The sequence below is a fragment of the Calypte anna genome, chromosome Z (assembly GCF_003957555.1).
Source record: "Calypte anna isolate BGI_N300 chromosome Z, bCalAnn1_v1.p, whole genome shotgun sequence".
In the NCBI taxonomy this organism is placed as follows: domain Eukaryota; kingdom Metazoa; phylum Chordata; class Aves; order Apodiformes; family Trochilidae; genus Calypte; species Calypte anna.
The window spans coordinates 62,170,766-62,242,854 of record NC_044274.1 but is presented as its reverse complement, the minus strand read 5'-3'; the positions used below and the strand labels follow the sequence as shown (position 1 = coordinate 62,242,854).

The 72,089-nt window shown below is 40.5% G+C and overlaps 2 protein-coding genes across 3 annotated transcripts; one reads left to right on the top strand and one right to left on the bottom strand.

Moving 5' to 3' along the window:
- Positions 1–935: 935 nt before the first annotated feature.
- On the top strand, positions 936–1,502 carry IFNK (interferon kappa). Its single transcript, XM_030467623.1, has one exon. The coding sequence runs from the start codon at positions 936–938 to the stop codon at positions 1,500–1,502; it is 567 nt and encodes a 188-aa protein (XP_030323483.1).
- A 31,899-nt stretch (positions 1,503–33,401) lies between these two features.
- C9orf72 (C9orf72-SMCR8 complex subunit) lies at positions 33,402–48,413 on the bottom strand. Of its 2 annotated transcripts, XM_008495821.2 has the most exons (11): positions 47,955–48,199; positions 46,555–47,040; positions 43,435–43,494; positions 42,460–42,555; positions 41,744–41,808; positions 40,663–40,735; positions 37,646–37,762; positions 36,764–36,999; positions 36,204–36,261; positions 35,104–35,213; positions 33,402–35,023 (listed from the first exon to the last, which is right to left on the bottom strand). In XM_008495821.2, the coding sequence occupies exons 2-11, from the start codon at positions 46,996–46,998 to the stop codon at positions 34,837–34,839; spliced, it is 1,446 nt and encodes a 481-aa protein (XP_008494043.1). In that variant the 5' UTR covers positions 46,999–47,040; positions 47,955–48,199; the 3' UTR covers positions 33,402–34,836. The 2 variants fall into 2 exon arrangements, with proteins under 2 accessions (XP_008494043.1, XP_030323711.1); XM_030467851.1 differs by lacking the exons at positions 43,435–43,494; positions 47,955–48,199 and adding an exon at positions 48,326–48,413 and having other exon boundaries at positions 34,837–35,023.
- Between the last annotated feature and the right edge of the window lie 23,676 nt (positions 48,414–72,089).

Below are 72,089 nucleotides of genomic sequence, written 5' to 3'. Positions count from 1 at the left end.
GTTTTGGGTCATTACATGCAGTGCAGCTGGCCCACAGGCATGACACTCAGCAGTGTACACTGGCCAGACACTGGGCATTACACTGGATGTGTGTGAAGATAAGACATTTTGCTGCCAACACAAGTAAATACCAGTCTTCTTGAGAGCTTGTCTTCACAGAAGGCTTCTGAACAGAAGTTTTCTTACTCTGAAATGTAAGGATTTCCTCTTCCTTGCATAATAGCATGCCATCCTTTCAGTCTTTAAAAATTAAGGCTGATTCATCAATTAAGTAGAGGACAGCATCTCTGAGCAGTGAACCATCAGAGATTTTGGAGAGAAAGGCATCTCTTTTAAAAGTTGTATATATATTTTTTTGCCAATGTAGCTATAGCAAATACTCATGTCAACAGCAAGGTTATTTTTCTAATAAAATTTAAGCCACTTTCCACGCATCTTGTCCTACCAATAAAGATATTTGGTTTTTAATCAATAAAATTACGTTTTGCTTGTCCACATACCTTATAGCTAGGGATTTGATTATTTTTCAGTCTTTTCTGGGTTAAGCATGAAAGTAAAATGTCTCAGCATAAAACAAGACTACCTGTTCCTGTAAGAATGTGAGAAGATGAAAGACCTGTACCAGTCTCTGGCCTGCTGATCTGTCCATGTCCTCTGACAGCCAGATGGACTCACTTACTCTTTTTTTCAATTATATGCAGTCAAAGCACAACCCTTGATACTGTTTAAAACTGAAATCAACAGTAACCTTGGCAGGATCGCAGCTGATAAAAATGCAATTCCTACAAAATGAGTAATACCCGGGATGTCATACAAAGGCAGTAAATTCAGAGACATAAAAGAGATACATGTTAGCACAGAAAAGACAACCAAGAAATTGCAAGCTTGCCGATCTGCAAAAAGACAAGGAAAATAGTAGTAACTACTTCATCAGCATGACCATCTTGCTTCAGAGAAGTTTACTGCCAGTTTGCATTACACTAGCATTGTACATCAAAATCTTGCATACGGTTTGCCTCTTCGAAGGAATCAAAGCGAACCATTTTAACATGAACTCTCTGTTCAAAATAGGTGGCTACTCTTCTCAGCAATGTCTCCATGAAACAACTGATTTCAGATTCCCCAAGGAGGTTACTAAGGTCACACAGAACAATATGACAATTATAATCTACGAGTTCCTCCAACAAACTTTCCAGCTATTTAGCAAAAATCTTCCTGTTGGCACTTGGAATAAAAGCCAGACTGAGAAATTAAAAAACAGCATTCATCAGCAAATTGAAAAAATAGAGATATGTTTGTCAGAAGAGCTAAGAAGAGCAAGAAACAGCTTTCAAACATGGATCCTAACAAGCACTACATTCAGCATGAAAAAGTACTTCAGAAGAATCACCAATTTCCTAAAAGATAAACAATACAGCCACTGTTCCTGGGAAGCCGTCCAAATGGAATTGAGAACATGCCTTATAATTTTTGACAGTCTTATGAAAAAACATACATTATAAAGAGGTAATGTCTTCTATTTTTGTAATCTTTATAATAACTTGTTAATTTTACCATTTTTGATAGGTTTGTGTTTTCCACATTTTAACCATTTCAAATTGATAATTGCAGCTTGTTTTCAAAAATAATTCCATGCTCTAGGTTAAATATATTGAGTACTCAGGTGAAGGGGCACTTGGTATTACTGCATCTATAAAAGATAAGATCTTTCAAAACCAGGTGGATATTTCTCCCCTGTATTCTTTCTTTTCACTGTGAAAAAGTTTTTCTGTCTTTCTATAGAATATCCCACTTGTTCTATTACCTGAAACTCTTGCATTTGGACACTATATATGTTTTACTTTACATTAGTTCACTAATGCTGAAAAAATTACAAAATGCAGACATACAAGGGGAAGATAAAATTTCCTGGAGTCCTGTATGCTGCACAGATCTCAAATTATAAAAAAGATGAGAATTTAACATGACTTGGACTTCTCTAAACTCAAAAAATAAAAATGGGTAGACCTTCTGAGTTAGAAAAGTCAATTCCCATTGACTTTATTTTGCAAGTGGACTCATCTTTATATCCCATGAAGATATAAACCCCAGCTTCTTATACAGAATATTCATTAACTGCAGCACAGATTTTTAGGATATGTTGGTTCATAATGCTATATAAAATACGTATCTACCTGTTTTGAGTTCACAAGAAGACATGATTAATCTGAAAACATTTCCTATATGGCCACAAATGCAACCAAATTTCTTCCACTCCTCTCCCATCTTTATTTCCCTCACATAGGCAGAGCAAAGCAGTGCTTCAGGTCATCATCCTCATCAGTTTAACTGCTATTCAGGAGATGTGTATGTAGCAAAATTTCTTAATGAAATTGTGTTATTATTCCTGAGTCCAGGAATGCAACAACAGGATACTTTGAACTGCCTAAGTTAAAGCATCTAAATTAGACACTGAGCTAAGGAGATGAGGCCCATCCACATCACTCTCAAGTGTTCCTACTTTACAGAAACAGGGGAAGGAGGGACGGACTTCAGCCTCCTAAATAGAAGTTTACTTTTAATCAGCAGTGTGAAAACTCCGTTCTTTAGCTGGTTGTATATAGAGCATAAGATCAATCTTGCACCTAGTTAATGTTCAGTTGCCAACAAACTCATTAATCAATCTCTAGAAATTCTGTTTTAATTAAAACACTGAAAGCACATGGTCACCACAGCAATGTTTGACACCAGGAAAATATATTCAAGCACCTTTAATTCTGAATTATTTTTTTTAAATTTGCTGATTTTGCTGTGGGAAATTAATATAACCCGATTCTGTATATCCAACTTAATGAAGTTGCTGAACTGAAGCCTGTGAACTTCAGATTTTCCTATGCATAATACACCATGAAGATGATGTCAAGTTGTATCTGTGTAATTATATCTATGCTGGACATACGTTTCTGTGCTTCAATCTGCACTTGGATTTCAGTTTCTGAAAAGCCAGGAGTCAGTACAGACTTCAGCAGGTTATGACTAGACATGACCTTACACAACCTACTAGATGTGTGTCCATCTCTTACTTGCGGAATCACAGTGTATTTAGGTAATGACAAAGCCATAAGAAAAAGCCCATCCCTGGACAGTATGGAAACATTTGCTTCCTTCATTTGCTCTTTTGAGAAGGCACTTTCATTAATTTAAGCAGATATAGATATTCATTCATGCAAGTTTTATTGTAAATAGTGATTCACATTTCAAGATGCAATGATTTTTATTTTTTTAAGAAGGAAATAGAGAGGCTATAAAGCCATCCACTCATTAAGTGATAGTTCAGGGTATCTTGGTAAGCTTAACTAACTGCTGTCAGACAGGTAGTGTTTAAGAACTGCCTGCTAGCTTTCTGAAAAACAAACAAACAAAAAATCTTTGCTTTTAGATATTATCATATCTTACAAAAGAAAAAAGAAGGTATTGTAGACAATACTATTTTCACATTTTCTGTCTGGAATTCAGTGTTAACCTTCCATGAGGACAGATGTGCAACTTTCTATTCCTGTGGAAAGAGTTGCTATGTCCATGACTGATTACAATCTTCTAGTATTAGAAGTCAAGTAACTTTAAGCCTCAACCTTTCCTCTTGTAGGAGTACTTAGAAACGTACAGCACCTTACTATGAAAAATTCTCAATTACTTTTCATCTCATGAAACTCTTACATTAAAACTTCTTAACTTTTTATTATTACAATAACTGGAGACCAAAAAAAAAAAAAGAAAAAAATCATGTCTATTTGTTCAAGTCTTTGTAGATGGGTTGTTTTAGAACCACTGTGGATACACCACTTCATTGTCTACTTTATCATACACTCTGTTACAGTATCACTGGGTACTTCCATACAAGAACAAAGGGGAAAAAAGACACTATGATGAGAAAGTAAAAATATTCTTACACTCTTAGAATTCGTACACAATTCAAAGTCATTTAAAATTTCACTTTAAAACTTACTATGCTTCAAGACCCTTTAGCTGAACAGGTTCTTGACTATTTTCGTAGGTAAAAGAAGAAAAAAGTGGAAATCCATGTTTTTTCAGGGATGTGCCATCTACCCTCTTCAGTACTAGCATTTGTACCATGTGTTAGCAGTCAATTAAAGGTTGGGTCACTTTGAAACGTAGACAGTTGTGAAATGGAAAACACAAATTGCAGATCTCCCAAGATTCAGAGCTAGAGTAAGGAACGCATGACCGAAGGGTGAGAAACAACGTGGAACTTCATTTCTTAAACCTCTCAGCCTTACTTTTTTGGTTTCAGCACACCGAGAGTATCAACCGTCTAAGACTTGGTGTCGAGTCTTCCCCAAGCTGTTTTAAGTGTCTGTCCAGCACTCCCTCCAGCTGCTGATTTAGAGACTGCACTCATCTATCTGTCAGTATTTGTTTTAAAACTTCAGAGCTGCATAATTATTACAGATAAATTATCTTGGGTTTTTGTACCTCTAAGTGGTAATAAGTGTAAAATTACAAAAACAAAAATTGCAAGTCAAGCTCACTGTAGTGGGGAAAGAAGATTTAAGACAGAAGAGATCCTCCACTACCAATTAGCCTACTGCATGTCACTAGCCACAGCACTTGCTATAATTCTGAAATAAAAACCTTTATCTTTTGATAGAAAATCCTTTTTTCCTGATTTGATTGGTGAGGTAAGGAAAAGCCCTCAACAGCAAAAGCAACAGATATTTTAAATTCAATCTGAACACAGATTCTCTAGATCAAACAGATCTTGGAAAGTCTTAAGAGCCCCCTGGTTTTAGAAAGTGCACTCCCTGAAGCTATTTGATTAGCCTCGGTCCCTGTAACAGTCCCCCCTTATCTTTTTGGGTTGAATAAAAAAAAAATCATGGTTCAGAAGACAGGATAGCCCAATTTTACACCCTCCCTTCTTTCGTCACTTTTCAAACCCTATTCCTGTCCTGTGCTAACACTTACTGAACCTTTTCGTGAACTCAACAAACAGGGAATTACCCAACCAAGCCAACAAAATCCATACTTTTGCTCCAGTAAAGATTTAAAGCAGGCAAGAATGCACACTGGATACAAGAACCAGCATAAAAGAGAATGGTGAGTGTGGCAGCAAGACTGCAGAAGAGTGATCAAAACCTCCTTTCCTGTTGCTATCTGGACCAAACTCCTTTAAAAAAGTCTCTTCTGGGTTTCTCTGTAGGTTTTTCTGTCTTGTAGGTCTTCAGCCATACTGTCAGTTCATTCATAAGAATTTTTACCTTAACATATTAATGTGCTAATTACTTATCACCAAAAAATATTACTGCAGTAGTAACCTGATAGTTTCTCTGGAAGCAAATTTAATTGTACAGTATTTAGCAGTTAAATTCCAGTTATATCTTACTAATTTCAGCTTTCTGTCTCCATCTTACCCACACAGGCCTAAGTCCTTGTCTCAGAAGAGGCTCCCAAAACTTATCTGTCAAACATACCACTTACTGAAGCATCAAATCCTGAGATAATATCCTAAAACAGCAAAATGAAAGTAACATTATGCTCTGTCTACAAACTCCATCTGAGATCTGTTTAAATGACTGAATATTAAACAAAGACCAGAACCCTGTTTTTCCTGTAATATTTTTAAATAATTACTATTCCAAATGACTCTGTGAATCATATTCTCAGGTCACCTGGCGCTCTCCACTTCTCCGTATTTGTGCTCCAGAATAAGATTATCTTCCTCAGGGACCTCCAGCACTGCTGAGTACTTTGCTGGCAATTAATAAAAAAATATTTATCATGAGAGAAGTATCAGCAAAGAAGCTGAAGTGATTTGGACACATCCCAAGTTTCACATCACTGACTAATGTGCTTTAAGCAGGACCAGCTACTACACCAAAACTGGCAAGCAGCATTAAATCATCATTGCAAGCTGCTTGATGCCAAACAACATCAAATTATTCTGCATCCAGCTCCTTATGCTCTTTAGCACCTTCTGGAGCTCTGGATTGCTTCACTACACCCTGTCTACATTGCATTCTTCTTTCAACCCAGGCCTCCCCCCCCTACCATCTCTCTCTGAGATGTGCATTCTCTCTTTTACAAACAAACAGTTTCCATCTTTTTTTCTGTCAGGAAGACACTTTTATCTATCCCACTGAGTGGCAAAGCAAAACTGTCAAAAAATGTTGAAAAATCAGAATAGCATGCTTTGCTATAGTAGAAGAAAGGGAAACAGGCACTCTATCTAGTGCAGAGCATCTGGCCAATAAATTCTCCAGTCCGAGAAGAATGTCTGGAAGATTTTCTAATTATTATTCTTTGTTTTGTACAAATTTTATCTGTGTGTAAAAACACAGTTAAAGGGCTTTGAGAAAAGAAATAATCTTCTTGTCTTCATATGAAATCACTGCAATCTAAGCAGGGGTGAGAAGGAGCCTCAACTGCCCCTTATCCATCTGAAAATCATACAGGTAACCTGTTCTTGCTCTAACTTGGTTTAGGACACAACCCTGCAACAATCAGAACATTTTTTTTTTGACAGCTGCCCACAGCAAGCCCCAGAAGAAGCTGATCTGACCATCAAGTGGGAGCAAGAAGGCCTCTACATCTTCAAATGCCTGCTGGCAGCAGTCTTGCCAGAAGACAGACAGATGATCTGCAGGGTCAATCAGCTGCAAGTACGACTCTCCAGGAGCCCTTGGCAACCTGGGCCACTCAGTGGTTGCATTACAGCTGTTCTAAGACAAGAGTGGGTACTTCTGCGATTTGCAGCTCCCCATACTGGCAATTACTCATTTCCCCCTAACAGCCCCTGTGTCAGCCTCTGAGAGGCTAGCTGTCAAGCTGTCATGTCCAGATGCTGCAAAGACTTGCAGAGATTTAAGATTTCATGTTCCACTAGTGAACAAGGAGTACAACACAAAACATTTTACATAAAGCAACCTTGCAAGATAAACTCCAGCACTCTGTTCTCAACTAAATGTGTTCCAGCACATCGGTTCACAACAAAAGACCTGGCAGATCAGCTGCATGACAGGTTTCTTCAGACACTAACTTCATCCCCAGCATTAAAAGAACTGTAGCAAAACTGCCATTTTCAAGGGGTTCTGCCTCAGCGTTTGCCATGGCTGAAGATAAACTCCTAGTATGTGGTGCTGAGGCTCCTGTCCCTTTGCCAAACACCGGTGCAACAGAAGCAGCAGGGCAGGGCGCTGGATCCCACCTCCCAACGTCCGGAATAGAATGCAGAAAGGCAACAGGAAAAGTGGAATGGAAGGTGGACACCAGACTGGGTTTAAATAAATAGAGTGGTACGGGGAAAACAATCCAAACCCAAGAGGCGTTCGCTTTTGTTTCTCTTTAGATCTGCGTGCACCCTCGCCTGCCCGATGCGGGACCCTGCCCAGGGTCCAGCTTTGCAGGCACCCACGAGTCAGCAGATCCCCGAGCAAGACCGAGCAGATCCCTTGGAACTCTGGAGGAAAGCACCCACCTTTCACAGACAGGGTGTAGAGGGGAAAAAATAAAAGAAAAAGAAAAACAAAAAACGGAAAGGAAAAAGAAAAGCCCTTAGCTAAATGAGCTAAATGCACCTTTCCGCGGGCTGCGGGCCAGTCGGTGCTCTACCTGCGGAAGTGCCAGGGACCGGGCAGTCACACACCCCTCAGAGGGACCGTCCCGTCCCCTCGCAGAGCTCCCACCTGATACCTCCCGGCGGGGCACGACGGCCGAGGGGCAGCGGGAACCCCCGGGTATGGCAGGTGTCGGCGGGGTTGGGAGGAGCTGGGGGGCGGGTGGGGAAGGAGGGGGTTATCTCTGCTTCGGGTGAGCTGGATGGGGAATAAGCGTGCGGCCGGATCGCTGGGACCGACTCCTGATCAGTGAACCACTCACAGAGGGAAGTTTGTGGGGCGCTGGAACGGACGCCTCCTTTCACATGCACCGACCCGCCGTAGCCGTCCCCGCCATACCTCCACCCCTTCGGCTGCCGCCGCACAGGTGTCTTCCTCGCCGGACAGACAAGGACAGGAGGCGACAGCCCGACGCGACGCCACCACGTACCACGAGCCCCGGCGGCGACAAAGCGCTGCCAGCCGCCCGGACCGAACCGGCCCGGCCCGGCCCCGGGCTCCCGCCGCGCGGCCCCACGGGGTCTGCTTGGCCCTTGGCGGAGGTCGCCCCCTGGCGGGGCCGGAGGGGGCAGCAGAGGGTGCGGTGGAAATGGCGGCGCTGCCCTCCTGGCTGCAGCCCGGGTCCGTGCGGCCCCACCCGTGTCCCCCTGCCTCGGGGGAAGGCGCTGCCTGGCCCTGTGGTGCGTGGGGCGCGGCCCCCGGATGCTCCCCGAGGATCCCAGGGTGCCCCCGAGGTCTTCCAGCCCCTGTCTGGGGGATAACGCCCTACCCCACGGCTACCCGGGAGAGGCCTCAGCCTGCACCGAGCTCAGCAGAGCTCAGGGAAAAACTCACCTCAGCGAAGGCAACAAATACAGAACTTCGGGCTATCCCACAAACAACGGGATAACTGCAACCCCCACGACCTTCTTTTAACAGGGCTCCTCATACCTGCAGTGGCTTGAGGGAGTTTGTCCTCCATTATTGCTTCACCTGTCCTCACAGACCAAAGACCTGGGGCCCTTCCCTCAGGACAAGTTGATAAGATAATTACTCGTATTTGTTTTGCTGCCCTAAAGCGACTTAGTATATCTTAATCCATGGCGTTTATGAGAGTAGACTGATAGCACAACGGTTGTTTGCATAGCTAAATCTGTTTTTGCAGTTAGATTGATTTGCTAGGGAAAAAAAGTAAAACCAACCAGTAACCTGTACTCTCCCAGCTGACTGTATGTATACAGCTTGGACAAAAACTCATCCATGCCAACAAAGACTTCAGGGTCTTACTCCTTCCACCTGACCTGTCTTTTCCACTGGCCAAAAAAGGAGGGGATGGGAAGGTAGGTGTTAACAGAAGAGACCCATGTCAGTGCCACTCAACTCCAAATAAAATGGCTGTGTGCCAACCTATTTTTAAGTTGAAAAATTTCAAACCCCAAAAATGGTGGGATTTCAAAACAGGAAATCCTGTTTTCACCAAGACAGAGTGAACAAAACCCAAATCTCCCTCTTTTAAGGAAGCAGGAAACCACAGGTTTAGGAACCCTAAAGCGTAGTAAAGATCCAAGATGAAAAAACATGTAAAGTTGAAGGCATTGTTCAGAGAACAGTATGGCAAGCTTTTTCCCTGGGGACTGGTCAGTCTCTTCTTTGGCAGAATTGTGTCTCAGAAAGCATTGGCAAGAGAGCTGCCCTCCTCACAGGTTTGCAGAAGATTTAAACAAATCAACAAGACATGATGAAGAGTGGCATTGCTTCCTTTTCCCACTGTCAAAGGCAACGGAGGGTGAACTCTTTTTCCTCTGCTGTGCATCCTAACCATACCATTGCACAAGGGCCCAACTTATCCCTGCAAAGGGGAGATGTAGTGGGACAGTAGCTCTCATGTGGCAGAGTCAAAGCAGAACCTCAACTGTCTTGAGGGAAAGGCTGAATCTGCGGGCTCTTGGGTGAGAACTTGGTGTAGAAACTATTGACTGCTAAACCAAAGAAGAAAACGTGAATGGGTAACTAAGGAGATGCCAACAATTTACGACTGAAGGGGAGATAGAGTTGCTTGGAGGAAATACCACATTGTGACTGATTAACTGTTATTTCCAAACATGTACAGATAAAGATAGCAGAAGTAACCCTTGTACCTTCACAAACACAGCAAGAACAGCCTGTGAAGTGACCCCTTTTCAAACAACTTTTTGGTTTTAGTGTGGTAGTCATTAGGTGTTTCTCACAGAGCTATCTGAACAATTAGCAGTAGAAATAATATTCTTTCTGATAACCTGTAGAACTGCTTTTTATCTCATTACAAATTCCCTGCTTTCAAGAAGCAAGACAGGTATTTATTTTTCCTGAGCAGCAACCTGGATTGACATCATCATTATGGTATCACATGTCCATATGTAGGAAATTGAAGACAGTAAAATACATGTACAAAGAGTTTTGGGGATCAGATCCTTAAGAGGGAGTAGGTAAAAAATAGAAAATGCCACACTCAAGATTTGCATAAGTACTTGGGAAGGCTTAAACATAATATGGGGATAATGCCAGACCAAAATGCAGCAACACAGTAATACAATTTTCAGACAAATTCCCTATTAAAAACAACTGAACAACCCACAGCTGCTGTAGTATTCACATTGTCCCAGTATCCCAAAAGGTTTAAAATTTGATCCCTCTAACTGCTGTGCAGAATGATATTTTTCAAATGTAGTAGGCGTGGTTGACAAGATCCATTTTGTTACATATACTCAAACAAGAATAGACAATATCCTTGAGGACAGCTTTTTCTTTGCTGTAATTTGTAATTATTAAAGCACATCAAGACTGTGCTAGCTTTGCCTAGGAAGTATTTATTTTTGGTGACAACCTAGAGTCCAAAAAGGACAAATTACAGGCACAATTCTTCTCTTGAACTTCAGTCTACAGTTCTTTCTTCTTCACAGATTGCTAGAGATGTTAGAATACTGCAGCAAGAACAGGAGGTGAAAGGGACAAAGTGCTCTAAAGCATGTAGCAGATATTTGACTTTCTTATAGTCCCATTTTGCAGGGCATCATTACCACACTTGGTTGAAGTTGCTCCTTTTTCGCTGGGAGAAAAGCCAGAAAACAGGATGGAGAATCAGTCAGCTAATTAACCAATCAGTTAATTTACTTAGGCAGAATTTAGCCAAGAGATGATATAGTCATGTAGGCCTTATTATTCTAAACACAAACAGCAAAGATATTGAAGCCGAAGACTTCAGTACCTCTCCCTAGCACACAAAATCTATAGTTCAGGAAAAACAAACAAACAAATAAATAAGTAAATAAACAACCAGCCAAACACAAAATACTCACAAAACAAAACAAAAGAGCAGGTTTTCAGATTGTCATCAGTACAGGTGAACAGAAATGAAGTTTAATTCAGCATCAAGTGGATGTGGACTGCTGAGTATCTTCCAGTGCTGGGAGTTCAGACTGAAGAAGGACATAGATGGAGCAGATTGTATCATTATCTTGAAAATCAGGGTCCATCACTCAGTATGCAGGAAGCTGATCCACTCACACGTCAAGATATTTTTTTAAATTTACAGTTCTGCACAGAAAAAAGATCTAGGTGGTATTCCACAGAGCAAGCTCAGCTTCCTGAAACATAAGGGCTACTTTTATACACAGAAAAGTGTGTATAAATATAAAAGTCTGAATATATTTTCTACTCAGTGCTCAAGACCATAACCAAGACAAACTGTGGGGAGTACTTTTTGCCATCCCTTTCATCTGTCTTGCAGGATTATACCTCAAGGATAGGGTGTTGACTTCTTGGGATGTGTTTTGGTCTGGTTCTTGCTGTATCAGTGTTATGTGAGCTCTGATTTTACTTTTTTTGTGTGTGTCCATATGCTCTGTTATGTCTTTTTTCCACTAAATTTTACTTATTTAAATGAGTAGCTGACATCAGTAGTGATACAATTTAAATTAGCAGGAACAACCTGTTGAGATGTTGCTCTGGTGCTAAATGTGCTTGGATACTCTGAAAGGAAAAAGATATTACAAGTGGGGCATAGAAGGGTTATTTTCATATGATTCTTTTTCCTGGTCTTTTTTGTTGGTGGTTTTTTGTTGGTTTTTTTGTGTGTGTGTGTTTTTGTTTTGTTTTGGATTTTTTAGAGTGGTTTTGTCTGATATGGCTAAATTCATGTTACTTTTTTGGTAGATCAGAAAGTTTTTTCATGTCTCTGTCTACCCTGATGTAATTTTGCATAGGAGCTGCTGGAACGTACCATCCTTAAGATTTGTATCCCTTCATGTTACAAAACTGGTTAGCAAAACCAAAATTCATCTAGGGACTGTAAGAAGAGTAGAAATATGTATGTACCCAAGCTGCAGCCATAAGACCTGTTTTCTTGGGAAGGCAAGATAAAATTAGAGCATGCCTTGTCCTCCTTCCTTTTTCAAGTGGCCAGCTTATAATTTTGATTTGAGTCTTCAAGAAATTGCTGTGGCTTTGTTAAACCCAGTGTAAACTTGGATATATTTTTTACTCCATTCTGTATCAAACTTACTGATTTAGTTTTATGTCAAGGCCCCAAATCGTCTTAAACTAAAACAAAGGAGGCTGTTGCTAAACCTTGGCTGGCAGAATCAGATGGGGCATTTTTATGAAGTTATTGTCCATAGCAGTTTATTGCCTCCCATTTGGTGATGAGTAACACTACAAAAACCATTTTACTTAGAAATAAAATTCTGCCACCATCTATGGCAGTTCAGACCGGCTGATTTTGCACTGAACGAGGTTATAGCAAATTCTTGTGTCTAGGCATTTGGAGCTTGAAAATAGGAGTCATTAAAAAAATCTTGGAAACTAAAGGAACTCGTTCTGGTTTTGAAGTAAGTGTATCTTTGTATTTACCAACATCCAGTTCTGTGTACATTAAAACTCACCTTGCTACTGACTGTAAGTTACAGAGCTTTACTGAAATCATCCTACACCTGCTGAGGATATAGCCAGTGACACGTAACTAAGATTCTATCAGAGGTTTTGTGTTTCAAAGTTCTGTTAGAAGTTAAACAAAAACACTTAAAAAAAAAATATTTTTTTCAGCTATTAAAACTAAGGATGCCTTGTGATATGAGAAAGGAGGCAGTAGAGCTTAGAGTGAGGTACCATAATAGAATATACCTAGCTTTTTACCATTTTTGGCTCACTGACTTAGATGGGTTTATTCAGCAGAATATCTTGAAATAAGAAAGACAACACTATGTACCCTTCATATCTGTAGAGGAGATTTCCCTCTATGGTAATCTTTAAAAAGCTTTTCCTCTTTTTATAATCACCACCATGACTTGTCTCTCCTGTGCCATCTTTAGAAAAATAATACAGAAAAAAACCGAGAACATACAAACAGAAAAATCAGCACGTACATAGAATAAATTAATGAAATTATTAATTGGTTAAGGCTACAATGAAATGCAAACACTTTCTTATAAGATTATATCTCCCTGCACTCCTGAGCTGGTAGCCCATAAGGCACTTCATGTCAATATCCCATTGTGACTGTCTCATGATTGTAACAGCTCTTCACTGTTCACAGCCTGTCTGTGCTCTACACAGTACCAAACATTAAGTTCTGACTTTAACCCCAAATAATTGAACAGTAAAATCCTGCTGCCATAAAGACAAATTCAGCACAGCACTCATACTCCACCTGTGATTACAAATATAATGAGGCTGTTTCTTTCCCATAAAAAACGAGACATAGAATTTCTTTTCCTCTGTATTTTTTAACACGTCAATACATCTAATATGCTTCCAGCTGCTATGAATATTCTTAATAGAAATGCCTTAATATTCCTGAGTCCCTAGACTCATGTTACTGTATTGTATATGATGAACAAACACTGAAGTTGGAATTAAGCATAAACATTACAGCAGTAAATCTGCTGTCTTTTATACAGAGGAACTGTGCCTTAAAGCTTGATTCTTCACTTATTCTGAAGCACTGCAACCTGGATATCTCCCACTGTTATACCTGGTAAAAGAACATGATTTGGCAGGGGGAGTCTGAAATAGTGTCCTTGTTATGAGTGAGCACAGAATCAGCTTTTTCATACGTCGACTTAGGTTTGGGGTTGGTTTTGTTTGTTTGTTTGTTTAACTTTAGATGTCTTTCTGCAATTTGGAGATGTTCCAGCATATGCAGTAGGGTGGCAAGCAGCAGTAGTGAATATAGTGATATAAAAAGTACTGTAAGACTAGCTTTGCCATTCTTTCTGGTGTCTCCCAGAGCATTGCCAACCAGTTCCTGCATAATGACCACTGCCTGCAGGCAGAGCTCACCCTTCCCAATTAGTTTGAGAGGTAGAACATGAAAAAGAACACTGAATAAAGCCATTGGATGTTCCCATTACAGCTTCATTAGCTCTGAATTTCTTTTTTTGCTGATATTGGCCAGAGATTATGATGATCCTGTCAAAAGCCTATTTTCTGGTTCAGTGAATCAGAAAGACAGCTATTCCCTCTGCTGATTGACCTGATAATTAGAGCTGCCCACAGAACAACCATTTCTGGCAGCTAAATGGCATCAGCAAGAACGTTTTGTGGCATCATTGTGGTGCCAGAAGCCTGAGTACATTTTGGTGTATACATACCACTAGTTGCCTGCCTTTACTCCAGGTCTGTTATAACTGCCTCAAGTGTGCCTGAGCTGAAAATTTGATGAGGAGGGAAATAACCCCTATTTAACTGAGAACTGACCTACCTGTGGGTAGGTGTCCTGGTTTGAAGTACTCAGGTACAGTTATTGTTGTCAAAACCCATGGTATTAACTTGCAGGAGTCTGCTGAGCACCAGCAGACTAAATTTACTGGTGGTTACAGAAGTGAAAGAGAAACACTGCTGAGGTCAAGAGGCCTGCATGACTCACCTTGTTTACCTCTGCTCCCTCTCTGTTTCTGCTTACCTGTGGGACATTCTCACAGGTTTCTGTGGCTAATGGGGAGAGGCAGGGTCTTGTGTAACACAATTTCTTTGGTGCTAACCAAACAGTGTGGGTGATGCTAATATTAGAGAGAAAGCACAGTACCTAGAGGGAAAATGCAGGATGTGACCAAATTATTAGCTTTGTTTCTGCATTAAGAAAACTTTTCTAGAAATCTTCAGTGCAAAAGATAACCCTTCTGCCAGCATTAGTTAATGCCTCCTAGATTTTATCTTGAGGCACATGAAAACAAGTTTTGCCCAATCTTAGCAGCATAAACCAAGAAAATCTTGCACTCTGAATAATAAAGAGTTTATACATTCAGTTGAAGGTGACCAAGAGTGTAACTCAGTGTCCTTTGTCCCTTTCAGATTAGATTATTGTTTGCTATTCCTACCCAGCAAAAATTAAACAGAAAAATCCAATCACCATTTCCTCTAACTCAAACACTGCTCAAGCCTTCTGTAGAATCCTGAAAAGAATATTTGTCTCAAAACAGCCACCCTGACAAAGTGGGCACTGTGCTCGGGTGGAGACCTCCTTCGATAGACACCTGGACTCTGTTCTCTCAAGGAGAGACCCTCATTTGGGTAACCACCCTGATAAACAGGGCCCTATTCTCACAGGAGCAGCCCCTCCTTTAGTGGCCATCCCAATAAGCTGAACACTGTCCTGGCAAGGGGAGCTCTGTTTGATGGCCACCCTGACAGGCAGGACACTGTCCTAATTCCATAAGGAACAGGGGCAGGCACCCTGCACCCTGTGGAGGCAGAGTGACATCTTGGGTTTGCCCCGGGTAAGGCCACTGGACAGGGCACATGTGCAGAAATAAGAGTTATTGCTGTGTCCTCCCATCTGGAGGGGCCCAAGTGAACACCTGGCTTTGCAAGATATGCCAAAGCCCCCCTCGAAAAGGTTGGGTCAGGCAGCATAAAAGAGGCACACTTGAAATGCTGGGTGTGCACCCACCATCCACCGACCTGAACTTCCTACCAAGATCATTGCTGGATCCAAGGGTGGTGATAACTTTCCTGTCTCTTGTTTCTCTCTCTCTCTCTCTCCCCGTTTCTAACCTTCTCTCAGCACATGAGGGTAACATGGTTTCCAACTTTTTAAAGTTTTACTATCCCTTGCTTTGTTAGCTTTTCTTAGTTGTAACCTGTTCTTTTGACAATTTCATGAAGTTTTGCTAAACTGTAATCCATTGCTTTGGAAGTACCATCATTTGTAATTCTCCTAGTTGCAATCTGACATGCAACTTACTCACTTTTAAGTAAATTTGTGTTTTATACAAATCTCTTGGGTAATGATCTTACTCCTAGAGCACCACAGAATTCCCTAACTTAATCTCTTTGAATGGATTGTTAAAAGATATAAATTAGAAAAGGAGGATTGGGCCCAGCCACACCTAGGCTCCTCTCTGAAGGAGTTTAGAAAGCAAAGGTGTCCAGCCCAAATCTCCCTGGTTGGCCCCCACATCTGGGGAGCTGTGCTCACTTTGTGAGAAGTGACAGTGCTATTCCTACTTGGTGGGGTGTGACAGCTTCTCTCAGGACAATGGCTGTATTCAAGCTGCTCTCTAAACTTAATTCTGCTCTTATAATTGCAACATCTTTTTAGGATTTCTTTTCCAAAAATGTGTGGATTGAAAGCACTATAATCTTATTTCATTTTGATAAAACAGATAAAAATCCTCTTCTTTTATAATTTTTTTTAAATCCTGGCTTCCTCTCCCCTCCCTTCCCTTCCAACAAAGCAGATACAGTTTCAGCTCAGGGTTAATTAATAGCAAATTTCTCTGCATCAGAAGGTGACAGAAAATACAAAGTTAACCTCAAATGCCGAGGCTTTTAAGTTAATGTAATGACCTAAATGGTTGACTGCTTGAGGATAAACAGCAGAAACAGTGGCAAAGTTATATCTCCTCCAGGGATTACTATAGCATTAATGTAACATGAAGGCACTCTGTCAGGTCCACAATGCACACATTGGTTCAGTTTCTAGCTCCCTTAAGCTCCATTTGTTTGAGGATTTATTTTCAGACACTTCAGTCACATTTCCCCATATAGCTGAAGGATAGAACTGTGATCTCTTCAACAGATGAAAACTGTTACAGCCCTTACAGCACAAGTCAGCACAGTCTGGATGCTGGTTAACCTGAGAATGTCAGCTGAACTGATGACCAGGCCCCGTGAACTGAAGTCCTCCCTTTCTGCCCTTTCTGGCAGTGTTCTGTAAGAGGGTGCTTCCTCTTTTCAGAAAAGGAAGCATGGAGGCCTCCAGTAACATCAACAATCAGACAATGTTAGATTCCCACCTAAGCTATGAAAAGAGGCAAGAGGAGCATCATTCACACTCAGAACCCAGCCTGACTCCTTTCTGCTGTACAAGAGCTACTTAAAATACTCCCTTAAGCATAGCTATACTAGATCTGTCTCCAAGTTTTCTTCTGATGTATTTCCTTCCATTCTTAGAGGCTCCCCATGGTCTTGCTCAGCTCCTGCTTAAAGATACCATGATCCTTCCTCCAAATGTGCTTAGACCATCAAGAGACCATAAGCAAGCTTCTGAAAACTTCCCTCTTTGGTGAAGTTCCCAGTGTTAAGTAGAGAAGTTATAACCCCTTTTGCACACTGAGCTATATTTCACACAAAACACAGTATGCCCATGCTGTATTAGCAAATTGCTGTATTTATCAAAAATTTGAAATCGTGCAGAATTTCACTGTTTTTTAAATACCTCAACAGCATTTTGAAGGGAGACCCACTGTGAACCAGTGTGTGCCATGCTTTGTTTTTAAACAAAAAAGCTCATGGTGTCTTTTGAACACCAGGTGTTACACATGACACACTGGAACATACATGCATATTGGGTATGAACATACACTTTAAAAGACATTCTTATACACAATGATAAATGTATCTGCTTGTCACTTAATCTTTCCTGCTGAGTGTTGACCTAGCATTTTTAACAGATTTTAGAAAGATGTATGTGGAAAAGCTGTGGATTCATGTTGTTTCAGGCTGACCTGTTCCCTGTCTATTCCTAACCTTTCATTCTGTCTAATGACACCATTCGGACGCCAAAGCTAATTTGGAACGTGGCAGCCCACTTATTAAGTGGGATTTTATGACAGGAGAGCATTATACTGCTGCTCAGACAGCTGCCCTGGCTGCCTGGAAGTCTCTCAGGGAAATTCAAAGCTTTCAAGGATCTAATTGGTTTGGATCTGGGTTATTTTATCAGAAGAAGGGCACTCAATCTTTGAGAAGCCTTGATATAAAAGGGAAGAGAGTGGCAAGGGCACTTGGCTATTCAGGGCTGTTTATCTCCAGACTGAGCTCCCAGGTGTGTTACTAAAGCCTGTTTTCTGGTCTGATAACTGGGAGAGGGAAGGTTAGGAGAAGCTGTTTGCAGCCTTTAATTAGGTTAGATGCTGAGTGCAGTACCATCAGCTTCTAGAATATTTAGGTGGTGAAATTCTGTTATTCTGAACATCATTATAAATTAAGACTATTCAGCCCTTGGGAAGACACTTCTGGTGTTTAAGTGTTGTAAAAAATACCTAAATAGAATATACTTTTGAAACTATTTTCTGGGGGTTCAACAAATCCAGAACACTACATAGTTTAAATTTCGACTCTGACAGGATAGGCCATGGAAAACACAGTCATGTGTTTCCCTTAAAAAAAAAAATAAAGTACTATACCCATATTTCACTCTCTTATCTAAAATAGGTCTACCATCTTCCTTACAAGAAAAATTGTCCTACAGGCCAAAGTAAGGGAGAAGTGTTGGTTCAGTGAAAGAGATGTACTTGCTTGAACAGCCAGCCCCAGTGTAGGCTGATGCCCTCAAGAGGGGCTCAGACCAATGAGTACTGCAGTGGGAGCAGAAAGTGTTGAATTTAATTCTCTACATGTCACCTGAATCTCTCATTCACCCTGAAGATTGCAGCCTCACTGCATTTCAGCTTCCCACTGAGATGTGCTGGTTAACAGGGCAGAATAATATTTTTTATGTCCGTGTTCTATTTCACTGGGTATATCTATAGGAACATTGAGAAAAATGCAGTAACTCTTCATTGCACAAACAGTAAAATCACCCCAGTCCTACAATTTTTGCATAGTTATTCACTGCTCCTTATAAGACTTGTTCACTATACCCTTCATCAGCTTTGGACGCACTCCAGAAACTCAATGTCTTTCATATAGCAAGGGGCCCAAAACTGAACACAGTACTCAAGGTGTGGTCTCATCAGTGCCATGTACAGGGAGATAATCACTTCCTCATTCCTGCTGGCCACACTATTCCTGATACAAGCCCAGATGTTTTTGGCTTTTGTGGCTACCTGGGCACACTGCTGGCTCATACTCAGCTGGCTGTCAATTGAAACCCTTAGATCCTTCCCTTCTGGGCACTTTTTCAGCCACTCTTCCCCAAGTCTGTAATGTTGCCTGGGGTTGTTTTAAACCAGGTACAGAACCTGGCATTAAGTCTTTCTGAATCTCATAAAGTTGGTCTGAGCACACTGATCCAGCCTGTCTAGATCCCTCTCTAGAGCCTTCCTGCCTCCAGGCTGATCAACATTCCCTCTCAACTTAGTGTTGTTTGCAAACTTCCTAAGGGTGCTCTCGATCCCCTTAGATAATCTCATTTTAAAGCACATGATGGGTTTTTTTTTATTGTTACTAGCTTTAATAGTATATCTTAGAGCACCAATTTCATGACCATAGGTAAAAGATAATGTACATCTGTTCGTTACAAATCAGGTAGAAGCACAGCTCCTCATATCCCTGAGATATGGTAATTGGCTGGCTGTTCACACTCAAAGTGAGTCAATGGCTTGATGTCCAAATGGAGATCAGTGACAAGTGTCATTCCTCTGAAGCCGAAAAAGGCCAAGCAAAACTGCTTAGAGACAGAGTTTGAGTCTTTAAACAGCAAAGGTATTTATTTTCGGATCCGGGGAACCCCCAGCTAGCGCTGGACAAGGAGTTCCAAGGGTTAAGGGAAAGGGTTAGGATATTTATACAGTAAAAGGGTAGGTTACATCATCCTTACATACATATTCATAACAGGTGGAGTCTGGGCGGAGTTGTCTTTTTGGGGATGTGTTCGGGGGTCTTTGGGGGTCTTCAGATGAAGTAACGAAGTCTTCCTCAGGGTTGAACTTTTTACCTTTCTTGCTCTTGATGACTTCATCCCCTTGTTATAGAGGATAATTGGACCCTTGCAATAAAACTTCCCCTTATCTGCTAGTTCTGGCAGCCTCATCCTGCCTTTCGTGCCGGTATTTACACTCCCCCAGTGCCCAGATGTCTCAGTGGTGCCAGGACTTACACTTCTAATTATCTCCAAGACAGAAGTTAATCCCGTTAGGGTCTTGACATGTCTCATCTGCTTTTGGTCACTTCTTTCTTAGTTTATCCCTGAATTCTACTGGTTATGAACACAAATTCATTAACATATATTACAAGTTCTAATTCTACATAAAGTAAATTCACACAAACAGTTTGGCCTGATCCACTCTCTTCTTCACCTCAAGGGTCAGTACTGAGACCAGTGCTTTTTAACATCTTTGCTGGTGATATGGACAGTGGAACTGAGTGCACCTTCAGCAAGTTTGCTGATGACCCCACGGTGTGGGGTATGGTTTGACACAATGAGGGAAGGGAGGCCATTCAGAGGGACCTTGACAGTCTTGAGAGGTGGGCCCATGCAAACCACGTGAAGATCCTTAAGGCCAAGTACAAGATCGTGCACCTATGTCAGGGCAGTTGCAAGCACATTTAAGGGGTGGGCAGAGAATGGATTGAGAACAGCCCCAAGGAAAAGGATTTGAGGGTGTTGGTTGATGAGAAGCTCAAGATGAGTCAGCAATATGTGCTTGCAGCCCAGAAAGCCAACTCTGTCCTTGGCTGCATCAAAAGAAGTGTGGTCAGCAGGTCAAGGGAGGTGATTCTGCCCCTTTTACTCTACTCTTGTGAGACCTCACTGGGAGTATTGTGTCCAGTTCTGAAGCCCCCAATGTAAAAGGGAAATGTAGCTCTTGAAACAGGTCCAGAGGAAGGCCACAGGAATGATCAGAGGGCTGGATCACCTCTCCTACAAGGACAGACTGAGAGAGTTGGGGTTATTCAGCCTGGAGAAGAGAAGGCTCTGGGGTGAACTTATAATAACCTTCTGGTACCTAAAGGACTTATAGGACAGCTGAAGAGGGATGTTTTACAAGGACATATAGTGACAGGTCAAAGAAGAATGGTTTTAAACTGAAAGAGAGTAGATTTGTCCTAGTATTGGAAGAAATTCTTCACTCTGAGGGTGGTGTGATACTGGAAGAGGTTGCCCAGAGAAGTTGTGGATCTCCACTCCCTGAAAATGTTCAAGGCCAGGTTGAATGGGCTTTGAGCAACCAGGTCTCATGTGAGGTGTCCCTGCCCATGCAGGGGTGTTGGAAGTCGGTGATCTTTAAGGTCTCTTCAAACTCAGTCCATTCTATGATTCTATGAGATGTAGACTAATTCACCAAAAGTCGTTTCAGCTGGTGAAAGGACTAGTGGGAGAAAGTGGGGAATGAATTTCAAAATACAGTGCTAGCCTAGACAAGTCTGTGGACTCTCTGCAGTGGTACAGTTTGGCTAGGAAATAATCTTCAAGGAAAAGTGAGGGGGGGGTTGAATAAATGAACTAAAATGTGCACAAGTGGGGCCTTCCTGCATGCAGAAATCTTCTTGGTGTAACTCTAGTGGGATTCTATAAACCTGAGCATGAAGTTCTGTCCAGACACTTTAACTTGGTTTTAAGGTGTCTGAACTATCAATTTTTATGTAAATGCATTCCTATATAAGCTAATCACTGCTTATCCATATCTAGATGTCCAAATAACCTTTTTCATCAGTCTAATGGGAATCACACTGAACATAAAAATGAAGAATTCAAGTTTCAGTTCCCAATGCCTTTTTGCATCTTAACCTCCAGCTCCACACACACTCCTCTGTCCTTGGTGACTGTGCAGTACATGCACAGTAAGGTATAGAATATGGTAGTGCTTTAATTATTTCCATCCATAGGTACATGAAACAAAAAAGTCAGTCCTTTCTGAAAACTCCTGGTGTCCTCTGGATTAGAAACTTCATACTCTGAGAAAAAAAGACTTGAAAGTGAAGAGAAAGAACATTGATGTAAGCCCTTAGTTCTCCGTATATATAAATACCATATGCATTATTAGTACTTGTATTACAATTTTTTACTGAGCTGGTGCAAAACATAACTGTTCCTGTCATCATGGATTACCATCTCATAGTTGGTAGGAAGTCTTTGTGAGACCACTGGTTTTGTTCAGCAAGTTCCATAATGATCTTTAGATTCGTGCATGATCCCAAGCCTCTTTGATCTGCTAGGTAGAAAGAAATATGTCTTTTCTATCCAATACAATCATTAATACAATGAGGTCTTTGTTGTCTAATGAAAATCATGAGTTGAGCTAGCTCTTGAGAAAACATTCTTTGCCAGTACCTTCAGAGTAAAGAGAAGAGAAACCTGAAACACTCTGAAAGCCATGCCCATTCACAAATCAGTATCCAGACTGTGAAATCCCAACTCCACCTACATCGAAGGAGGAACAAAGGAGGAGCTGAATACTAGTGTGAAAATGCAGAATTCAGTCTTGTGTTTCATCAGATACAAAGTTTTCTTGGCATGTTTTTCCAGGTATTTCTGATTTTATATTCACTGAATAATGAATTGCTTGAATTAAGAGATGGTTCCTTCAGGACTGCTCCAGTAACAACTAGTTCTGTTATCCTTGTATCTCAATGAGTTCCAAGGGTATAGCAAACTGTACACAGACACATGCAATGATTAGCAATGTCTGAATGTAAAGAACAGAGAAATCTTTGTCAGTTTGGCTCTTCAGCAAGTGAAACTGTAACTTCTACAGGCCATAACACTGCTTGTAAAAACCAAATCACCATGTGTCAAAAATGTCCTTGGAAGCCTCAGTTTGAAAGAGTAAAAAGCTTCAGAAAAGTTATTTCCATTACTACCTTCACAGTTCAGCACTTGCTTTATCAACAATGAAGTGCAAAGTAATCTCATCTGAAACAGCTTTTACAGAGGGTTGTTTTCTGGTTTGCTTTGGTTGCATATACAAGCAACCGTATTACTCATATCAGAATTATGTCTCATTTGTTTTCATTTTGGTCACATGCTTTTTTTTTACTTATTATTATTATTATTATTATTATTATTATTATTGTTTTACAAATACTTTTACTATGATTTACAGTTCTGATCTCACTGTTTCTAAGTGCCATAGTGAAAACTAGAAGCATGGCAGAATTCTGAAAAAACAATTGTTAAGAGCCTAGTTTACTCTCTCCTTTTTCCTTTACTAGGAAAGTAAACTTTCCTAGTTTACTTTCTCTTACACTTCTTCCCTTCCCCCTGAAAACCACTGCGGCTGAAAAAGGAAACAGAGAAGCTGGATGTAGAGAATATACCTGTGATCTTACATCAGGAAGTCTAGAGTCACTGCATGAGCACTTTGGCTACACAGCCAGCGAGGTTTAACAGAGAGGCTTAGCTATAAGGGAGAAGGATAGGGAAGAACACAGGCTGGTGTTTTGCCCACAGTAACTGAGTAAATATCAGTGTTATGGAAACACTATAGGGTTTCACTGCTTATTTTGAGTGTCCTAATGAATGGTCTTGTCATTAGTTGATTGTTAATTACATGTTTGCATCATCAAATCTGTGAAATACTGTGCTGTATACACTTCCTCTAGAACAAAGCCTAGGTTTTTTAACAAAAAGTCATGACTTGACTCAAACTGATTTTGGGACATGTCTGCACCAGGGACAAAACCCAGTTGTTTCGATAACTAAAATTTCCTGCCACCTTTTAACCCAAAACCCTATGAGGAGCAGTTATTGTATACTCCCAAGAAAATGTAACAGCAAATGAAATGTCTTCTTCAGAGAAATAATGCATTAGGGCAAATAAATATTAAAACGTAGCAGACCTTGAATATTGCCTGTTCTGGACCATCTTTAGATGATGGATTATATGGCTCACCAGAAACACTTAACACTGATTAATGAGGTATAAATCTCATCACCTTTTGTCTCTGCAGCCACCTTGCTGTGGGGTAATTTGTACTCATCAGAGCAATCTTTTAACAAAAGTAAGGCTAACAAATCAAAGCATCAAAAAGATGTCTAAAACCCACACTAACCAGTACTGTACAGTCACTAGAACCGTTTCAGAGATGCTCAACATACCAAGCTGAAACTCTGAGATATTATTATTATTATGTAAACAATGTCCTTCCATCCTGTGGTGGATGACATTTAGCTCTTTCCTGCCTCAGGAGTCTTGGAAACATGTAGATCTGGCACTTGGTTTTCTTTCCTACCCTCACCTCCAGCTCCGCCCTGTCCCACGCCAAGCAAATTTCAAACATAAAACATGAAAAATATCCTGGTTCTGAAGTCTGTCCTTAAGTCAGCAAGGTTTGCACTGCTTGATCTTAAAGATCTGGCCTTAAAATATACAAGAACCAGATGAATCTTGATTTAGTTGCAAAAAATTAACAGTACTGTTTTTAATAATCACTTTACTTTTCTCCAAACACTGGAAAGATTTGACATACAGAATAGTCAGCATTCCACAATTTCTGCCCACAGGCATGACATGGCTCAAAGATGCCTTGCTTATCTGTACTGCAGGACTCTCCTAATGAGAAATCAACTGCAACTGCTGTTTTTCCTCTTAGTGCTGTGCACCTTCCAATCACTGAGCTCCCCAGCACATCACTGATGGTCTTTCTCTGCTTTACCCTCTCCATCCTCCTTCTGTTCATGGTTCTCCTCTTCCAAAAAGATTTGCTCACTTCCCCTAACCTCTGTGGATGGCTCTTCTTTTTGTTTTTTGGCTTCCCACTTGGGAAGAATTTCATGCCTAACCACTCCAAGTCCTTCTCCTTTCACACAAATCCTTTGTTTGCGCTGGAGTAAATGGCCCTTTCAGCACAGCCATAACCATGCAGTTTGCTTTTACTGAATCATTGTGCTCTTCTTCCCTGCTTCTTCTTCCTTAAAATATTCTGTGCATTCTCTTTGCAAACAGAGAGCATTTGAAATCCCACCAGCTCCTCCTCAATTGGTTTAGCCACAAGTTCCACCAATTGCAGCAAAGCTGTTTCCAGCAGCTGCTTGCAGAAGGACAGGAGGTCTCTGTGCAATAAGCAGGGCAAAGGATGGCTTTGTGACCACTGGCACCAAAATTATCTAAAAGCCTTTTCACAGCTTGAAGAATTGATCTTTCATTGCACAACAGAAAAACACTGGCTTGTGTTTCAGGAAAGAAGTAGCTCTATTTGGGTTTAAAAGCAAAAATATTTTTAGTCTCTGCACAATCAGGCTCTTTAGGGTTCAGACAAATGGCCTGAAGTGAAAAATACTCAATAGGGAGATCTTTCCCTCTGTAGGAAAACCTCTCTGTTCCTCTCCAATCTGCACAGTCAAAAGAAGGGTCTAGTGGAAAGTGATGAGTCTGGAGAAGAGGAGGCTTAGGGGAGACCTCATCTCTCTCAAGGAGGTTGGAGCCTGGGGGGTGTCGGGCTCTTCTCCCAAGGAGCTGCCAGTAAGCTTAACAAGAGGGCATGGACTTAAGCTCTGCCAGGGGAGGCTTAGGTTGGATATTAGGAAGAGATTCTTTACAGAGAGGGTGATCAGGCATTGGAATGGGCTGCCCAGGGAGGTGGTGGATTCTCTGTCCCTGGAGGTTTTTAAGAAGAGACTGATGTGACACTCAGTGCCATGGTCTGGGAACCACAGTGGCAGTGGATCAAGGGTTGGACTTGATGATCTCAGAGGTCCTTTCCAACCTGGCTGATTCTGTGATCTGAGTTTCCATCCTTCTACTCTTCCTCAGGTAAACCACATTTAGGCTGGGGATGTGAACACCAAACTGTTGCCTCTTGGATTGTTTCTTCAGTCTCCTGAAAAAAAAATACTTTTAATCTCTCTTCCTCTATGTTAGACACAATTTTTTTTTAAAATTATTTTTTTAAGCTCATTTTATAGTCTTGCCTGGAACTGAGGTGTGGGAAGCTTAGCAAACAGCTGAGTCCACCAGGAGCCCCTGCCCTCTCTTAGAGACAGGGACTGGCCTGCAGCTTTCAGAAACAGATGAAGCTCTGTTTCAAAAAAGAAACATGCTATCCTGGGATGCATTAGGCGAAGTGTGGCCAATAGGTAGAGAGAGGTCATCCTCCCCTTCTATTCTGTCCTAGTGAGACCACATCTGAAATAGTGTGTCCAGTTCTGGGCTCCTCAGTTCAAGAGAGACAGGAAACTGCTGGAATTCAGGCAACAAAGACGATTGGGTATCTGGAACACCTGGAAAGGATGAAAGAGCTGAACTGATTACTCTGGGGAGAAGACTGAGAGGAGATCTTATCAATGTCTATAAATATCTAAAGAATGGGTGTAAGGAGGATGGAACCAGGCTCTTTTCACTAGTGTGCAACTAGTGTAGCAACAGAACAAGGGGCAATGGGCACAAATGCTGGAACACAGAAGTTCCAGCTTGAGGAAAAACTTCCTTACTTTGAGGGTGACAAAGCAGTGGAAGAGGCTGCCCAGAGAGGCTCTTGAGACATTCAAAACCCACTTGGATGTGATCCTGTGTAATGTGCTCTAGGAAATACTTTTATTCCCAGAGGCAGTTGGACTGAATAATCTCTAGAGGTCCCTTCCAACTCCATGAATTCTGTGAATTCCATGATTCTGTGACCATTGCTATCAGATTTCTCTCTGATGCAGCTTGTGCCTTCAGCTTCACTCTGGTAGCTCTTGCTACCAAGGCAGCTTCAAAATTGCTGCCACTTCCAAATATTATTCTTTGTAGAAGGGTCATGCTTGATCCAATACACATACCTTTTGGCACCTATCCCAATGCACTCGTTTTGTAATATGTGTCATTACTCAGTGTCAGAAATCAACAAAAAATTAGACTGAAAAATGAAAGGCTTTAGCAAAATCAAAGGTACCTCTGGTATTCAGCTTGTGAATTTGCACTCTCAAATGAAACTACCAGAAGAGAAAGCTTACCAAATATGCATAAAATGCTGGAACATTTAATGCAACCTCCACAACACCATCATCTGCTCAAGCACTTCAGAATGTTTTATGCATAAACACATTTGACTAGCAAACTCAATAATTTAAAAGCTCTGACATTACTGTATAAAGCTAGTACTGTAAGTTTGGATACCTTTTTTTTCTGTAATAAGAATCTTTACAAGCTGGCCCTTCTCTGAAACTAATTAAAGATATCACATTGTCACCATATCCATAAGACTGGTCAAACAAGCAGACATTTCTTTTCACATGTAGGAGTGGTAGGTTTCTTCAATATGGACAAATATATCTATTGAAATATTTGAAGATAGGAATGAAAACTGGGTAATTATCTTGAAAAGAGACATTCTTAAAGTCAATGAAGTCTATTAGCTATGAACTTTTTCTTATGTCCATTTTTTTCTTAAATGCATGATCAGAAAGGTGACTGGGATGCTTTTTTATATTTTTGTCACATCTTCATGGTTTATATTTTACTGGTGTATGTTTAATATATGCGTGAAATTTTTGCCTGAAATACAGACAGCTGTAAATACAACTTGGCCAGAAGCTACAGTCACGTGGGTGCCAACTGTCCTAAAAACCATCCAGAAATAGAGCTGCCTTTTTGTGGAGAACTTGAAGGACAGTGAAAGGGTCTAAAGCACAGTTTTACATTTTACAGAGCCACCATTGCTATTACCAGCTGGCATCAAAGAGCAGCTTTATTTGATGGAGTCACAGGAAATCAAACATGCACCAGTGTATTGCAGTTCAGACATGCCATCACTGTGGATCCCTGAACCATACCCACAAAATTGTTTTGCGAGGTGCTGTGCTGCTACCACATGCTCCTGTACCCTGTTAAGAGCCTGGTTAGCATCTCTCCCCATTCTGGAGGTTCTAGCACTGAAAGGTACCTTATGGTTTCATTCATTGTTAGAGCCAGGCAGTGGAATGGAGGCTAAAGTAAAAGTAAGTTCAACCAGGCTGAAGTGAATGACACTAAAGGAACTTTGAGGTGCAAAGCCACTCACACCAACCTTTACCATTGGTAGGCACATATGTCCAATATTGCCTAAGTGGTATTACCAGAAATATCGAATTTGGGTCCAGCTGTAGCAAAGCAAGGACTAATGAGCAAAAGCCATCAGGTGGGGGGTGTTGAGAGGAACTTGGTGGAAGAAGATGCAAGGATGGCAAAAATATCAGCTTGAAGTAAGAAAAAAATTGAGCATAGGGTATTAGGAAAAAACCAGAGGAAAAAGGGAGGTGGATCTTCCAGCAGCAAGAGAATGAATGTCTGTAGACAGCAGTGATGCTAACCTGCATACCCCAGCCCACTGGGGTGCCAGATGGACCCTTCTTGGACAACCTGCCATCACGTCTGTGTCCATCAGATTTGGTGTAGGAGAACTATTTGTACCTCCACACTAAAAAAACCAACTGTAATTTGATTGTGTGTGTGTGTGTGTTTATATATTTCACTGGACTTCAAACCTATAATAAGCAGTGTTAATTACAACCTGCCTAGATCACTGAAAACTTTGCTGTCCTACCCATTTCCTTCTAATGTGATCATTAATAGAAAAAAATGTTAGTCAGTTTGCATTATCTACCTCTTGAGAGTTCAGCCTGAAGGGGAAATGTCAGACCTTGGCAGTAACAATGTTAAAAGCACAATGAACCAAAAATGTTACTCAGCCTGCCAGTGCTTACTTGTCTGCCAGAAACTGGTATGAAGTTAAGTAGTTATTACTTACTGTCCACGTCCTTTCTACTCTGTATTGTTTGTCTGTGCAGCTGCACTTAGCTACTAACTGAATGCCAGAAGGTCCTTCCTCCTAAAACTAGGTTATCAGAAACTATTTTCAAATAGTGGCATCTCAGAGACAAAGTGGGGAATGCCAGCAGGAGAAAAAGTGATGCAGGATTAATCTCCATTGAAGAAGCAGCCTGAAATAGAAAGAAATCTCAGCAAAGACAAAATGCTTCGCATCCCTGTGGATGAGTGTCTAAGGCTGAAACTGCAGTTCCATCAGTCAGCTACACTATTGAACATTTTGGCAGCAGTATTGAAGTAGTGTATGTATGGGCTGCAGTACTAAATTTCAGTACTCCCTGACTTGTAATTTCTTGTGTTGCTGCTTCTTTTGAAAACCAAAACTCTGGCAAATGTTAGTCCTATTTAACTGAAGCTAGAAAAGGCACTTTCTTGTACTATAATGAAACAATTTTCTAAATGGTAGAGAAACTGTGATTGAACTTACCAGTTTCACAAATTATCTTTGGGCTGTTTTACATGTTCGAACCATTTGGGCCTATTGTTTGATCCAGGTTAGGGATGAAGATTTGTATGTTGGCCTTTGAGATGCTTGAGAGTATCAAGCTTTTACTTTGACAATGAGATAAAAATGCCTTCGGTGATTTTACGTAATTACCCTTGTATGGCTACATTCCTCTCTTAAAAGTCTTTTAATAATCTACAAAGTCTTTTGGATAGATGCCAAAGATAAACGTCTTTTATCTATCATCTACAGATAGATGTTTCTACAAAAATCTATTAGTCCTCATGTTTCAAGTAAAGGATAAGCTGTCGTTGATTTTACCATGTGTCCTGGACCCTATAGGTAACATTCCTTATGCCTAAACCTTTTTTCTCTGTGATTCCTACATAAGTGCACCCACAGCTTCACTGATGAATTCAGGGACAACTTTAGGTTCTTGCACACCTGTGCTCTACTTGCAGTAGAGTTTATTCAGACCCTGCTTAAAAGTGTGTGCCATTGGAGATACTCAGAACTGACCAGAAGATGCTATGAGCAACATCTACAGAAGCTGGCCTGGTCCCCTTCTCCAGAGGTCTCTACCCACCTCAGCTGCACTGGCTCCCAGTGAGTGACTGCAGCCCTTCTGGTGGAACACAGCACTGCAGGACAGAGCTCAGGCTGGCAGAAGCCTTGGTACATCTCCAGTCTGTGCCCTGTCCAGAACAGGCTCATCCATGGTGTCAGACCAGGTTGCTCAGGCCATTATCCCATGGGAGACAGCACCAGGTCTCTTGGGCCCCAGCTCAGCCCCTTGTACACATGAGGAAAAGCTTTCTCCTATCTCCAGCCTCTCTTGCCCTGCTAGCTTGCTGCTCACTGGGCTTTCTTCCCAGAGCTTGCCCTGGTCTCAATAGCATGGTTGCCAGGGCTTTGCCTGCCCAAAGCAGGGCTGCCCTTTGCTTCTGCCCTAAGTGCATAGGGGATCTGTCCTTTCAACTGACCAGATTCCTCTGGACAGCTGCCTTGCCCTTGTGCATATTGACAGGTGCCCCATAATTTTGTGTCGCCTACACACCTGACAAGACTGCACTTGGCCACCTTCCCAGGTCATGGATAAAGACTAAACAGGCCCTGGGGCAGACCCTCCAGGGCACCACGAGGCACATCTTCAGGCAGATATCCAGAGACTACCACCTAGGACCCCAACCACACAGCCAGGTATTTCCCACCTGCGGGGGGACCTTCCCAGAGCCTCACATCCAGCTTGGCTACAAGGGAATTGTGAGAGAGTGCAGGAAGCCATGCTTAAGGTCACATAAATTCTCTCGTATTTTCTGCTCATTTACAAAACCAGTAATTTTATCACAGGAAGCAATGACATGGGCCAGGAATTATTCACTTTCGGTCAAGCCATGCAGAGTTCTGCATCATCATCTCCTCCCACACGTGGAAAGACACCTGCTCCAAGGGGACAGATGTCATTATTTTCCCAGGCGCCTGAATGAAACTGATTTACCTGCAGTTCCCCATATTGCCTTCTGGCCATTTGCCAGGGACCTCCTTCCATCTACATGACAATAAAGATTAGGAACATCTAAATGAAGGGCACAACTACCAGTTGCCATACAATGCCTTTTTAGTAGAAATTTCTCTTCCACTGAGATTTTTCTCTAAAAAGCTGCCCTACACCAGTAGAGGGTTAGAAGTTCTTGCAGGGTATCTCTGTTATTTTAGTTAGAACCGAATTCAGTCTTGGTAGAACCCAATTCAGACTTGGTTGTTATTGTCACAGTTGTACGATTATTCATCCATTTGAACTTTAATTGAAATCTTCTGTATCTGAAACCTCTGGCCATTCATATGAACAGCATAGCTTTGAGAAGGAAGTAAGTACTTCTTTCACTCAGAGTATCATCAACAACTTTGTAAGTAAGGACATGCTGTCATGGAGTTTCCTAGGTGCTTTACCCCAGCAGGAGTTGTGACACTCTGCAGCTTCTCCCAGGACAGAAGTAAACCACCCAGCCATGTTCCATTCATGTGCAAAAAACTATTCTGCATATTAGTGTGTATGGCTTATGCCTCCTTATTGTTGAATAGAGGACAAAGTACATCCTTTGTAAGCTCTGACTAGACAAGAGAGGTGAGCCACCTGCCTACATGAAACAGCCCTCATTTTTTGGACTACTTCTCTTTCTCTTCCCAGAGTGAGAATGGGAAGCAAAAGTGACCACCTTTGTCATGTGGACACTCTGCTACCATGTACTGGTGTACCATACTGCTGGCTGAGGGATAAGAACATTATCAAAGTACCCATTTTTGTCTGACACTACAACATAATAATACAACATAATGATACACAGATTGGCAAGATCCTCTGTGGTTCTAACAAATAAGACATTCCAGTGGGTATCTGTCTTTGCTACCCTTTCAGGTATGCAAAGACAAGGAATCAAGATTTGGGAAACCATGCTACTACATGCTACATGGGAAAAAAAATGCTGCTCTAAAACACCACTCACTCTTCAAGCCCAGCTGGAAGAAATAAACCTGCACTATTAATTTAACTGTAAGGAACTAAAATCCTGAAGAAATTAATTGAACGCTAGATACAAGCAGACTCAGCACATTTCTGAATTCTCACACTGGGGATTAAAACTTTTTAAACATAGAGGCTAAATTGGTATTTGAGCACAGCAGAGACATAAAAAGTCACAACCATCATCTCACCTTGAAATGAGAAAGCACTTAACAGAAAGTGACGGACTAACATCAACTGAGTAACTTATCACCAACAGTTTATGATCCACCATGTCAGCACAGTTTTTAAATTATTAAGAAAGAAAAAGCTTTCTTCCTTATTTCAATGAATATAAAATTATTGTATTAGATCCAGAAGTTCTATAAAAAAAAATCAGCAGCAATAAAGTCAAAAATTGTGCATTAATTTTAATAATTATTTGTTTCCTGAGCAAGATTTACAATACAACATGCAGGTGCATTTAATAATTTACTTCACTATACATTCTGCATTTAAGACAGTGCACACGTGACAGCTGTGCAACAGAAGTAGCAACTAAAAGTTTCCAGCTTTTAGTAGTTTGAATATGAGACAGCATCTTCAGTAAACAGTTTATTGTTCCTATTGTAAATGTTGTTTCCAATGCCTATCAAGCTGAAGTGATTAATTTCTGCAGCACATTTAAAGCTTGTTAGATTTCAACACAACTTCTACATTAGAAGTTTCAGCAGTGTTTGTTACATTTTTTCCACAATTTTAGACATGAGAGTAGAGACAGCATAGTCACACCATTTTCTAGTGCATGAACTGATTAAAATACAGGAGGAAATAATAATGGTAGGAACACAATCCCTGCACAAAAAACTTATGTCACCATAATCCTGATGAATTCTTTTGATGAAGCGGTGAGCTCACTGGAAGAGTCCTACGTACACGCACAGCAAAAATGTAACTCCACAAAATGTAATTACTTATTCAGGCAGGTAACGCTCATGACTTTTGTTCCCCAAAATGGTGTGCAGCGGGGGCTCAATTCTAGGTCTTTCGGAAGCTCCAAATATTTAATTGTAAATCTTTATCTTTCAAGACAAGTAAGAGAATTCTGTACACCTACATAAAGGACAGCAGTTAGTTTTAAAATTATTATTTATTCATTAAAATTTTTTGGTTTGGAAGGGACCTTAAGGTTCATCTTGTTCCAACCCCGCTGCTATGATGGGCAGAGACACCTCCCACTAGATCAGGTTGTTTCAAGCCCCATCCAACCTGGCCTTGCACACTTCCATGGATGAGGCATTCATAACCTCCCTGGGAAACCTGTTCCAGGATCTTACCACCCTTATGGTAAATAATTTCTTCCTAATATCTAAGATAAATCTATCCTCTTTCAGTTTAAAACTAATGCCCTTCCAAGTTCTGGACATTTCAGGAGAAGTTGTGAATCTAACTGTGTCCAGTTCTGGGCCCCTCAGTTCAGGAAGGATATCGAGGTCCTGGAGCAGGTCCAAAGGAGGGCAACCAGGCTGGTGAAGGGACTCGAGCACAGATCCTATGAGGAGAGGCTGAGGGAGCTGGAGGTGTTCAGCCTGGAGAAGAGGAGGCTCAGGGGAGACCTCATCGCTCTCTACAACTACCTGAAAGGAGGCTGGAGCCAGGTGGGGGTTGGTCTCTTTTCTCAGTCAACTCTCATGGTCACGGTCTTTAGTTGTGCCAGGGGAGGTTTAGGTTGGACATTAGAAAGAATTTCTTTCAGGCATTGGAATGGGCTGCCCTGGGAAGTAGTGGATTCTCCATCCCTGGAGCTATTTAAAAAGAGACTGGATGTGGCACTCAGTGCCATGGTCTAGCAACCACAACGGTGGTAAAAGGGTTGGACTTGATGATCTCTGAGGTCCCTTCCAACTCAGCCAATTCTATGATTCTATGATCCTAACTTTTCGTTAGCTTTTATGCCTTGCTGCATAAAACAAGATGCTAAAAAGGTACCTTAAAAACTGTTCATGAAGGAGTGTGATACATGACCTTAACAGCAAAGCAACAACGGCTTCTCAAGTCACAGGTGTACCACTGTCACAATGATTATTGAGTTGTAAAGTTATGCTAAAACATGACACAAATATATTCCCATGTTTGTTCAAAAAGAAAAGCAATAAAATAACATGCAGTACTGAGGTAATGCTGATTGTAATATAGCGCATACCAATCTGTTTCAAAAACCAAAAAAATTCATTTGATTAACCTAACACCTCTCCACTCTACCTGCTACTGAGAAAAAAATGGTTGAGGCTTACAGACAGAAAATGTGCTTTTATTTTCAAGCAAAGAAAAGATGGAGGTGTGCTATGATGCACCAAGAAAACTGGCAAGAATATTGACTAGAATTCACTTAGTAAAATGCTGATTATATTACTTCACAGATGTGCTCATCTCTGAAGTAAGGATGACTAAATATATTAATGGCAATGTAAAATGAAAAAACAATTACTGTTTTGTCTTTTCAATACTTTGATCTGAGAGTTATTCTAAATGACAATTGAAAGAACAGCAGCATTTTACAGAAAGAAAGATTATGAACTGCTGCTGAATGACACAAGTTTTCTGTTTTGTGTTTGGAAGAGCTCAATTATGCCTGATCACTGAACATTTCACTGCGGGATGGCCCAGCAATCTGTGACCAGTATCCTGGTTGGCACTCATGGTGCACAAAGCTGTTTAATAATGACCACCATATGCATATGCTATTTAAGTTGCTAATAGTCAATAATTTGCAGATAAGAATAGCACTTACAGTGTTTGAAAAAACCCGCAAACATCTTTAAATGCTTTACATGAAGGAGGTGATAATGTAAATGGGAGATGAGGGACGACACAGTGCAGATTTGTACCACAACCATGAGAATAAAACCTTAAAAAACTCTGTGGGAAGGCTCTCATTATGCAATCTGCATGACGAGAGGCTGCATGTATTGTTTCCTATGTAAATACTAAAATTACTGACAGAGCGTAACAGGGAAAAAAACTGATACACATCTGAAGCAAGTTGCTGGGAGAGAAAATTAAAATACTTCCCTTTATCTTACACCATAACATGTTCAACTTTATCCACCAGGCCACTACGGCTAATGAACCTCTTGTAAAATCTACTGTTACTGCTAAAAAAGCATACAGAAGAGATGGATTCATTAAAATCATGCTTGTCTTGCTAACTTCATATTCCCCCTCCTGCTTCAGACAGTCTGTAGTGTTACTGTGCTCCTAATGCTCCATCCTTTATCAAATCCACAATTTTCACAAGTGTGGTGGTCACGCTGACAGACTTATTCTTGTGCCATGCAGAACTGCAATATTACATGTCAGCAGAAGATAACTTTAAAACGTCATTAGCATATCCCGTTCTTGTACGCTAGTGTAGAACGGCCTCCCAAAGATAAAGGAATGCAGACCTGGCTTAATCTTCTCAGCCAAAGCCATTATTATGTTGAGGTCGCCCTCTGCTGTTAAATCAAGATCTACCTTTAAGCTACGAAGAGACTTGAAAGGTTTTTTCCCTTTTTGCCTGCAAGAAAATAAAGAAAGGGTGCTGTAAAAAAGAAGAGACATTCATCAAAGCCTACTTTCTATTATAGGTTAACTTACGTGTCATCTTCTATGTATTTTATTAAAGTTAAGGCTTTTCTGTGAAGGACTAGCAGAAACTGTGCAAGGAAGGTACTCCTTAGAGACAAGCCAGGCTTCAAATGAAAGATCTGTGAAAAATTACACCAGAAAATTGAGTACATGGAAATTCAGGAATAATTTTAAGAACCTGGATTATAAAGAAACATACCCTTAGTTGTAAGAAAGCATGCATATATTAACAGCAGGACTGTAGATACTGGCAACATTTTTTGTTTCCTAGCTGCTCAGATTCATTAATTTATATTGTTTTACCATTCTTCTTGGATAAAGTATTATCTTCCTTTTTGAAATGACTGGAAATTAATACCAGTCAGATAACTTTCACAAGACCATAACTGTAGTTACTGCTGCACAGCAAAATGACCCAATAGTTTGGGTTGGAAGTGACCTTATAGTTCCAAGCACCCTGCATGGGCGGGGACACCTCCAACTACACCAAGTTGCTCCAAGCCCCATCCAGCCTGGCCCTGAACACTTCCATGGTATCCACAACTTCTCTAGGCAACCTGTGCCAGTGTCTCACCACCCTCACAGTGAAAAATTTCTTTCTACTAGGTAATCTAAATCTACCCTCTTTTAGTTTAAAAAAATGCTCTGCCTCATCTTAAAACCCCATGGTCTTGTAAAGTGTCCCTCTTCAGCTTTCCTGTGTCCCCTTCAGGTACTGGAAGGCTACTATGAGGTCTCTGAAGAGCCTTCTCCAGGCTCAACATCACCAACTCTCTCAGCCTGTCCTCACTGGAGAGGTGCTCCCACTCTCTGGTCATTTGCATGGCTCTGTTGTGGACTTGTTCCAACAGCTCAATGCCCTTCTTGTGCTGGGGACCCCAGAACTTGACACAGTACTCCAGGTTGGTAAGTTAGAAGGAGTTTTCATATTATACAAATGCTACAAATAACACAAATGTTTTCCCCTCTAGTTATGCAGAGACGAATCACAGTACTAATAAGAAAAAGGGCTACCAAGCCTACTAATTATTTATTATGTTAAATTACCTGTTACTAGGGCTCAAAGTACTAAAATTTAGGTCTTGTTCTTTTTGAAAAGCAAGAATTACCTGATCCAGGAAGGCTTTTACTAACGTATCTCGATGAAGGATATCTTGGAAGACATTCCTACAGAAAAGAAAGCAAACAAACGTGAGGTAATGCCATGAAGGGACACTAACTGTCCAACAGTTGTGCATAGCAATAATATTAACTTTTACAATCTGGTAGAAACTACAAATGAATTCAAAATTATAGGGAACTATACTCCTGCTATATTTAAAGCTAATACAGGATTTTAAAGCAAAACTTTCAGATGAAATGAACTGAAACCAGGAAAGGCATCGGGCCTTGTCAAATACACTTAGCTCTCTTATATCCCTAATTAAAACAGGGAACAAAATCAACACAGAATGGTTAGAAGTATCAGGAAAACAAATTTTTGTAATATTTAATGCAACTACTGATGGAACAGATATATTCTTCTAAAATGAATGCAATTACCAGAGCTGAAGTGGCTTCTTAAAAGAAAGAAAGAAAAACCCCATGTAATTTAATAGAAACTTCATTCTATTTTACTATCTTGTCCCAAATCAAGTAACTATGAGAGATGTGAAAGAGAAATACATACAAATCAGGTGTGAAACTCTCATCTGTGTGGATAATATGATCTTGAGACATTTCTTCATCTGAATTAGCTCTCCAAAATGCTGTCAGCTCAGATCTCATGTATCGTCGTTGGTTATAGATGTGTTCGTGACAAGGGGGCATCTGCTTCACTGTATTGACATCTACATCTATATGTGTAGTAGGATATGGGGCATACATTACTTGACGGAAGGGCAACACAAAGCTTCCTGTTGCATCCTGTTTTAGTGGAAAAAATTATTCTTCTAGTTACTTAAAAAGAAAAAGTATATAGGAACAAAACAGTATTAAAGCATCTTGCCTAAATTTTCAATCTTGCTTGCTTAGACACGTTCTGTCTGAGAGAACTGGTAGCTGTAGCCCAGTAAAAACTCCTTCATAATGGATGATTCCCTTCATTTAATAGTGAAAACACAAATTGAGGTAATCTGTGTATTACAATATTGCATCATACAGTTTATGAGCCTATTAACATTACAGTATTATATTTATCTGGTAAGTTTAGATTGCTCACTAGAGCAAGAAGCATAATTGTTCTATTAATCTTAACCCATTACTACAGCCTTTTTTAAATACTTGGTGACTGTTGGACTTTTTTTTGTGGGGCTGGTACAACACAAAAACTTAATGCCTTTTGGAATTCTACCCCAAAGTAGGTTATACCTCAATGTATAGGAACAAATCCAGGCAATACTCAAGAAATAGATGTGTAAGAATTTTAACATTCAGGTATTTACAAGGAAAGCTACAGCATCAGAAAGGAATCATAGCATTTTTTTGAACATGAATGTACACATGCACACAAGTACATATTACAGAATGTTCTGAAACTACAGAAGAACAGAACTTTCCTAAGTGTACTTACCTTGAGTAAGCCTTGAACAAAAAGTCCTGACTCATATTTGAAAGAAGACTCATTCCTACAGAGTCTGGAACATTTCCGCTCCGATGGTGTAAGAAACAGGCACAATGTTCTCACAATCTGCATTGAAAAGAACAGGTTTTAAAACCATGAAAATATAAGGAATGAACTAATCTTTAAATACAAGATCTGATTAGAATGTGTTAGGTACTTCTAATTATGAACAAGAAAGTTCCTCATGCTTATTGGAAAAGCCAAAACTTTGCCAAGGTCAGAGAACACTGACTGGCTTAAATGAAGCTCTAAGTCATATTATTCCAACTTGCCAAATGAAGAAAAAAACCAACTTTTTTTTGCAATTTCTTTTCACCCAACTATATGGGACAAATCACTTTGCCTTTTCCTACTTCCTCCTGTTACATAAACATTACTTCCTGTGATTATTTCCCTAGATTTTTAAGCCCCTTATTCTATTTATACCATACCGAAACAGCAGATACTGTCTCCAATCAGACACAGTCAATTTCCTACATAAGTATTCATGCTTATTTCCTCATTAATTTCCTCAAACTCTCCATTAAAAGCAAGGAAGGTGTTTCATTATCCACTTTCCAACTCTTGTACTGCAACAGCTACAAGTAATCATCTCCAAATAAGAACATGTATTCCACGCTGCTGCTTTGTCCATCTTAGCCTGTGGTGTCCTATCTGTGGTCTTTAAGGTGTCTGAGAAGGCTCCATCCCTGCACAGTGCAGTTTATGAGGTACCTAAAACAAGGATAACCTACTATCTGCCCTTTCAGCAGGAAAGCTAAAGTATGCCATAAAGAAAGCAATCATTTCAGAATAGTTGCACCACAGAGCACAAAGAGCACACTGCTGGTAAGAATCTGTGTAGAATTTATGAAATTTACTGTGGATGGCCCAAGACACACATTCTTCTAGATTGTTTATTTTCCTATAGTATTTAGTTTGTCAATTTTACATACTCAAAACAATTCAGACCTTTTAATTCTTTTATAAACTAAACTTTTAAGTGTTTTATAACCACTTAAGTCTTTAACATTTCCTCTTTTGTGCTAACTTAATCATATGCAAATTTTGCATCGCTGAAACAGTATGTATTTAGTGCTGTTATCTGGTTCCAGCTAAGAACTCGGAATTTTCTTTTTTCTTGTTCCCCTATTGCTTGTTACTATTTTTTTAATATCAGTATTTACTGTACACTTGATCAGAGGTGCTTTACCATCACTGCCAATACACAAAATATCTATGCCCTCCATTTCTTATAAAGCATCACAAACTACTTACTTCAAAACACGGATTTACTAAAGGTGTCTTGAATTTTTTAAAAGGATGACTACAATATTTCATTATAGCAAGGAGTACTACATAGTACAAGAGACATAATATACAATACCTATAGACTACAATTAGAATCATAGAATCATAGAATAGGCTGGGTTGGAAGGGACCTCAGAGATCATCGAGTCCAACCCTTGATCAACTACCGCCACAGTCACTAGACTATGGCACTGAGTGCCATATCGAGTTGCTTTTTAAATGTCTCCAGGGACGAAGAGTCCACCACCTCCCCAGGCAGCCCGTTTCAATGTCTGATCACCCTTTCCGTGAAAAAATTCTTTCTAATATCCAATCTGAACTTCCCCCGGCACAATTTAAGACCATGCCCTCTTGAATTTAATTAAACAATTACTATATAATGCATTCAGCAGGCTCACTGTTCTTAATTTTTATTCACATTGAAGGAATACACACAGACACATAAAAAGGGCATCAAGAACTGAAATGAGAGCTTTCTCAAATGAAGGTTTCAGTCTTACAAAATAAGCCAGAGGTCAAAGATTAGTACACCATAGTTTCAATGTCCATTTCAATGGACAGTAAACGCAGTTGTATCTTTTCCAGGAGTTGCTTTCAATTTCTCTGAAACTAGCATTTCAGCATAATCAAAAAGCTGTATACAAACCCCCCCCCCAAAAAAAAACAACACTTCGAAACTTCTGAATAGGGAAAACATCCACATTCGATTTTTCCTGCACATATTGGATAAGCTTAAAATTAGCATCAAGAAACTCAATTTACAACAGAATGTTAGAGGAAAAGCAGTGTGATAGTTTGATATGGAAATAATTCAAATTAAGTATCTTGTAACAAGCTTACAAGAGCTGAAAATAATAAGACCGTGGGGAAAAAAACCTCTACCAGAAAATTTAATTATTTTCTTGTTCTGAAATGACAGCTTCTGGTTACCTTTCTCCTCCCAAATAGACCACTATGGTGCACATACACTCTTCCCTACTAAATCCCTAAACATCATCCCTATCAATGTGACCTAGCAAATATGGCACACTGAATGTTTCTTTGTTACAGGACTGAGTTTTAGGGGTTTATATCTGTACTTTGCCTATTATTTTTTTTTTCTTGAAAGCAAACCTAATTAATGATCTTCCAGCTAAAACTGTTTTATACCCACTGAAGAGGCAGACAACACAAAGAGAACCACAAATTTAAAAAATACTGCAATCACTGGAATAGGATTGCCTTTTTCAACATTTGTGTGTGATTAAAGACTTGAGAGTTTTGAAATCCCTGAGACAGAAGCAGTTCATAATATAGAAGCTCATTTATTCTCTGGAATAAGACTATCATGCACATACTGATTTCTTAAGAGCACGCTGACAATACCCATTGACATAGCTGAACTGGACAAGCTAGTTCAGATGACTTCACTTTGGACATCTTTGCTAACTAACCTAATTTTGAAAGGTCTGACTCACTTACTGATTGTTTAACACTTATAGATGCCAGAATACAACTGATAAAGCAATTTTCAGGCAGAATTACCAACTGCTGGATCAATCAGCTGAAGTAAGATAAGGAAACAATAGTACTACTTCCTTCTTCAGCCTCAAGTATGTTTATAGATAAGGTTTCCAAGCCACACTAACATTCCTAATATTCAGCATTTAAGTTTGGTTTATTATAAAGCACATTACCTTATTGACTTTTTCTGCACTGCTTCCAACAACTACAGAACAACCACAGGTCTGCAGGTGTGAACTAATTGCACTGCAAAAAAAAGCCAAACATGTTAATACATTTAATGAGACTTGTCAAAAAAATTTAAAAAAATTTATCACAAATGATCTACTTCTAATATAAACACAAGCCTATTCCTATAGGCCCATATCTACAGGACCTCAGGCAGCAGCAAGGAGATAACTGATACCCTACAGTCCAATAAATCTCCATCAGGTATGAGAATGGTTCACCACTGTAGGACCAACTTCTCTAGTTGTTCACAATAACTGGAGGATATTAACCTCCAATACATCTCCAATTAACCTACAATAATTCCAGGATATTAACTTTATTATTTTCCAAATTCTCTATGGAACCAAGCACTCCATTACTGTGAAAAAATTAGCTGATTTAACACCTGAATTTCTGTAGTTCTGAAAGCATATGTGACACTAAGAATAGATGGCACTAAGCACTTCATAAAGCTATGTGATTACACTGCAGACGTCCTGAAAGGCAACAGAACAATTAAAATTCGTGAGGTATGCTTTGCCACATGAAGGGACTAAGTTATTCTGAAGTGCAACTGCTTTCACTTACACACTAAAACCAGGGGAAGAAGGAGAAATATGCCACTTAAAAATAAGTACTCTATAACCATACCCTTAATAACTCTTACAGCTTACGCAATAGAAACAACCCTTTTTTTTTCTTTTAGTATTTCATAAAAAAGCAAGACTTTGAATTACCCACTCCTAATATTAAACATACATATCAAAGAAAATTTTTATTGATAGGAATTCCATTATCAAGCAAATTACTGTGACAACACAGCCTAGACATGCACTATTAGCCCATACCAATTCTTCCAAAAAGACAGTGACTTCTACTGTATTTCACAAAAGTCTCAAAAAGCCAAATACAAGTCATGCTCCTTTTTTGAAGAAAACTAATGTAAAGCATGTTCAATGCACATATAGAAAGATGTATGTATATACACACACACGTAAGTTTAAACCATTTTAATAAAGCATAACTTAAAACTGAAATTCATACTTGAGGAGAAAGCCTTCATGACAACTATCACCAATGTCATCATCATTTAGCACTGTGTCACTTATCTGAAATGCAAATAAATACAAACAAAGGTTAGACAGTGATCTACAAAACCCTGCATTTATTTGTGGTTTTAATGACAGGTGGGAACTGTGAAAACTATTTAAGCTAAGTAGTAAGACTGTGTAAAAAAGCACACCTTAAATAGATCTTCAGACTTCAGCCAAAGCGTTTTGAAAAGGAGAAAGTCACTCAATTATTAAACATTCCTCACCAGTCACCAGTCTGATTCCTCCCAGTAGGTTTTTGTTATAATCTTGTCCAAAATACTTTGTGCGTGCATGCGATACACTTCCACATCTTCCCTAAGAACATTAAACCATGCTGAAACAGGTATCATTATAACCATTTGCATGCCTGTTCATGTTGTTTTGCATCAAATAGCCTTCCCACTCCACTCTTAAAATGGTATCGTCCTATAGTCAGTTTTGGTAAGTGCTGACCATAAAGCCCACTGCTTTAGTTAACTGCTGTTATTCACCAGTTTAACACAGGAATGCTAAACCATTCCCTGTATCACTTTGGGGACCTTAATGTGAAACAACTTCAGCATGTAAGAATCAATGAAAACTGCGGGGTTTTGTCTACCAAAAAGACTATCAAACTATAGTGCCAAAGACACTTTTATTAAGAATGCAAAGAACAAAAGGACTTACATCTATTTCTTCTGGAACACTGTGTGATTTCATAGATGAAAGGAGTTCCATTACAGGAATGACTTCTCCTGTCAGCATTGGAATGATGCTCTGGCCCTGTGCAATAAATACAATGCTTGAGTTAAAACTAAATTCTGCAGTATTTTACTACTAACATAAACTTGCAATATTATATGAAAAACATGAGTCCCTGTTGTTTCGAAGTGTGAGAAGAACAGAAATTGGGCTTTGCTCATCAGTAATTACAGACTGGAAACATACATTTTGCTTCTTAAGATCATTCCTAAGATGTATTTCCAAGGTCCTGTGCTAACTTTCACAATCACTTTTGTTGGCCTAGACAAGAAATATTTGGAGTGAGATAATCTGATCATACCACATTATCTGCAATTAGTGAGAAGCACTTAAGATCCAAGTCTGATGTTTTAACAATGACAGGAAACCAAAACCAGGCGTATTTGTTGTAAGCACACAAAATTATTTATCTAACTTATCACAAGAAACTGAAGCCAAAATTTTGTATTTATAGTTTCAGAAATCAAATTCTTTACACAGTCTTATCCATTAGGTCTCTAACCAGATTCCAACATGACAGACTCCATACGCCTCTGTAACTCAAAAAGATAACAACCTAGTGCAAAAACCATCCTCTCAAGGAAGCAAGCATGAATCTATGGAAGCTACTACCTTTACAGAGCTTTAAGTTCAAATAAATGACTTTCCTTTTCTGAAGGGTAATATGCTTCATAGATTTCCACTTTACCCATGAAGTGATGAAATATATTTTCTTTCAACTTGTTCACAGCTTCCACCACCCTGTCTTCAGAAACTTTGCCTCCTGTGCATGACAGGTCATCAGCCAGTCCAAAGTATCTTCCTGGATCCCAAAAATAAGAAGCAGCACCAACTTCTACAGTCACCAGACGCAGTCATAGTTTTGTGATGTTGTGCCATATGCATTGAGATGGCCCTTACCTGATCCTCCATTCTCTCTGTGCCTTCCAAGACAATCTTCTGGAAATGTTCTTGCCTCTCCTGAGCAAGAGAACCAGTTAAATGTAAACTCTCTGATAATTGTTTATATATGTATGCACACAAAAGTCAAATGGTACAGTTTCTTCCACGTGGAGGTATGCTTCTGAGATTCAAATTTCAGTGTTCAATTCTTTTTTTCTTTTACAGAGTTGAAATGAGCAGGAAGTTATGTAATTTTAAACAGATCAATGCTCCCTGCTCTTTCCCCAGTAAAACCTCACACATGCTTGGGCAGCAGTAGCAGGAAAGACAGGGTGTGATGACAATGACAAAACACTATGTTTCTTCATTACAGAGCAAGAAAATGCCAAGTGATCAGATTAGGGTGCAAAATTCCACTTTATGTATGGGCTTTTATTTTCAAATGTGTAAGGTACAGACTGATGGTTCTTGATGCAGCAAGAGAAAAATGAGATCTCTAGAATGAGAAAAATTATTTAGGGATGGTAGGAAAAGCAGGACTTTTTTCCCCACATCTTGACACACTGACAAATCTTCAAAACACTGTTTTAAAGCAAAGTATAGGAGACATAAAACCTAAAAATACAGAGAACACCACACACAAGAGACAGACAATGGTTCTCAAAATAGAGCATACTTAGTAGCAAACTGTATTCAAAATGCAACTTAGGACACAATCAAGTTATTATTCACTAAGAGAATTCAGCATTAATCACTGTAGTAATCAATACAATACACAAAAAATGGAAGATGCTGTGAGACCTAATGATATATTTTGCTAGATGCTGACAGGTTATTGCATTTTTATCGGTTACTCATTTTTTCCTATGACTGAACTATTCAAAACTGAACAACTTCAAGTAAGAAGAGTTTACACAATTTTTCCTTGAGCAGATGAATAGGGAACAGGCTACAGTAATCTCACTTAAACAGTGATGTAACTTGTCTAACCAGCTAAAAGAAGCTTTTGTTAAAGACCATCAATGAATGAGGCAGATTCCTTCAGGGCATCTCCATCCTTGAGTTCGGTGTCAGTGAAGTAAAATATCCTTGACAATTAAGATCCTTTGTTTTAAAGAAATAAGTAAGTCTTCATGGAGATAAGGCTGAACAAACAGCGAAAGCTACTTCTTTTCAGAAATAAAACTGCTCAGAAGTATTAGACAAACATCTGGAACACAAGTTAAAAAAGATCAAAGGGGTGTCTAATCCCATTTAGGCAACTTCCTTGGAGATGCTTGCCTTTCTTTACCAGTCTGAACACTTTTCCATTTTTGTCCTAGACCTTGAGTTCAGGTTTCTTCTCTTCTAAAAACCTAGCTGGAGCTGTTGTTCATGTCTACACCGAACTCAAGAGCTGATAACCACATCCATTAGAAATTCCTGAGTAAAGACAGTTTTTTTCAGATACAACTTCAACATTTTTTTTTCTCTGTTGTAGCCATAGTTGCTGAAGTGCTTCAAAATGCAGGAAACAAAGTAAGCCAGTTTCAATTCAGTACAATTTTTCTACAACTCATGCCTAAATTTCAAATTTTTATTTTCATTTTCTAGGTAAGGCTGCAGAACTGCAGACAATTGCAGGGATCTTTGATCTTCCTAAAAAAAATTTTAATAATAATAATAATAATAATAATAATAATAATAATAATAATAATAATAATCTCTATATCTATTTCAGATTGAGTTGACCTATCTGCTTCAAAATAATCTGAAAAAAAAAAGAACCACCTACTGAATCATTTCTACAGAAACTATTAGAAAAAACATGTTTTTATTCTCAATGCCACTTGAAGACTATTTCTACTGTGGGAACAAATTGATATGAATCAATGTCCAAAAAGAAAAATTTATTATAGCTAAGAATGATGGACAATTCTTTTTAGACTACTCACATTAAAAGTCAATACAGAGGACAATAACTGACAGAGAAGCAATGTACTCAAGAACATGACGTAGCACCCATGTTAAAAGCACTAACATTCAGCAGGGCTTTAGAAGACCTGATTATGAATGAAATGTTTGTGTGTCTGAAGTACTGAAAATAAACTGTATGTCCTATCCTTCCTCTGAAAAATCAAGATGCATGAAGACACAGTGAATTGGACAACACCATCATCAGACAATACAACAAAAATCAGTGGGATTTGTTCATGGACAAAAAAGGAAACAACACAACAAAAATAAATATAAGCATATAATATCTGGAATCTTAGTTCACATAAAGGTACTCAAAAAGGAACTTCCAAGAATGTTGACTAAAGGTCAACAAAAGAAGATGAGTAAAAACCATCAGACAAACATGCATAACCATACACATTACAGCTAACATGCAATCTTCTGCTCTCAGACAACTAGTACTCCATCAAGATTACAGAGATTCAAAATTTTATTAGTTAAATGTTAGTATTCTAAACAATAGCATGTAACAATTTTCACTTCGTTAGGAAATATCAATAATGTATTCAAAGATGAGAGTTATGCTTCTTCTGAGAAATTAACCATGTTTTCCTTGAGTTTCAAAACTAGAAACATTTGGGCTAAAATTGATATATTTTGGTTTTACACATTAGTTTTACACAATGTCACACCTGCTAAATAGTTCATGGATATGTTTGGGTTTTGGGGTTTTTTTTAATGGTTTTTATTATTATTTTTTAATTTTTATTTTTTAATGAAATAAAACTCTAACAACAATAACATTAATCCTATCAGTTCCCTTTTCTGGTTCTCAAGGGTGAAAACCATGCTTTGAAAACACAGTAAATTTACAATTCTACCTATTTTAAACACAGTTAAAAGCAAAAAATTGTACTGAATTTAGAGATGAAAAACTGTAACATATCTAGTTTACCCAGACATCCTAGTCCAGGTTGTATAATATTACAAGGATAAATTATTTGGGTAAGAACCCCAAACTTGGATTTCCTGACATACTGGTAACTTTTAATCTTCTAAAACTGTGTACTTGTAGAGAGGTCAGACTCTGCTGAATTTCTGTGTCTGGACTGAAACGTAACAGGTGTCATGTAATCTTAATTCTTGCTTTTGCTCAAGACAACTTGGACAACTGTTTTTAGTAATGAATAATACACCTACCTTATGCATCCATATTCTTCCTTTTCTTATAATATGTGTTAACCTGTCCACGCACACTCTGTGAAGGGGCAGGTAGAAGCCAAGTTCACTTTGTGGAAGTATAATTGAGAGTCCATATGTGCTTCTGTCTCCATTCCAGTTTCCATCAAAGATCAGTGACACAATGATTACCCTTTTTTCTGCCAAGACGAAGAACTTCACATCTATTGCGCCGCTTTCTGCGTTTCGAAGTATTTCTCCATTCAAGGTGTGGTTAGCAAGAAAAGTTATTTCACCATCACTGAGAAGTACCTGTTCTGTCTTTGGGGCCCAGATATGCCGCACTCGGGGGCCAAGAATATTGTCCCAGTAAGCAAAAGTGGCAGCTAATAAAGGTGATTCACCACTCAAAGAGATCTCTGTTTTAGCAACTGCAGGAGATGGTGGCGGACAAAGGGCTGACATGCCTGCTTTCTTTCTTGTGTGTAACTGAAATGTTTACATTACCTAGGAAAAAAAATATACACTGGAAAAAAAAATGAGAGCAGCACTTTTAATGATCTCATCTTCTTTTGCTTCCAACTAAGACTTCAAGAGACAACCTAAGGTTTCACTGTACACTTCATTCAAGAAGAAAATGTGTATGCATACCTTCCACACAGTGAGCTGGTAGGTATCCTTAAACGTTAGTCAGTCAGACCTCAAATACCCTCTACCTGCTATACAAGCAAGATGAGTCTGTATAACATAGACTTGTGTAAGAAAACATATTCATTATGTCATGGTGTCACGGAGGGTGTTGCAATACAAGAGAAATGCTCAGCATTTTAAAGGATATACTGATGGAAAGATCTTCATATTTAATTCAACAAATCCTTAAACATTTCCCCCAGCAGTTTCCACAAACTCTACAGCTTCCCCATTTTGACAGAGCTTCAGATGATAGCCATAAATTTCATCTTTTTTACAAGTTATGCTAGGAACATGTGAAATTAAAAAGTTTTATCAACAAACTCAATCTAGGAGAGAAAACTATAGAAAGCTAAAATGCATTTATTATGACCAAACCTCACATGACCAGAACTCAGCTTTTCTTTCCCCTTTGTCTGAAGCACTCCACATGCCAGAAGGGACCCAAAGGTCAGACTGACACAGTTCCGTGCTCGGCACAGCTTCATGTACCTCAACTTTTTTTTCCTTGAGAGTGCCCCTAATTGGTGCATCTCCTCACAGCAGGCGAGTACGGCACCTTTCTCTCCAGCTGCGTCTCAGGCTCGCCTGAACCATGCCAGGCCGTTCCCAGACAGCCGGTAACCAGCCTGGAAGGCAGCGGGAAGCCGAGGCTATTTTGAGGCACTAAATGTGACTTCGCGGCTTTTGGGGAAGACGAAAGGCAGCGTCAGTCACCACTGCCTCCATACGTTCTTGGGCTGACAAGTTTCTCTCACCGCAGCTTTTCCAGACACCCTGACCACCGCCAACCGAGGCTGCTGCGGCACAAGACGACTGCCCAGAGGCTGAACCACCGCGCTCCCAGGCCTGTTCCACACCCCCTGAACTTCGAGAAGGACCCACTTCCCGGGGAGGCGGTTGGAAACCGAGTTTCCAGGAGGCCCAGCTCCTTCCCTCTGCCAGCAGCAGAAGACGGAAGCCCCCGGGGGCTCGGCAGGGCGGGACCAGGCCGAGCCGACGCGGGACAAGCCGGGCCGGGTCGGGCCGAGCCGCACACCCCCAACCCCAGCGTCCCTGTCCCTGTCCCTGCCCCATGCCCCATGCCCCATGCCCGCCTCACCTGCGCACCAGCTGCCGGCCCGCGCATGCGGCCGCCCCCTTCCCAGCTGCCCACACCGCCGCGGCCTTCACTGCCTCTACCGCGCAGGCGCGGGACCGCTCCGGCTCGGAGGGAGGGAGGGAGGCGGGAGCCGGGAGCGGCGGAGCTGTGCTGCGACGCGGCATGCCGCGCCGGCAAAGAGGCTTACAGCAAGGCGCGTGAGTGGTGTAGAAGCGGCCTCCGCTGCAGGGTTGGGGGCCGTGGGTCGGGCTGGCTCAGGAAGGGCACCGCACCTAAGCCGGGTCACTGCGTGGGAGCGAACAACCCCAAACGAGCCCCAGCGCTCGCTCGAAAACCCAGAGCAGCTTGAGAAGCCCGAGCTGAAGGTGTCTGGGGAAGCTGCGTTGTGCCAAGTGCATGGTTTTATGGAGGGGCTTTAAGCTTAAGATAGGAAGTCAGTAATTCCAGAATTACGTTGATATCCAAGCGTACCATATGCAGATATATAAATATGCTTTTTCCCGAGTTTCAGTCAGTTTTATAGGTATTTAGCGTCCTGTTACTTTTGCAGGCCAGTGTGGATAAAAAGCACAATTAGGGTATTTATTTGCTGCCTGAAAAGGAAAATTACTCTTGATCTAATTGCAGAGCTCTAGCCGTACAGGCTACCTCAGTTCCCCTCGCTTGTGCATTGGGTCACAGTGTCTTCAGCGGCTTTACCAGGCATTTAATAGTGCACAGCAGACCTGAAGTGTGATTTTTATTTATTTATTGAGTTGGTCCCAATTTAGCAAAAAAACACTGCTCAAAACAACCTTCATGCTAGGCCTTTTAATAACTTCATATCGAAAAAATTAGTTTTCAGCCAACTAAAATCTGCGTCGTACTAAATGATTCTTAAAGCAAACAGAAAATGTCTTGAATCTGTATATTGGGTTGTTGTTTCAGCTTCTGAGAAGCATGAGCTTCAGTGAAAGTAATGATGATACAAAATTTATGTAATGTTTATAGAAGAACTTGGAGGAACAGCAGAATTAAACTAGTTAAAAGTTGCTGATGTATAATTTGCTGACTTCCAAGAGTAGGCATCAAACATCGTGGACTTCCATTACTTATCTCATCTAAGTCTATGCAGTATATGAAAAGAAACGTTTGTACGTTTAGTTTACATTTGACCAGTGAAGTTGAATGAGTGTGAGCTGTTCCTCATGATGTTGTAGGTGCTAAGCTCTACTGTAAGAAAAGTGCATTGATATTAGAGAACTAATGGTGTAGGAAAAGTAGGTTTCAGGGATGAGGAAATGGAGCTTCTCTTTATTTTGCACTGATTTGTCATGTAGCCTTGCATAAGACACTTGGTATAGCTACATCAATATTTCCACTGGAGACTGCTTTGATAAGTCTGATAAAAAGCAAATCACTATCTTACATGCAGAGAGATAGTGGCACAAACTGCCAATCCCACCCCATCCTCTAATTGCCACAGTGATATTATGGTATTGCTCGCAGAGTGAAATTGCTGCCTGTTGTAGCAAAATAATTTTATTTATTTGTTTTTCCTTCAGCTTTTCATACTTTCTTCAGACAGAGGGGGGGAGTAACAATCCCATTGCATGTGATATGAAGAGGCTAACAGTATTTCTGCAGGTGCCTCTTGTGGACACATCAGAGAAGTGGTGATAGGCTGCAGTGTAAGGAGCTTTTTTTCCCTTGATAGGTAATACATCTGGTTATGAAGCCTAATGCTGCACATCTGCAACGAAATGGAACAGAGTATGGAAAAGAGTATGGAACAGAGAGAAGATGAAAATTAGCTTGTTTCTGAGCTCAAGTAAAAAACATTTCAATTTTTAAATTCTTTATTATTATTATTTAATATTTAATTAAATTAAAAAATTTCCATTTTTTAATTAATGTTTTTTGTATGGGATCCAGAATCATCATTATGACTGACGTCATCCTGTAAAATCAGGGAGTACGTAGGCAAAAAGGGAAAGGGATGAAACAAAATGTAGTGGAATTCAGCTTCTCAGCCTGGTAGAGAAAGGCTATGGAAGCATGAGGTATTACCAAGCTACCCTGCTGCACTGAACCCATGCATGCACTCAAGCCAGTAAAAGTTTGCACCATTGCAAAACTGATCTTGAAGAAAGCTAATTTCACAGCAATAAAATTAATTTTTTCAATCCTGATCAGATTGCTTCAAAATCAGTACAGAAAACAGAGCAAACAAGAAATGTTGGTTAAGTTTGCAAGAAGGAGGAACGCTTGGTGGTTGTGCCGAAATCATTGCTGAGATGATGCTTTATGCACATGAAAGCAACATAAATCCCCATCCAGCTCTAGGAAAAACAAACCTTGCTCTCCCTTATCCCCAGGTATTAAATGCTGCAGCAAGGGAAAGTGGGACTTTGCAGGTTGATTGTTTAAGGCTTTAGTTTCACATCTGTGTCAAAACCTGTGAACTACACTTTCACTGTCATGTTTATGGAGTCTTGTTACTAGTTTGAACTTGTTCTTAGAAACACTCTGTTCAGTAAGATCTGGGGCCCATGTAAATTTGAGCTGGACCGGTGAATATAAATTAATTTCCCACAACTTCTAGTACTGCCCAGTTGTTTGTATGTGGCTGGTGCTGTCCCAGGCTGCTGTAATTATCATGTTAATACTTGACAGATAATTTCATCCCCAAGAATGGCAGTGTAGAGACCCATTAATGACCGTGACAGAAGGCAACCTGCAATTCTAGAGCCACACAGTAGAAGTTACTTATTTTCAAATGGATGTTAAGGATCCAGAATTCTGGAGCACTGAGGTGTATTATCCTAAGAGGACTCCCATGACTTTTCTGGTTTTGACCATCCTTTTAGACATGGAAAGGGTGGCTTGATCTCTTAAAGAAAAGTATTAAATCTATTAAAACTCAGGTGATGAGTGAAATTGCAGCAAAAGATCTCTGTAAATAGATGGTAGGAGACAATATAACTACAGAGATTTCAGATAATAGCTGCTTTGGAGGTTGGGAATAATGGGCTTCCTCTGTCTGGGAGGATGCCTCTTAAGTATTACACATGAGTTGAGCTTTGCACAGGTTGCATAGGCAGTCTGTGGGTTTAGGAGTAAAGATAACTGACTCTTTCTTGGCTGCTGAAATCACACTGTCAGCTCCTCTTAAGCTGCCACAAATCTAAAAAATGGAAGATTGAATTCAATGTTATTAAAGATGTGTAGCATTCATTAGATATGGTAAAAAATTACAAATATGATACTGCTTTATTTATGATGGAGCAGTGGTCATGTGAGTTCTGAGTTTGTTGTTGCTTTCCAAGTTGCTTTCTAGGATCTGCTATAGTAAGTACCAGATGATGATGCAGCATGAATTATCATGCAATAAATTATAAAACTCAAGAAAATGAGAGGTATGTCCATCTCTTGCTTTATTCTAATGCCACTGCAGGATGATGTCTCAGTAAAACAGTAAATGATGTTAAAGGAAACATCCCATAATCCATGTAGAGTTTAACTGTGAGAGTGGAGATAGACATACTACATTCAACAAGTAGCAGATAATGCTTGTGATTTGTATATTTGTCAGATGTGCTTTGTAAAACCAAGTTTTTCATAGCAGTAAGAGCTTAGCTAAAGCTGGTTTCCATGGTCCAAGTTACTATGCTAGATGTATTTGATGCCTTCCTAGGATTCAAAGGCATTGATTAGGAAGAGTTACCCAGCTGACAAGTTGAATATAAATTCACACAGCTGTTGAAAACAGCTTGTCTGGTCTGGACTTTTCCCTCTTCCTAACCTCAGAGCATTCCCACTTCCCTTTTTCTGCTTGTATTAAAACGTGTGATGATACAGCCTAGCTGTACAACAGATCAGACTCAACTGAGAAGCAGTTTCTTTTTTGTTTGGGTAGGTAGGCAGGAAAACCTGACTTTGGGAATAATGTTGTACAGAAGCGATTATATCTCCTATGCCATACCAAGCTTCATAACAATAAAATGAAACTGGTCTTAACTCAAGATCATATTTTAAAATAGAAGATTAATACCTTGGGAAATTTTCAAGTCTGAAAGATGCTGGAAAAACAACTTCAGCAGAAAGATTTCTTCAACACATGTTGCAAATTCAAAAGGAAGAAGAAACTATAGCAGCACTTCTTGTTAGGGCTCTTACATAAAGTACTTCTTCCTCAGTTTCACTTCTTCCATGGTGCTTCACTTCTGCTGTTGGGGAAGACTGAGATATATGGATGAAAATCTGTGGCAACATGCTGGTTTTGAAAGCTGTAGATATCCTCTGCAGTTTGCCATGGCCATACTTGGTGCTGGCAATCAAGGCATCTTAAAGAAACTTCAAGCAGAGGAAGTCTTGTCTTTTCCTCCAAGGTTTATGAAAATGGCCCAGTGCTGCTTGATTAGGCAAGTCAGGTTTGGCAAGTATTTTAAAATATTCTATATGGGTGAATTAGCCTTTGTCTACTAATGGGTAGATGAGTGTGAAGTCCTCTCATAGACCTTCTAGCTACCATGAAAGGCACTCTTGGACTTTAGATAGAAAACCAGACCGGGTACCTGCCATCACCAGGTACATTGTGCTAAGGAACTGTGTTGCCTATTCAGCTGGGTATGACCAGACAGGATTAGTCAGGAAGGATTTTTGATGGATACGTCTATACAGAAATCTAAAGGTTTTCGTACTGAAAATGGAGACTGGTTTGTTCCAGTTTTGAGTCTGAAATATCACATATTTTGCAGTGGCCCTGCTCAATTGTTTCCTTGAATACACAGCATTTTCATGAGCTCTGACTTTTGGGACACCATATTTCTGTACTTGAATGTCTTTCTTATTCCCCTTTTAACAGAATATTGATGTACACGCTTTTTTATAAACACTGAGTTCATTGTTTCCAATGTCGTTTCCTCTTGAAAAAATGTCACTGATATTAAAGGCATCTACCTTATTGCTGTCAGAAGCATTATTGTACCATGATAGATGTGTGCTTATTGTTTCTGCAGAGAGTAGGTAACTTCTTATAAATATCTTATAAATTTATTACTTATTATAAACTTCTTATAAAATTACCAACATGTTTTTTTCAATATACAGTAATACACACTTTTAAGTAGTATGGTAACATTGAGAGTTTCTACTTTAGCTTTGGAATGGGTCAGAGACTTACTGCAGAGTCAGGTGGTGGGTAACAAGCTCAGGATGCATAAAAAGTTTTTTATGTAGCATCTGAAATCGAAGTTCATTGCTTTGGTGCAAACTTTTCCAGGGGAACAAGTGGGTCTTTCTGAAGTCAAGACCTGTAATGAGGGAAAGCAGCAGCACTATTCCGATGTCACCTCTCTTGTTGTCCAATCTTACCAGATCTGTGTAATGTCACCAAAGGACACTGCTCTGTAAGCAGAAGCAGTTTCCATAGGACTTCATGTAAACTAAAGGTCACAGGGGACAAGCATATTTCCTTAGGAGTCATCCAAGGTCAGACTCAAAGTTGAAAACAGCCAGTAGGTTCTTCCTGGTGTTGTCTGATTTGAAAGCCAGTGCTAAAATTTGTGTAGCAGTCAGACTAAGTTGCAACTGCCACCAAAAGCAGACATCTTCAATCTTCCTGCTAAATTATCTGTTTATGTAATTTTCTGTAGTCAGTCAATTTGGTTGAATCACTGACTGTTACACAGCTGCTTTTTACTATTTTTGCAATAAGAAACAATTTAGCTTTCCCCTGGTTACCTTGGCTATATCTATATATTCTTAGTATCACAGCAAGTGTGATAATCTTTGGTAGCGTAGTATGTGCTTCACATGAGATGACTGCACTCATGAAATAATGAGCTCCAGGGTGAAGATTCAGTGGAAGCATAGCAAATAAGCTACAGGTAGGAGGCAGATCAACTATATCACAACTGCTTTTGACAGATTTTTTCACCAAACTGATCAGCCATAAAAATGGGGCTTAGGTTCCTTGTTCATCATTACAAAGCAGAATTACAATGAGGAACTACAGGGAGTTTGGAGGGCTTGGGATTGTCGCAGAAGGCAGATGAAAGTGCTGGAAACCTACTCAAATAGATGGGTCTCATTTTCACAACAAGTGTAATTTTCATGTTTCAGATATTTCATAGTGTACTTAAGCATATGTCACAGTGCACGTAAGAACAGGTTGCTGGACCTACTTTGTAATCATCTGCCACTACAGAACTGTAGAAGTGTTTAAATTCCTACTGTCAAATGGGCATCTAAGTGTTCCATTGTATTTAGTGACATTAAATTATTTGGCAATCAATAAACTATGTGTTCAGGATCAGTTTCAGCAATACAGTAGATAAGCTGACGCTAAGTGCTTGCAAAACACAAAAAGCCACTTTCAAATTTTTATATGCCTGTCTACAATCCCTCAAAGTTATAATTCAATGTATGCTGTCCCTCTCCCAGTTAAATGGATGATTAAGTATATAGGTCACAAGCTCACAAGCCCTGTCCTAGGTACTGCTGACAGGGCACTCCCATGCCACCACAGTACAGACTACATGCCACTGGAGACTCCCTGCAAGATCCCACAGGGATATGCCAGTGGGATTCCTCCTCTGTGTCCTTCACAGTGATGAGTTGCAGGTGCCCAGCAATGCCTAGCAGCAAGGCTGCTCTGTCCACTCCAGCTCCTGGCATGTCCTGGGGTACCCTGCTTCTCTTTCCCTCTGCTGTCTTCACCATTCTTTAAAAATATTTCTGCTACTTTCATACTGCTTTTCAGCCTGACTCCTTTTTTTTCTAAAGTGTCTCTGAGTTGCCTGATTACTGCCTAATCCATCTGATAGTCATCTTCATTTTTAACATTATTGGTCTTGGACAAACACCACCTGATACAGTTTTGGGTGTCCCATTCACATTCACCATTACAGCAGCAGTGATTGTCTGATCCAGTCTTGGCTGTTTTGACAAGAGTGGCCTCACAACATGCCAGCAATCACTCTCATAGGCTAGCTATCAGAATTCTGAGCAGGGAATTAGCCATGGGAAGTTGGTTTTGTGGCTAAAAGGAAAGGTTGAAGAGCTGAAAGAGCCAAATTCTGTCCTGTCTGCTTGCATATTTGTAACTTGCCATACAATTAAATGTAAGTGCAAAAGGCATAAGAAACAAAATACAGAACCTTAGAACCAGAACAGGAATACACTTTGTAAAAAACTTTGATTTCTAGGTGAAAAGCATGTCCACATATACATAAAGTGCTGATCACTCTTCCCTCTAGGTGCATAAGAAAGCATTCTCTATTAAAGATCTGTGGAAAAAATCCGCAGAGGCTTGAGGACAACACGTAGTCACGAATATGGTTAAAGTGAAGTTGTCTATTAACAATTTACACTCGCTTTATATAGAACCCTTGTTTATATAATGACATCTTGCAGGTGGCTATATCTTGGCCACAAATCCTGTTCTCACAGAACTTCTGCTGGTTACATCATTATCCTGCTATTCTTCTGTCTCTGCTGCCAGCTCTCTTGTCTTTTTCCCATAGCTCATCTTTCAGTAACCTTGAAACTAGGCCTCAAGGCCCTTACTCTAGCTAAAGCTAAATAGTCAGGATTGCTCACGTCTGTTTTCTTCCAGACAGTTTCCCAACAAACATCCAACAGCTGATAAGTTTACTGTTACCATACTGCACGGACAGGTCAGTTTTTCTGTCTCTGTAACTGATTTAACTGACCTCCTAATTCTAGAGGAAAACAAACTGTGACCAGACTGTTCAAAAGATTTATGGGACAGTTCCCACAAGGTAGAGAATGTATTTTTGGTGCTCTGATAGTCTTTTGAACATATAGCCCTTCAGTTAAAACACTTGGGAGGGAGTCTAAGTGATACTGCTGTGTTCTGTGCCTGAAGTGGCACCAGATGAAGTGTGTTTGCAAGTTTATGGAGCTATTAATGTTAAGATAGTGTATTGGGTTAATGCAGTGCGATTTTGGAAACAGGGAAGGCACAGGGCTGTTGTAAACTCTCCTGGTTCCAGCCCCTGCCCCACATCTGGTCAAGGCCAAACAGACATGGGAAGCTGGATGTGCCTCTGCGAGTAACATGGTCAAGAAAGGGAAAATGAATCTGCAAAAAATATAAGAAAAGGACCTGCAGAGCAGAGGATGAAGTGAAAGATAAATACCAGAGAAAAGACACCAAGGCCAGTGCAGGAGTGGGAAAGGTACCAAGCAGAGATTTCCTCACAGCCCATGCTGAGATGGCAGCTGTGCCCCTGCAGCCCATGGAGGAGCATGGTGGGGCAGCCCCTGAGTGACCCTGGTGGGGTAAATGTGGATTTGTAGCCCCTGAAGTGTCACAGGTGGGCTGATGTGAAGAGGCAGCTTGTGCAGGATCATGGAGAGGGGCAGATGTGGCTCTGCAGCCATGGAGGAACCCGTGTCAGGGGAGGTGACTTCTCCTGAAGCAGCCGTGACTCTGTGGGCAGTGCGGGCTGGAGCAGTTCCTGAGGGACTGCACCCCATGGGAGGGACTCATGTCGGAGGGGTTCCTGAAGGACTCTCTCCCGTGAGAGGGACCTCGTGTTGGAGCAGGGGAAGACTGTGAGGAGTCCTCCCCCTGCGGAGGAAGGAGCAGCAGAAACACCATGTGGGGAACTGACCCTGAACCCCCCCTGCCCGTCCCCTGTGCCCTGAGGAGGAGGCAGCAGTGAAGTGACCCGGAGGGGAGAGGGGAGAGGGGAGGGGGGGTGATGGTGCAGAAGGTATAAAGATGTGGCCATGTTTGCTCTTTCCTCTTGTTGATAATACTAGGTTTTTTCCTTCTCAATTTGAGTCTGGTTTTCCTCGTTGATGTAACTGGGGAGTGAAAACCTCCCTCTCCTTGTCTGGGTTAAGGAGCCTTTGGGTGGATTTTCTCCTCCCTCTCCCACAGTGGCGGTGTGGGATGAAGTGAGCGGAGGCCGGGTTGGTACCGGCAGGGTCTAAACAGTGACAGCCAGACTAAGCTTTTTAGTTGGCTTCACTGTCTCACTGCCAGTTCATTTTAATTTCCATATTAGAATTCTTTTGCTGTCATTAAGGCATTTACAGGTGTTCAAAAATCTGATTTTCTGTTCTGAGAAGAATACTGTGGTACCCAAAAATTCATGTTTTGTTTGAGCAACATGTTTATGTCTCTTCTGCTTTTCCATCCATGTGTGCCAGGAGACACCTTGTCTGTATTTTACACAGAGCATTAAGAACTCCTAGGTATGTAAACTTCTTTGTTGCTCCTCTTGAGCTAAACGAAATTATGACAAATTTTCCTATAGCTCCAAGGCCAAAAAAATATATGCGTAAACCCCTTAGCCAGACTTAAAAGTGTATATGCAAGGCATCCTAGAGTCTCAAGACACATATCATCTACTTCCAAGCAGAGGCCCTGGCAGTAATTTGCAAGCAGAAAATTTGCAAGCTGTCCTCTACTGAGGGATAGCTGGATATTCAGCTAGATAGTAACACAGTGAAGAACTGACATTTTTGGCATTTCCTGCTGGTTTGCTTGGTCTCAGACTTGATTTTCCAGCAACCCTCTCCTTCTGTCACCTTGCTGCCATCACTGGCTGTAGCTCCAACACAAATACTGCACTTGAACTTACCAGAGCTGTACATGATTCAGGAGACAGTCTTGCTTTTGACTCGGCAGTGAATAAAAATGATATTTTCTTAGAATTATGGGAATTTCCGAGTCTCATATTCTTTCCAAATGGAAAAGTGCTTAAAATTTGGATAAAGCTCAGCTCATTATCATCAGCTGAAAGGATCCACATGTGTGAATATGTGAGCATCAGTGATATGTGCACTAATAAGTCTGTGTTGAAGATGTTCTACTAATTTTGATACATCTTTTGCTTTGTCTGCATTTGGTTTTATTTCCTCAGGGATCAGTGGCAAAATTTCCTTTACATTTCCAGGACCGGAGAACCTAGCCTTGAGGAGTGCAGGATGTTATTTACTGTAATTTTTCTTAGAAATACAGTGTGGGTACAATTCAACACTGCCTTGTAACACGTGTGATTATTTTCACTGAAGAAATGATCTGTTATCTTTCTGCCCTTCCTTTATTTGATCTGCTCTGAAGTGTTGCATACAAAGCTTGGTAACAGACTCACAGGTTAACATCTGTTGTGTTCTGTCTCCTCTTCTAATTTATTTTCTCTGTTTTTGTCTTTCAGTCTTGATTATCTTGTTTACTAAGTTCAAATATTTGAGAATCTTTCTGACTAATGCACTGACAAAATCTGACTAATGAAAAATGTGTTGTGATTCATCAAATATTTTTTTAGTGGTTGTCTGGCTAAAATTGTGTTAGTTTATGGAAAGTCTATGTCTACATAACTTAGTAATGCATTTTTATTAGATATTTTAATTCTACTTTATTTTCACATCTGACTGTCATTAGTATGACAGGAAAAACATGGACTGTTAGGATACTGGGTGTTTGGATTACTGGGTGTTGGCACTATTATAGTTCTTGATAATTTTACACACATGCTCTCACATTCATTCTCAAAATCACATTTGCTCAGTCTTGACTTCCTTCTCACTGGGAGTTTGTAGTTGGTCCTGAAGAGCTGGTGTTGGTTCTGTGCTTTTCTGTGCTTGCAGGTACTGACCTTGGGTGTTAGTGGACAATTCCCCAGTCATCCATGGGCTTTTTTTTTTTGGATAAATTTCCAAATAAATCCCCCCATTTCCAGAGACTTCTCCAATTTTACAGACCTGCTTTTCTCCATCTAAATATTACATATGTAGAAATACATGTGATTTGCATTTTAATTGAGGGGTTTGCCTCATGTTATGGTTTTTTCATTGGATGATTTGGTGTGTAACACTTCTGTTTAGTCCATGTGTTGCTACATTTTCCAATCAACTCATGTAGGCTGTAGCTAGGAAACAGAAGCAGACCTTTTGCTTAAGCAGTCAAAAGCTTACTTTTGGACATTCACCCCCTCACCCCTACAGTTATCTCCTTCCTATTGATGTTAAGAATCTAAGGTATTTCTTGTTGCACTACGTTTACTCCTATCAGTATTTAAAATGTCTATAAAACACAAAGGTTTTTATGGTCTTTCAATTTTTCTGTCTTGTCACTGAAGAATCTTGTCCTTTTTTGTCCATTTTTCTTATCATAGAATCATAGAATTAGCCGGGTTGGAAGGGACCTCAGAGATCATCTAGTCCAACCCTTGACCCACCGGAGCAGTTGCTAGACCATGGCACTGAGTGCCACATCCAGTCTTTTTTTAAATGTCTCCAGGGATGAGAATCTACCACCTCACCGGGCAGTCCATTCCATAGCCTAATCACCCTCTCCGTGAAGAAATTCTTTCTAATATCTAACCTAAACCTCCCCTGGCACAACTTAAGACTGTGTCCTCTTGTCTTGTTGAAGGTCGTCTGTGAAAAGAGTCCAGTTCCCACCTCGCTACAGCCTCCTTTCAGGTAGTTGTAGACAGCAGTGAGGTCTCCCCTGAGCCTCCTCTTCTTCAGGCTGAACAGCCCCAGCTCTCTCAGCCTCTCCTCATAGGGCCTGTGCTCGAGTCCCTTCACCAGCCTCGTTGCCCTCCTTTGGACCTGCTCCAGGACCTCTACATCCTTCTTAAACTGAGGGGCCCAGAACTGGACACAGTAACATGCTTTCTTTTAACATGCTATTAATTTTCCACTTGCGTTTAAATTCTGTCAGGCATTTTAAAGCTACGCTGCTGTATGGTATGATGTGAGGGGGATAACCCAATGTGACCTCATGTCTCATTTCCTCATTGCAAAATAACCAGTTGTGCTTTACATGAGAAATAATCAACAAACTCCTGGGCTTCTAATGACTGGTTATAGCAGTCAGGAATATATACCACATCCAGTATAACAAATGCCTATATTTAGGAAATGTAAGAAAATATTCAGAAAAGCATATAGCATTTAGTTTCCTCTTAAAAATATGGATGTAAGGGCAGTGTGCTTTGCCACTTTATGACAAGAATTTTTAATTTCTGCAACAGTTAGCTTCACAGTAAGTTGTCTAATCAGTCTCTGAAATTTTCAAGGAAAGTTTAAGACTTATGTATCCTCGCTGATGAGGTAAATAATTGCTTTCTTCTCAAACTACAGGGCAAAGTGTCTGGTATCTGGGGCAGAAATGAGTAACAGAAATATGAGATATTAGGGCACGGGAAATTAAAGTTCAGGTACTGATGAATAAACTTGTTCTGGAGAAGTAATTAATGAATATTGAGTAACTTTTATTTTCATAACACCAGAAAGTACTAAAGAGGCATTGAATTTAATGAGGAAAAGGCAGCACATTTATTTCCCCACTACTAGTTCATTTTCAGTATTTATTAATGGCAGAGGCAGTAAGCTGATGTTGGAAGCAAGGCCGTAGTCTCCATTTGCTATTCAAAATCAGTCAGCGTGTAAGATGAAGTTCAATTCTGCTTTCAAAAAAGAAAAAAAAAAAGAAAAAAAAAAAAATTAGGAAGTCAGAGACCTTGATAGTTACTTTATTTTAAGGGAAAGTTATTTTTCGTTTTGTTTCACTGAAACAAGACAGGAGAATTGCCCTGTGTTTCTTTTCCTGGTCTAATACTGCATTCAGCAGGAAAGTTAACAGGGGTGTGTGTTCAGTAACATTGCACCTATGAGCTGTTGGAATATTTGCTTGTAATTTCTATGCAGATACCATGGGAGTTTATATGCAGCACAACAAACGGCAGCAGAGAACAAGCACCTCTGGCACAGCAAAGCATATATGAGCCAAATGCTCAGCACAAGCTGATGTAAATTAGATATGTTTGCTTTAGCACACTTTAGCAGCTCTTATACGATTGAAATTTCTGTGGCAACAAGGTGATTTAGCAGACACACTGATTTCAGTTGATATCCCCTTTACAATATGGCAGGCACTACACAGTCTCTCTGACTGAGGGTGACTGTAATTAGATATTCAGAAAAGATTTCTAGTCTCTGGTGGGGTATGTGGAGTCCTTCTGACCTTCAGAGCTCCCAGCCAAAAAAACCCACGAATGTTCAGTTTGCTGTCATCTACTTTCTGGTGCCATCTGTGAAGTTGGTTTTTTTGGTGGTCTAGCATGTGGCCTCAATAATTTTCCAGTGATTAAGTGTAAAACACCAGCATCCATGGCCACTGGAGGAACACCACTGGAATTTTACAGATACATGACTGTCACCAAGTTATGTAGTTTCACTCTAAGATGACTTTTCAAACAATCTTGTGATATGCTTATTGCTAAACCTCTTCTGTAGACCAAAGTTCAACTTCCAGAGTTTTATTCAATATATTCAATATATATATATTCAAATATATATTCAAAATAAAGACGAAGAATTCTTCCACTGTGTTACCTTGTCTTCTGCATATCTGACCTGGAATAGACAGTTATTTTAGTTAATTAGAAAAAATCCAAGAATTTCAGTATCACAATAACATTTAGAAAGTTGTTAAAGTGACATAGGTGCCTCTTGGCTTGTTTTCCAATGAGCTACAGCTACAATCTGCTAGAAACCTCTTTGAGGATGTTATGAACTTACCAGTTCTTTGGTGGTCACTTATAAACTTCAGATATAGATTTTATATGCTATAGATCTTAGTATTGCTATATTTGATCTCTCATGGTGAGGGATGGTACAACTGGTAATTTGTATCCTCGGTCATCCTGGCCCTGGGGATCCATGCACCATAACATTTGCAGCAATATTAATGAGAGGTTGTCCATATATTTTCATGTAAAACATAAATCCAGTCTTGATGTGCGTATCTGAGAAAGCTGTCTTTTGCAAATAGGACACATGTAAAAGCCAGGTAAGTTACTTTGTTGACAGAAGAAACAATATGAAATTATAAACAATGCTAAAAGTGCAGAACACAAACGAGTAAGACAGAAAGCTGAGGCTGCACAATGTTGTTATCTACGTTTTGTAATTTTGTGCTCTCACAAAAATTGTGGAGGAGGTCAGTCACACAATGCTTAGTGTCATCCTGCAGTGATTAATTACAGTCATATCTAATCTCAGTTGAGAGCTGATAATGAGCCACTTGCATTTTTCCATTCAAATGTTTCTGTTGAACATTTTTTTCAGTGTGCAAATGATGTTAAATATTGTGCTTAACAGATAAAAGCACTTAGCTATGCAAAAGCAGCACCCTTAGTTATGCAGGTGGGAAGAAGTGTTATGTGATGTCTGAGTCAAAAATTGCATAAACAGGCAGAGTGGGGATCTTGTGGTCCTGTCACAGAGCATTTCCTTGCCTAAAGAAGTGAATAGAGCTGTCTGTGAACAGAAAGCTCCTCCATCAGGAGGTTTCCTCGAAGGCGTACAGCCTGAAACATAAAGAATCTAAGCAGGCTCATAATGAAAACACATTCAGTATCCATTCTAACAATTCCCTGCCCCATATCACCACTTGCTTCCTTTATTAAGAACATTTGTAATGATGCTGGCTTAGGAGTTATGATGATGCTGGAATTGTTTTAAGGGTGATTTTAAATGAGGTGCATAGTAAGTGAAGCATTTCTTATACAGAGGAGTGGTATGGTAAATCTGTGAACTTAAAAAAATGATCAGTCTTGGCAATGTGTATAAGCCCCAGAAAATATAGCAGGTAAAAAGAGTAAGCTGTTCTGAGACCTGCTATCCCTCAGATCAGGCAAAGAAGCATCCGCATAGAGACTCAGTTGGCTGTCCTGGCACACAATGAGATATGGAAGAGCATATGTGAGTCCCTAGGGATTTGAGTGAGTTACTGTTATTACCTCTGCTTTCTCTTGTAGGAAAGTGCAGAGAAAGCTTTAGCAAATACCAGAAGGGAGGATACACAGTTAGCCCCAAAGTCTCACCAAGGACCAGACAAAATGCCACGTGTCTCACAAGATCATGAGCTTTAGATCCACAAACACCTTCCATGCCTCACAGATGATGAGACATGCTCAGAGAAGTTAAGTATGTTCCTAATGGCGTTACATGTAGTAATATGTATTGTAGGAATTCAAAATTGACTGCATTGTCAGTGCAGTCTTACACGGGACATTCAGGATGCTTTAAGACAAGACAACAGAACAGCATAATCAACTTCTAAACTCAGACAAACTCTTTTTTGCCTATCATCGTAAAACTAAGCTCTCTTATGTATCTTTTAAAAGGTAGTAATTTACTGCAACTCAGTAATCCTTAGGTATTGTTTTAAAATCCCATTTTATGTGGACAGAAGGCCAGCTGAGATAACATTATTATGCATTTGCATTAGTTGTGTACATAATTTCAACAAGATATGGATGCATGGCTTCTTTATTGGTATATATTTAGATCAAAAATCATGTCACTGAAAGCTGTTACCATTCAGTACCATTCCTATACTACAGACTATTTTTGATACAAACTTGTATATAGCTATGAAATGCACATCTCTTCCTTTCAGAAAGCTCTGAAGGAGAACTTGGTACTTGTACATATGAAAACTTCCAGTCATTCAGACTCTGATTCACAATTCAAATAACTTGCAATGACTTAGGCTTTAATTTTATCTAGTTCTAAAAAATGAACTTTAGTCTTCCAGTGCTAGTTGAAAGAGCTTTGACTGATAAGCCCTTCTGAGTATCTAATAGGGCATAAACACTTTGGATCAGGAACATCAGAAACCAAACATCAGTGTAAATGAAATAACTTTCATCTTATGTCTTGATATAATAGAGAAAAAACACATGGATGCTTCTCAGAGTGATGTGACTGAAGGCAGTACCACAGTATGATGCAGAGAGATAACCAGTTCCTCAGGATGGCAGTAAAAAAAGTTGTTTTTTTTTTTTTCTCAAAGACTAGAAAAAGGTATTTTTAATAGAGCTGACTAGAGGAATAGAAAGAGTACAGGATCTGCCAGTATTATCCGTCTCACAGGTGCAGTAAGAACAAGTTAAAAGTGTTATATATGATCTGTGTAAACTCCTTAAGAGAAAATAATAATGAAGAGAAACAAATCCTCTCTGCTATGTCAGCAATTAAAATTAAAACAGATGCCAAAGCATGTCATTAGGGGAGAAAATCTTCTAGACAACAGTAGTTCACTGCCCAACTTACAACTAAAGTTTCCCTTTCTCAGGCTCTTTGCCACTGTTGCAATAACCCTCATCCTCTCTTCACTCAAAGGGGAAAAAAAGGTCTATGGAAGATGTCCCTTAGTAGATGCTGTCACAGTCACAGATAAACAGATGGGAATAGAATATAACAGTTCTAAGCCACACCTTCTAAAAATGTGAGTTTTGTGTCATAAACTTACATCCAATTTACCCAAGGGAAAACAAAATCATGTTACTCATTTAAGAAAAAGCTGCAGTAACATAAAAAATTCACATTGTTGTCTGATCTACACAATATACTCCTTGAGTAGTGAGACATGTATGGTTTTCATTATACTGTCAATTAGAGACTTCAGCATGGAGCAGGCAATAATAAACCCTGCAGAAAGCAGAGGGGTTCAGGGAGAGTGGGTGGTATCCAGAGACCTGCACTCTCACTGCCCAGGGCATTTCCCCACTCAATCAGCTAGTCAGTATGTCTCTAAGTGGTCAGCATTGGAGAACTTATTTTATTCCTGTATAGCAGCAGTTCAGGTGATTTCAAAGCTTGTTCTTCTTGATTTATAAAACTTATTCCTAAATTGTTTGCACATACAGGCTATGAGTTATGAGCTCCTTCACTGACTTGATCACTGATTCCTTTGGCCTTTCTCTTGAATTTGTTGAGTGTGTACCTACCTGATATGTGATGGCAGAACTCAGTCATGAATACAAAGGAAAAATATCATCCCTCCTATCAGGTGCACAGTATCCACACACAGAGTGGAACACAGTTTTCACAGGACATACGTAAGGGCTGGGAGCACAAGTCCCATGGGGAGCAGTTGAGGGAGCTGGGGGTGTTTAGTCTGGAGAAGTGGAGGCTGAGAGGAGACCTTATAGATCTCTTCAGCTACCTCAAGGGAGGTTGGAGTGAGGAGGGAAACAGCCTCTTCTCCTGAGTGAACTGTGACAGGACCAGAAGAAATGGATATCAGCAGTGCCAGAGAAGGTTTAGGCTGGATGTTAGGAAACATTTTTTCACTGAGAGGGTTGTCAGGCATTGGAATATCCTGCCCAGGACAATGGTGGGGTCACCATCCCTGGAGGCATTTAAAAGGCATTTGGACCTGGTCTGTAGGGACATCGTTCAGTAGTTAGATTATGGTGTTAGTCAAAGGTTGGACTGGATGATCTTGAAACTGTCTTTCAACCTAAAAAATTCTGGGATTCTGAGGTTTACCTCCAATTAAGCCCTAAAGGATAACCAGTTAAACTTATAGGATAAGTATGGATATGGTCGTATAGTTTGGGAAGAAATCTGATTCTTACAATGAAAAAAATAAAGAGCAGAATGTTGACCCTACTGAAAGGAGGAGTGTTCCCTGGGTAAAGGTTGTAGGAAAATTAAACCAATATTCAGAATTATACTAGACTATAAATATGGGGAAAAGATCTCCACCCACATATCGATATGTCAGGTCATCATAGATTCTTGAAAATACAGTTAGTTTGAAGCAAGGACTTTGGAATAACTGCAAGGAATCATGGTGTAATGTAAGGATTTGTAGGTTTCTTTGAGAAATAAGTCTAACTTAAGATCTACTTTGTTAGTGTTAATCTGTTTTCTTTTGGGTTTCTTTACTCCTGTGTTGCCTTCCTGTACTTACACCATCCATCAAATCGTGGAAGATACAGTAATGGATGTAATGAAACTGCAGTAATTGAAAAGAGAAGCTTAGAAAAAACTGAAGCTAGTGGATTTTCTGTTGAAATGAAAGAGACTAGGGAAGTGAGAAAAATTACTGGAGAGAAAAAAAGGGGATTTCTATGGGGAATTTGCCTCTTAGCTGTCACAAAGGATCCATGGTTAACAGTTTTAAAAAATTAAATCTGAAAATGAATACAGAAGTGAAAGGGTAACAATGAAGGGGCTGTATTCCTTTTAAAAAAGCCTGTTCTGTGAAAGAATTTTAATGACACCAATAAATTATTTTTATTTGGTTTTGCATGTATCTTTTCAACACAATTTGACATTTCAATCCTGTGTTGGATGGGCAAGGCACAATATTATATATATATATATATATATATAAATATAACAATTTTTTTTGTTATATCCTCCATTTTACAGAAGATGTATGTGTAATATGTGATGATGTAATATCAAGAAGCACCCATTCCATCAAGAGAGACTTTAAGGACTTGGGACAACCGCTGAAGGGATCAGGAGCCCAAGTTGTGTTCTCCTCCATCCCTCTAATGACAGCAATGGATGAGGGAACAAGCAGGAAGATCCAGCAGGTAAATTCATGGCTTAGGGACTGGTGTCAATGGCAGGATTTTGGGTTCTTTGACCATGGGGCAAATTCCATGCTACTTAATATCCTCAAATCAGGTGGTCTTCATCTGTCTAGCAGGGGCACAAGGACTTTAGCTGGTAAGTTGGTGGGGCTGATGAGGAGGGCTGTAAACTAGATTTGAAGGGGGAGGGGATTGGAACTGGACTCTCCAAAGATGAGCCCAAGGAGGGAAAGCCTGAGTTAAGAGTAAAATCAGCAGCCCAGCTGAAGTGCATGTACACCAATGCATGCAGTATGGGAAACAAACGAGGAGCTGGAAGCCACTGTGCAGCAGGAAAGCTCTGATGTAGTCACCATCACAGAACTGTGGTGGGATGACTCTTGTGACTGGAGTGCTGCCATGGATGGCTACAAGCTCTTCAGAAGGGATAGACAAGGTAGGAGAGGGGAAGGGGTTAGAGAGTCTCTTGATTCTACAACAAAAGGACAGTAACAATAAGGTTGTGTGCCTGTGGGTCAAAATCAGGGAGAAGGCAAATAAGGCTGACATGGTGGTGGGAGTCTGTTACAGACTACTCATCCAGGATGATGAGTGTGATGAATTATTCTACAAGCAGCTGGCACGTGTCTCCAAATCACCAGCCCTTGTTCTCATGGGTGACTTTAACCTGCCAGATGTCTGCTGCAGAGAAGGGGCAGCCTAGGAGATTCCTGGAGAGAAAAATTTCCTGCTCCATCTGGTAAAGAGCCCACCAGGGATGGGTCCCCACTAGACTTTCTGTTTACAAACAGAGAGGAGTTGGTGGGAAATGTACTGATCGGAGGCCCTCTGGGGCACAGTGACCATGAAATAATTGAGTTTTCAATACTCAGGGATGCAGGGAGGACCAACAACAAAACCTCTATGCTGGACTTCTGGAGGGCAGATTTTGGCCTTTTCAGAAGACTGATTCAGAGTGTACCCTGGGAAACAGCCCTTGAAAACAAAGGAGTCCAGGCGGGATGGGTGTACTTCAAGGAGCAAGTCCTGAATGCACAGGAGCAGGCTGTCCCAGTGTGCCCAAAGGCAAACCAGAGGGGAAGACGACAAAGTTAGGTCATGTAGAAAAAAAATTAGAGATATGAAGGCACAATCTGAACCCAGTCTTGCCACTTCCCTTAAGGATAACAAAAAATCTTTCCATGGACACATCAACTGCTAAAGGAGGGGCAGGGGAAACCTCCATTCTTTGTTGGACATGGGTGGAAACAAAGATGAGGAAGAAGCTGAGGTATTTAACACTTTACCCCAGTTTTCAACAGTAAAACAGGTTGTCCTGAGGACAGTTGGTTTCTTGGAGCTTGTAGAGAGAAATAGGAAGCTGAGCAGCCCCCCTGTAATCCTGGAGGGATCAGTTTGCGACCTGCTAAACCACTTGGATCCTCACAAGTCTACGGGACAGATGGGATCCACCCCAGGGTGATGAGGGAGCTGGGGAAGAGCTCTCCAAGCCTCTCTTCATCATTTACCAACAGTCCTGGCTCACTGGGAAGGTCCCAGATGATTGAAAATTGGGGAATGTCACAGCCATCCACAAAAAGGGACAAAAGGAGGACCCAGGAAATTCCAGACCTATCAGCCTGAGCTCAGTGCCTGGCACGGTTATGGAGCAGATCATCTTGGGGGCAATCTACAGCACCTACAGGATGGACAGGGGATCAGACCCAGCCAGCATGGGGTTAGGAAGGGCCTGATCTCCTTTTATGATCAGGGACCCACCTGGGGGATGAGGGGAAGGCTGTGGATGGAGTCTGCCTGGACTTCAGCAAAGCCTTTGATACCATCTCCCGTAGCATTCTCCTGGAAAAGCTGTCAGCCCAGGGCTCAGACAGGAGCACTCTGTGCTGGGTTAGGAACTGCTGGAGGCCACCAGAGAGTGATGCTGAACGGTGCTGATCCAATTGGCGGCTGTGGTGTCCCCCCAGGGATCAATGTTGGGCCCAGTAGTGTTTAATATCTTCACTGATAATTTAGATGAGGGGATTGAGTCCACCATTAGCAAATTCACAGCTAACACTGAGCTGGGGATAGTGTGGATCAGATGGAAGACAGGAGGGCTCTGCAGAGGGACCTGGACAGACTGGAGAGTTGGGCTGACTCCAATGGGATGAGGTTCAACACAGCCAAGTGCCGGGTCCTGCACTTTGGCCACAACAACCCCATGGGGAGCTCCAGGCTGGGGACAGAGTGGCTGAGAGCAGCCAGGCAGAAAGGGACCTGGGAGTCTGGATTGACAGGAAGCTGAACATGAGCCAGCAGTGTGCCCAGGTGGCCAAGAAGGCCAATGGCATCCTGGCCTGTATCAGGAACAGCGTGGCCAGCAGGTCCAGGGAAGGGATTCTTCCCCTGTACTCAGCCCTGGTGAGGCCACAGCTCGAGTCCTGTGTCCAGTTCTGGGCCCCTCAGTTCAGGAAGGAGATTGAGGTGCTGGAGCAGGTCCAGAGAAGAGCAAGGAGGCTGTGAAGGGATCCAGCACAAGTCCTGTGAGGAAGGGCTGAGGGAGCTGGGGGTGTTCAGTCTGGAGAAGAGGAGGCTCAGGGGAGACCTCATCACTCTCTACAACTCCCTGAAAGGAGGTTGGAGCCAGGGGGGGGGTCAGGCTCTTCTCCCAAGGAGCTACCAGTAAAACAAGAGGGCAGGGACTTAAGCTCTGCCAGGGGAGGTTTAGGTTGGACATTAGGAAGAAATTCTTTACAGAGAGGGTGATCAGGCATTGGAATGGGCTGCTCAGGGAGGTGGGGGATTCTCCTTCCCTGGGGGTTTTTAAGAAGAGACTGATGTGGCACTCAGTGCCATGGTCTGGGAACCACAGTGGCAGTGGGTCAAGGGTTGGACTTGATGATCTCAGAGGTCCTTTCCAACCCAGATGATTCTGTGATTCTGTGAATAAAAAACTATGCAGTAGAGCTAGCCCTTCCCTTTTGTGCACCCTGTCTTCTACATTAAATGCTTGCTTGTTTTTCTCAGAAGGCTTGTGAACCATAACAACAGATAGCAGGGTGGGGTGGTTTGTGTTTTTTTTGTTTTGTTGTTTTTGTTGTTTTGTGTGTTTTTGTTTGGTTGGTTTGGATTTCCTTTTTATTTTTTTATTTTTGGTTGCTTGCTTGGTTTTATTCCCAATGAAAGCTGTTTAGTCCCTTCTGCTGTGCTGCCTCTGATTCTGTGGTGTCAAACATGGTGCTTCCTAGAGCACCATTTCCTAGAGGCTTACGCATGCTGTGTTGGGGTCGAATTGTTCTCAGGAAAGGTTTTTGCTGATAGAGAAGCAGAGGAGAGAGCATGTGTGAGAGCTGCTCCCTCTGCAGGTTTCTTTACAGCAATACTGAGATTACTCCTGCTTCCTTGAAAGTACTTCAGCTACTTTGTTAGTACTCCGTGAGCTCTAAGTGCATCCACTCTGAGAGACAGGGCTCCACAGAGTCATTTCTCTCTTTATTTTATCTAGTCCAGTGGTTTCAAATGATGCCGTCAGCAGCGAACTTCTCTGAGTGAAAATCAGCACAAGGCTTTCAAGCTAACAGACTCAGTCAATGCCTCGGGGTTTAAGAATGCTCTAAATCTACCTTTTTATACATACCAGAGAACCCATTATATACCCCTCTTAAAAGGCAGTCTTGTGAAGGAACAGGTACCAATTGTTAAAGTTGCTTTTTGTTTGAAGTTTATTTTAACATAATGATGAGCACTTGGGCAATATGTCTTTTCTCATCCAGTTTTTTAAAGCCGATGTGAAGGAGGTGCAGTTTCACTAAAAAAATAAATATTGGACTAAATTTTTAACTGCTTGGAGCTCAGCTATTGCTACAAGGCTGTGCAGTCAGAGAGGGAACCGTCTCCAACATTTTATTTTTTTTGTTTTAATGTGGGTTATGAATACCCTTCTTTCACCAGCCATTGCACTAGACATTGCCATTGCCTAGATGTAAAGTTACAGAAGGCTGAAAATGGCCAGGAGTCCACTGATATGCCATTCATGTGTATAAAAAACCCTGTACATAACCCAAGCTCTTAATGTCACCAAGTATCAGCCAGCAAGGGCTGCAGATGCCTGTGCCTGGGGAAAGGCACTTGTCAGGAGGAGGCTGCTGCCATGTGCCCCAATTGGGTCCTCAGGCTCCCCTTTCCAGCAGAGCTGCTGCCCAGAAGCATCCTGGCAGTCTTTCCGATACCTGAAATATATTTACAAAGACTAAGTTCATGCTTCACTTGCATGAAAGAGAAATGAGAAAGAGAAAATAAGCATCATCCTCCTCTGCGAAAGGACAGAAAAAAGATCAGTGAAGACATATTTCAGCTGGCTATGAAGTTTCAATAATACTTGGAGCATAAAGAAAATCAGTAAGCTTAGAAGCACTATATATGCCTGCCTCATTCCCAGCAATTGCTCCCTTTTATTATTCTTGTTAAACTAAAAACAAGCAGTCAGAGATGATAAAAAAGACCCATAATACTTTGTAATAATGGAGCTTAATGCATGTTAGAAGATACAAAGACCTTGGTAAATTAATACAGAAAAATTTAATAGTTTCCTCAGGAAACTAACGAAAAAAGGAAGATTTTATTCATTTACATTACTGCATGTTATTTTTCTATTCTAGTTCTTGTTTACTATGCAGAGAATGCATTGCGGAAGATATAGTGATGGGTGTTCAACTGTATATATGTCTTCGGGGAAAAAAGCATTTACTGTCATCACTGAATTACACTGGGAGACTTGTTGTGGCAGGTTTCTGCAGCTCTCTTCAGTGTCTAATGTCCTCTGGGGATCAAGGTGAAGTGTCCTGATACAGAAAACTTTGTCAGGAAAAGCTGAGACACAGGCAGGAGGGTGGTTTATTTTCATGATGCCGGGTCTGAAAGCACATTGGACTGACAATATCTAAGTCTGGGAGGGAGACACGAAGGTTTTGTAAAATGTGCTGAAGCTAATGCAATGGGGAACAAGAACAAACTGATTAATATTTGATAACCAAATCAAGCCTAATAATTTTTAAATTCTAAAGTAAATAACAACAGTTGAACAGTGGCTATTTGAATCTGTAACAATACTCTGTACCTGAACTGCTATGAAAACAGCAGTTTTCCAAAGTCTAGTTTATAATATTGAGCCAGCAAAACTGAACCCCAGAATTTTTAGTTCTAATATTTAATATGAAATGAGCTTGATGGAACCTATGTGTCTCTACGGTGTTCCACTGCCTTACCTCATCAAAGGGTAAACAAGCTTCAAGGTACTTTTAATCTATATGTAAATTAGACATAATTATAACTTCTGTGGCAATAATCAGCAAACAAGTAGGACAAAGGCTGTTTGCAGAGAAACAATACAAAGAGAAGACAAGGTCTTG

Excerpts from the sequence above, each read along its gene's own strand:
- IFNK (XM_030467623.1), top strand. The coding sequence starts at position 936 with ATGACCATCTTGCTTCAGAGAAGTTTACTGCCAGTTTGCATTACACTA.
- C9orf72 (XM_008495821.2), bottom strand. The coding sequence starts at position 46,998 with ATGTCAGCCCTTTGTCCGCCACCATCTCCTGCAGTTGCTAAAACAGAG. Across the intron at positions 41,809-42,459 it reads GTGTTCCAGAAGAAATAGAT|ATAAGTGACACAGTGCTAAA; the intron begins GTAAGTCCTTTT and ends TTTGCATTTCAG. Across the intron at positions 40,736-41,743 it reads CATGAAGGCTTTCTCCTCAA|TGCAATTAGTTCACACCTGC; the intron begins GTATGAATTTCA and ends TTTTTTTTGCAG.